A 69,391-nucleotide genomic window follows, 5' to 3' on the forward strand; every position below is an offset into this window, starting at 1 on the left:
TTTTATGGCTACACCTGAGTATTTCTCTCGGGGCTCAATATGTGGTTACTTCTACTCAAATGCAGCAGCCCACTTTTCTATCACCATGAGCAGAAATCTACCTGAGGAGCACATCAGAGTGCAGCCTGTTATGAATAGATCATAACTCCCGTAACGAGATCTCGACACAGACACCTTATGTTCCAGGATGAGAGCTTGTCAAGGACTAAGGGCAGAACTTCTGACAATGCTTCTTTGTATGGAGACAATTTACAATGTGGCTGGGTGAAAAGGCAGCATAACGAGATATAGCAGTCAGGAGAGGAGACAAAGGAGACAATGACCCAAAAAAAGGATAGTTAAAGACAGAGGAGAATCACTGCGGCAACGGACAAATTGGTGCAGACATATTTTTACTAATAATATCAATTTGTATTACACCTGTTGTGCATCCTCCCCTTACTTTCTACAGTAGTTGGGATGTTTTATTTGAATCAACTTATAAATACAGCACCCACTCCACCCAATCTAAAAGGACATTTTTTTCTGTTATCTCTGGTAATATTCAGCCATGTAGATGTATGTTTTTATGTGCCATGGTTGTCATGCCCAGAAATAGTTAAATTCTATTTTCACAATGTATTTTTAAATAGTTTTTAATACCATATGTAGGCTATGTATTATTTGTATGTCACGTGTAGAAGAAAAAGTAAATAATTTACTTGGTTTGACTGCATGGAGCACCTGGTTTTAAGATACTACTTTCACGTCAGTACAATGAAAATGAATGAAATGTTATTTGCATTGCTATAATATGAAGAATTACTGTAGTTCTAATGAAACATGTTGTTATATCTGGCAAGGGTGGGATAGCAACCAGGCAAAGTGGGCTGAGCAGCTGCAAAATTCATGTATTGTGAGTGTAGTTTCTGCCATTGCAGACAAATCTCTAAAATCCCATTGTATGCTACTTTCCCAGCATTACACACCAGTCAAATAGAATTAGTGACTAGACAGTGAACATAATGGAGCATTTAGTAGCTAAAACATCAGATATTTACCTCAGTATTTGGTAGAGACCAAAACAAAGCTAAGGGGCCCCACATTACTGCCTGATCTTGAGGATAGGATCTGACTTGAAGATATTCCTTTTGTAAGTTTTAAGATGTTCATTATTTCTGTTTTGCAATTTTACAGTATGTAACATATTACTATTATTCATATTATTATATTACATCACTCCTAAATTAAGGTTTTTGATCAAATGACCACACAGAAAATGTTTAGTTTAGTTGATTTTTTTAATTTTTTAGACACTGTGTGAACTACATAAAAATCCTTTCATATCCATTATGGATTGAGGCACAAATCTGATATTGATAGTTGTTGTTTCAGTTATTTAGTTGAACTAACCCTTTAAAATACGTGTGGGGAAGTGTTATCCTAAATTACCTCAGCTTTATTTGCATTCCATCTGCTCTGCATTCATCCTTTCCTTCTCGACACTAAATAATAGGGACATTTTGCTCTAATCATTTGCAAGCTAACGAAGCTAAAGAAGCTAAGGAATGTAGCAGACAGCCCGCTTTGACAACTAAAGAAGCCTCGTTCTCTTATGGAGGTTGACGGGCCGAGGGGCAACACACACATCAGCTTATTAACGCAGCCTGGCTCGCAGATCAAATCCATACTCTCAATTTCTCGCTGTCAAGTCCACATGTACGTACAAACACATGCCGAGTGGAGCATGCATCTGCAGAGATGCAGAGTGGTCTTAAAGCCTGACTAAATTTCTTTTGAAGGACTGGAGGAGCTCTCCCGGGATGCAGCAGCCTGGCCCTGCCACTAAAGGTAATAGGGTCAGACAGCTGCATATTAGCTGTGGATCATCTCCTTTGACACAGCCGTTGATCTCACTGGCGGCAGCAGTGCAGAGCCCATACCTGTACCTGCCAGGCATATCTGTGCTCACTTCAGAGGAGGGGGAGGTGTGTGGCTATGTTAAATCAGTGGGTAGTGAGTGGAGTGCCTTTTCCTTCTACACTTCCCAGGTACACTTCACACCCTGCAGACTCACCTTCGAAGACCTCCTCACTCTCTGCATGTGCAGGGTGTCAGGTTTGTGTCCTGCAAAATGCACTGAAGCAGGTGTACACATTCTTATCATAGGCTACAGAATTTGCTCTTTCTCCAATATTCAACAGCTACTGTCCGTCTATGCATTTTGTTATAAAACAATAAATCCAGGGGAGATGGGAGGTCAGGCCATTCATTTTACCGCAACAAGAGCAGATCAGACGGAGAGAGCTACTTTTCCCCAAGGCCCCTCATTTGAACAAGACAAACACAAGGCCTGTAATTAAAGATGTAACAAAAGCTCTGTCAATGGTTTCTCTCATCTCCGCCAGCGTGTCGCCTTGCATTATGGCACAAAGCTTAGTCTGGCATGCTTAGTACACAAGGCTGCTAGCTAAGGTTCATCTGTCCTCATCCCCACTCAACTAAAAACACCCTTGCCCCTTCGAGAGTGAGAACAGCTCTCCGGCTTCCGTGTTGTTCTTTTGTTTTAAGCTTCATAATATCAGCGATGGAGATAATGAAATCCTTCAGAGCTCATGGTGATTTATATTGCATGACTGAGCAGGTTGGGATTTTGAGTCTCGCTCAAGGACACTTTGACAGCATACATGGATGTTGATGGACGTATGCCGGCTGTAAAGGGAATTGAACCTGGGAGTAGATTTGAGTTTTCGCTACCAACATTTCTCCAAGACAGAGCTTGCTCCAGACGTGGAAATAATCTCATTGATTGAGTTAGAGCTGCAGTGTTTCAGAGTGTGTTGAGGTAACTCACAATAGACTGTGGTCAAAATATGATTTTTCAGGCATAAGTTACAATTTTTCCAGTTAGAAGGACAACATTTCAATTAAATTCACCAAGCTTTACGTTAAGCCGTCCATGGATGAACATCTGTTTTGTGCCACAAATGATCATTTTCTCTCAAAATTGTGATGGACAGATAGCAATATTTACTGCAACTGCGCTCATGTCAATCTGTTGTCCTTCGCATATTAAATGAATATATTATATGTTTTTTGACATATAACAAATCCTCCAACATTCTTTATTGTATTCACTTTGTTCTGTCAATCAATATTATCCATAGCATTGATTCAAAAGAAAAAGAAAGATTGTTTTTTGACACTCTTACTATGATTATATGAGCACCCAAAAAACATTAAGCATTGTGTTAATACCAGGCTGAAAAGCTGTGTATAATCACTGTATGCAAGTTTACTTTAAAAAATCACCAACATCACTAAGATGAAGTCCAGCATGGAAAGAAACACATTAAGATCTGGTCAGAGAAAATAAAGATGATAGGTAAACATATAAACAATAAACCTTTAATTTAAAGGTACTATACGTAAGAATAGTCTGTTTTTGTCTTGTAATACCACTTTGTGCCTAAAGAGGTGATAGTGAGTCATTTTAGCATCCAGTCTGCCCTCAGTTGAACATGAGAGGATGAAGAAGTAGTGCTGCCCCGAGCTGTTGTAATTTTCAATCTAGTACCATTATTTTATTATGTTTTAATATCTTTCAGGGGATAAAGTAGCTATTTAGTTTCCGAATATGTGGTTTGTTTATTCAAACAACACCTGTTTGGAAATTTGCTTCAGTGTTATTGGAGATGTGAGGAGCTGCTGGCCGGGAGAGACCTGACTTCTGGGATGAGATCGCCTCCTGGGTTACTCTTACAAATTGCATCAACAAAAGGTTCACTTTGCTGCCCTTTCTGTAGTTATATGTAACCCAGGTTTCATGTGAAAAAAGGACTATTATAATATTACCTACAAATAGAGTAGCTGCGATATGCTGGTAACAACGAAAAATGAAATATTGATATGTTAATAATATACACATGATAACACCATGTAAATAATCCAGCACTTTTAATTATTTGTGTCTTTCCGTTCTCACTTTGTCTTCCTACCCCAGCACCCAACCCCAAGAACTGTGGTTCTATTTTTTCTAATCACAAAAAATGTGTAAAACTAAAATTTCAGTCATAGTTGCTTTATTAGTTTTTCTGTAATAAAATATATGCAGATTTAAATAGGAATTGTATGCCTGTTTACAGCATGCACTATTAGGTACAGTAGGTCACCTTTTCCTTCAATGAAATTTAAATATTCTGACACAAACGGATATGTTGCTCCTAATATTTCATGTCATTTTGACTTTCTGGCTTCAGCATCTCTATTAGATTTGCAGATGTCAATTTGGTGAATGTGAAGGTGTCACATTATCTCATTTTGTGCATGGGGAATGAATTCTGGTTTAATTTTCCCTCAGATAACGCCCAGATCAGTCCTAGAAGTGTCACATCTTCAGAAACTCATCCATAGCAAAGGCAGCATTGATGGCAATTAATTCCAACTTTAAGAGCACTGGCCTGCTTTTTTCTACCTTCGTCAATACCAAATGTTTCCACATTCTGGTGATAGTTTTTGTCAGTTTCGTAAATGGGGTATTAACGTTCTCCTTTGCTTTCTGTGACTGTCTTTCTGGCACACAAATTACTCTCTTTTAGAAATAACTGATGGTGACATTTTTCAGACGCCTCCGGATTCAGCAACCCAGAATCCTGCTTCACCGTAGGGCTGAGCGCAGCAGTTGAGTCATTAGAGCAGTCAGAGAGAGATGATTTCAGATCAGTCTGTCACCAACCCCTGGGTTGCAACCCCAGCATAGCATTAATGGGAACATTATTAAATCAACTAGAAAAACAGGTGCCAGATTTTGCTCAGAATCAAGAAGCCACTTAAACCATTATTTCATCCTGTTCTCCTGCTTTGTTTCCTTTTCTCATTATGTTTCTCTCCGCTTCCAGTGTAATAACACGGTCAATTCATGATTTCAATACACTTTGGATAATTTAAACAAGCTAATTATTTGGCTTCATCGAGGCATCAGAAACAAGTAGTTAACATGTCACTGACATATCATCGTCTTTTAAATTTTACGTTGAACTTGTTAACAAACAGTTCCAACCTCCAGCAGTTATGGAGCTACATTATCATTCATTTGAAGTCGTGTTTCTGTCCACCTGCTGAATTTAAGTCCAATATTCACTCTCTTTTAGCTCTGTTTTTGCTCTCTACCAAGTCCTGAGGGAAATATCTGGCCCTTTATCTTCTAAATGCTCTACTATTTTTACCAGCTGTTTGCCATTTGGTGCTGAGCAAGTAGTGTACGGTGGTTTTTTCTCTGATTTTCTCTCTGCTGCAGCAAAAATGATACCGTAAGAGTGAACCAAAACAGTAAATTTGCAGCTTAACAATGAGCTCAAACTTGCTATAAAGCTCTGTTTCATTAATAGGAGCATACATTGTATTGCAATTGAAAAATGAACATTTTAGGGACCTTAAAATGTCATTGCAAAATGCACATTATCTCTTAAATGAAAAAAAGGAACTTTTCATCTAAACTGAAGAAAAATGTCTTTATCAGAGTGTGTTTGTAAGTGTAGTAGTAGTATTAGTGTGTTGTGCTCCATGATGTATTTTGTCATGATATATTGTGCCACAGTGTATTTTAACCTACTCTTTTCCTTTCCCCCTGTCTTGGTGCTCCTCTTTCATCGTCTTGTGTTTAAACAGATTGTTTAATGTTAATGCTCTCCTCTTTTCCTGCTGTACGCTCACATACAGGAACACAGAGGCTGTTCATGAAGGCATACACACATAAAATAAACACATGCACCTTTTATCCAGCAGCACCTTGTAAAGTCACCAACAAGGGAGTCTTCAACATAATCACTGAGTGCACAGAGGAGAAAGTCATGTGCTTTGGTAAAAGGGTTCACTGCTATAGTCCAAGATGCTTTGACCCCCAGCTTACGTGTTTACAAGAATAAAGCCAGTGGCAAAGCAAAGGTTTTGTGGATCTGAGAACTTCTGAGATGAACAGGTCCTTTGAAGCTTTTAGTTGCCAGGTGACAGAAAAAATTATTTTCCCCCACACAATTTGACAGAGCGTGCTGTTACAGACCTTGGGTGTAAGACTTCCAGGTGCAGGGCGGATGTCATAACTATCATAATTGTTTTTTTTCATGCACCAGCACTTAATGGTTTGTCAGCCAAGATTGGGCAACGGCTTCATCTAGAGTTTCGGAGCAGTTTCTCTGGGAACAAATAAAGTGTGTGCTCCTTATGCAGTAAATCCTGTTCCTTTCCTCTGTTTAGATTTATCACGTTTATGACGTTGGAAAAGAAAACGGAAACTTTTCACACACGTAGCTTAGAAAGGAACCACTGCTTTTTCCACTACGATAAGCCAGGTTTGTTTCGGGCTGGGAGGAGAATGGCAGACGGTGTTGTTTAAACCCCTGCTGAACTATTTCTTCCTCTGATCACTGGATCAGTTTGGAACTACAAACACACAGAAACCAACAAAGGAGACATTTATCCTGTGTGTGTTTGTTTCTAGTTAGACGTGGCTGCCTGTGCATACACCCCCCGCATACCAAACGTGTAATGGAGCGCGCACACTGCCCTAATTGTTATTCTATTGACTCCGAGAAGTGGGGGTAGGGACTTGGATTCCGCTAAACCTGCTGATATGAGACGCGTGCACTTGCGACCAGGACATGAGCCATTTTGAACCGGAGATGTTGTGCTCATTAGTTAGCTGAGGTCAATTAAACCCCATTTATTATGCTTTTCTAAAAGCCTTTCTGATTGCTGCCATTGTGTGAGTTAAAATACTCTGGAACAGGATGCTATTTTTCATTTAAAGAAACATGTCTTTTCTGTTTTCTACATTCATTTTCTTTGGCAACATGTAAATAATTAAGCAGGAATGACATAGCAGACAGACTGCATTCATAATTCAGGCATTTCATGTTCTGCATGCATTTGTGTTTGTTTCTTGCATCAGTCACAACATATGTGCTCCCCCTTAATTTCTACTTCAAAAGTTACTTTAGTCTTTCATTTCAGATTCAGCAGCACAGACAGGGTCACAGGGACAAAGCGGAGAGTAGAGGTTATGGGGAATGACAGAATAGGGAGGGGTAAATATCAGAGCGAGGCACGCTGTTCCCGAGGTTTGTGGTCCTGCTGCTCCGAGGCCCCACGTCTCCTCAGCTCCTGTCAGCTCATCAAGGCCAAGTCCCTGCCTATCCCCGCCGGAATACCGCATCAAACAGCCCGGGGAGCCTTTTATCCCAAACAGAATGCCGCCTCTTGTCACAGTGGAGGCTCAGCAACAAGCCCCACACGGATGGCAAAGTTTAACACGGCGGAGTGAAAGTCAATACCCTGCTGAGGTGGCGTGGCTCAGACACGAGAGGGGGAAATGGTGAAAAGGTCACTAGGAAAATAGGATCTTGAAAGAAACAGCTTGTCTGAGACAAGAGCATATGAAGCAGGAAGCCAAATGATGCCAGGCAGGCAGTTAATGTCATGGTTCACTCTTTCGACCCAGTGCCAATGGCTCACAATTAAGGCCAAACATCTTATATTTGTCTTTTCCACCAATTACTGTAAAGGTTACTGCTTCAGTTGTGAACTTGGCTTCTGTATACAAATCTTTTTTCCACGTGTGTATCCCCCTCCACAAAGACACAATGACTTCCCCATCTAATTTCCCTTTGTTTCAACCTGTAGCCAAAATCAGACATGAAAAGGCTTGACTGCACACCCCAAAGACACAGAAGAGCTCTTTGTACTCGGGCTTGTTCTGCTCCATGCCATTTTTAATCCCGGGCAGGAGGGAAGAGAGCTGCTCCTCTTATCTTAGATGACATGGAGGCTTTGCTCCCTCTCTCCCTGGCGCTCTCTCATCTTGTTCTTCTGAAACCTAACCCTCTTTCATGCTTTCCCCTAGTGGTGGTTGTGGTGGCAAAGTGATACACAGAATAAGACTGGCTGAATTTTGTTTAGGTTATTTCATCTGAGGGTTCTTACATGATAAGTGAGGGTAAAGAAGGCGAAAAAGCAAGCTGGGTTTTGCCTTCCTGGGCTCGATTTTTAATTAACCTAACTGCTGCCATTGTTTTAATTACCTATTGGAAGCTCAGCATTATCAAGAGCTTATTTAATGTTAAATCTTGAGAGAGTGTGTCAGGAACGTTTTATTCATTTGGGGATTCTTCGCATCTTTGAACCACCACCCACAACACTGGCTGTATCTTCAGTCAAATAACCTGAAGCTTTGTTGCAGGATCAGACACATCAGGTCATTTGAAGCCTTGGACACTATCAAAACTATAATAGCTTCTTTGAATTATGTCAAAACTTTAGTTCAACTTTAGTTCCTTGAAGAAAGTACATGAGACAATATCTGACACAAGGCTGAAGAGAGACTGACTAGGACATGAGCGGCCTATAAGCACTGTGACCTGTGTTTGGACGACTCTGTCCACACATCTGTCAGCAGCAGCTCATGGGAAGCTGAGAGGACAGTGACTTCATTGCATTGACTTTATTTCTGTATAGAGGGGAAGGGGAATCTGCCTGTTGTGAACCTGGCAAGCTCATAGTCACACTGGTGCTCCAGAACAATCAATATAATTACCGTTACTAAGTTCAGAATTGGAGATTTGTGTGATTTAAACAGCTGTCTGTGGAGATTACCTTTCACTAAATGAGCTGGAGGAGAAACAAATAGACTCTGAATAAAAACAAATGGTGGGATCTCAGGATGACTCAGTCAGAGCAGTCAGAGTATACTACTTAAATATAAGCATATCTGTTCTGAGACGTGTAAACGTCAAAAAAGCTTCTAGGCACACTTTCTGTGTAGATTGGCATTATCAATAACACAACTACTTACTGATTACTGTGATTAGTGACACAAATACATTCTGTCTCTAGAAAAAGGCCAGGGGAGAAAAAATGTGTATAAACTCCTGGTGCCTGTTTTGTGCATTCCCATTTAAGCATAAATAGTGGTTATCTCGATGTAACTCCACTTCTGTCAGTACGTGCATAGCCTAGTAGCTGACCGTTACAGAGAGGAAGGAGATGGAGGAGACACAATATTGTTTAAATACAGGGATAATGGCACATTCTTTAAAACATAATTACTAGCTAGTTGGTAAACTGCTATAAGCCAGCTGGAGAGCAAGTCAACATTATTTCAATACTATCTCTCCCTACTCCTACTTCCCCCTGGCATTTTCTTTACTATTGCACACCATTATGTTTAATAAACGGTTTTTAAAAGGGAAAGTAAAACTCTCCGAGCTAATAAATTTGGTTAACGTAAGTTAGAAAACACTTAGCTCATTAGCTTAGCTCGGGACAATAACATTGTTTATCCAAAAACAGATATGTACTGTCAACCCATTTCAAAACTGCTCACAACCAGATGGTGCAACACAGCTAAGAAGCTATGATAGCTTCCTCCATTTTGGACAGCTAGTTAAAGTTGTCATGTAATCACGGTTGAAGTTGACCAAAGTTAAATTGTGATTAAATTGGAATATATGAATATGTTATATATTGGCCACAAAATTTTAAAGTTGAAATAATGTTGGTGTGATCAGGCCTTAATGGAGGGATGGTAACAAAACAGCAACTGAGAGGCTATTTGTTCAAAGAGGATATGTAACTCTAACAACCATAAAATCTGCTTTCCTAATGAAAGACCTGAACAGTCTTGTAAGCTTTCCTAGAGGTACTTTGAGGTGACAGAACAGGATGTTGCCTTTATAAACCTACAGCCCTCAATCTTAAGAGTAGGCGTACTTAATACAATGCGTGAACGCACCGTGTCCCTATAACATCCAGCATTTTACCACAAAACCAAAGTCCAGCAACATGCAGAACATAACTGTATCAAATCTATTTCTATGGTGGATCTAGGCCTTTGTGAGGGGACCCAAAGGGACTTGTTTTCCATGCGTCTACCACCATAACAGACTTTAAAAACAGACTGGGGCCCTTCCATAAGCCCTATAGGTTCAATTTGTTCTGCCAATTATTATCCTCGACTCTGCCACATTGATGGAAGGTGTTGTTTAATGGGCCTGAATGCCACCCTGTCTGCAGCCCACTCCAACAAAGAGGGAGCCCCTGACTTTTTTTCTGGAGGTCCAGTCAAGCTTGCTGACAGATTGGCTGGGGCGCTAACCAGTCAGGTCCTTAAAGAGACAAAGACAGTGGGGAGGGCTGTGAGCAAAGGAGGGGGGCTAGTGGTGAAGAAGAATGACCTGCCAAATCAGAAAGAAGACATATTGAAAGGGACAGAGTGGGAGAAAGAAAAAACATATTGAACCGATGGAGAAGTACAACCTTTTGACCATCTGGCTCGGTGGGTGATAACAGCCTTCATCTGTATTTTTAGAGCTGTACAACACACCAAATTACTCTGTCAGGAAGATTAAGGAGAGTCAAAGGGTTGTCGAGTGGAGAAAAAAAAAAGAGCAAAGTCGTCCCAATGGGACATGGAGAGAAGTGGAGTTACTCTAAACTTTGCAAGCTCTATCACTTTATTTTGACTATAAATATAATATGGAAACAGTTCAGACTATAAAATGGAAAAAAATACAAAATAAGAGCCCGAGCAGCAGCCTAGAACACTTCTTGTTTCTATGTAATATATTCTCATTTCTGTTTAAACATGGTTGAGTACATCTCCAATATGATTTCACTTTCCCAGTTCTTCTCCTCCTGAGAAGAAATATGCAAGAGACTCAACTCTGAAAACCTCTTTTTGCTGCATTAATTCCATGATTGCTTAAATGAAACACTGCTATTTTCTCGCTCAGTACTAAACAGGGATCAGATCTCTGTGACCGTGACTAATCTTCTGCTGCGCTTTTTGTGTGTATTGGCGTGCACCTAATTTTTCAGGATCTTTTTGCCAATTTGAAAAACTAATTGCTTTGACTCTGACTGGGCAAGCAGTGGAATATAATGCAGTTTAAAGCTTCATCTTTTATGCCCATAAATCCTTCTACAGATCCAGCCGTGTACAACACCGGCTCATTAAAATGCATTAGGGCAGGTTCTCTAGCGCAGGAGGGAAGGTGATTTTTTTCCTCTCTCTTCCTCATCCTTTGCGTTTTCTACTTCGCTGGTCAGTGATCCAAGGACCCTGCACCCTCGGCAATCTCCACACACCCACTCTGCCGTCACACACTCCCGAGTTTTTCCCCACCAACGCTGGTCACTTTATTCACTTGCAAATACCCTGAGATGAAATGAGTTACTTTTGTGGTGCATGCAGGAGCATTTCCCTCCACTGCTCACAACCTACCACCTCATGTCTCTCTCTTCTCTTTCCTCCATCCGTTGCTTGCCTGATTTCACCCAACCTCTTTTTTTTCACCCCCACTTGCTCAAATTTCACCCCCATCCTGCTGTCAATCTAACCCCTACAGCTCTTTCTCTCTCTTCTCCTCCTCTTATTTCACTCTCTCCAGCTCTTCCCCGTCCACTGCTCCTTCCCATATCCGAGGTTGTAGATTGCTGGATTACGCTGTAGCCGGGGGAGGCCGTCCCACTGATTGTAAAGAGAAGGACAAATGGTCCTTTAGTCTGATTGGGTCCCCAGATAGGCAACACCAGGGATGAGAGTGTGCAGACAGTTATGAGAAGCAGAAAGCATCAGTGACAGAGTGGAAGCAGCAACAGAAGATATACATTTATATATAGACAGGGAAAGAGGAAACTTTACAAAGAGGACAGTGAGCGAGAGTATGGACTCAAGGTGACTTTAGGGAAACTGATGCACTGCAGGCAGTAGCTTTCGCAACTTTTACAAGGGAAATTTAGTGAGCGTGCAGGGTAAAGAAGAACAAAGAGATAAGAGTGGAAAAACGGAACATTTTTCACAAAAGAAGGACTGAAAAAGAGGATAAGGTAAGATATGGAATTTTTGCTAAAAGAAAAGTAAAATCCTTGACTTTCACTGTAGTAGTGGCAATGAGAATTGCCAATAATACTTTCAAGCTGTAAAAAGGCAATGTTGAGGATGATTTAAGGGCGACTGGGGATTTGAAAGCTGTAACTGAACATTAAAACGCTGTGAGTGGAGATGGAGGGTGCTTGGATGAATAAGACACGAGGTGGGAGCACTGTATCATTACCGCACCAGATCGATAGTGCTTTTTTGCATTAATTGATAAACAGTGTTTACAGAAGAAAAAAAAAGAAAAAGTAAATGCATGTCTGGCTGTCAAAAGTAGGTGAATATCAGCGAGCCTTGCCTCAGTGCGGGAGGGAGTTTGATGGCACATTAAAAAACTTTTGTGAACACAAGCTCAAAGCATTGCTCCAATTCTAAGCACGTCTGCGCTGTCGCTGCTTCAAACAAGTCATGCTGAAGGAGAGGAATGCCTATCTGCTTTTTACGGACCTCTGTTTGGCATTCAGACCTCATTCCTCAGCCTGAGCCATGGTTCTAGTTTCTAAAGATGAGGACAGATTCATTTTTTTCCCCTTTCAAACCCATTAAGCTATTGCCTGTCTTGTAAGACCAAGCCGACAAATAAGACACTAGATTGGCATGTGTGCTCTTGCAGGGGCAGAGAGACTTTTCTTGCTATTATCAGTGTCAGCAAGAGGTGGTGAAGGATCATCTGAAAGATGAGCATTGTGCACAGGCGCCCGTAGCAACACCTTTCAGGTTTCTTTGATGGTGCTTGTGGTTGAGACATATCAAACGACATTCCAGCACAGGAAGTGGTCTTGTGGAGAGGAGGATTTTCCCAACAGCATCCACGAGGTAGATGACTACTGTATAATCAAAACTTCCCTATAAATTCAAAAGAGAGTTTGATGAGTTTGTTATTAATTTGAACACATCTGTCCCCATAACGCCACTGTTTAATTTGCAATGGAGTGACAGTGATTGCAAACTTTTCCAGATGACGCTTATGCATGGTGACATCATTTCCATGCACCAGTGGCTGGGATGAATGCCAGTTTGTGTGATTTAATTTCCCCATAAATGACAAGGCTCCTTTTATGGCCTTCACCAAACGATGAATGAACTAAATGTGCATTGGGCAGAGGAGGGAGTAAAGGAGGAGGGAGGAATAAGGAATAGGAGAGTAAAGAGTTCAAATGATATATTAATACAGGCATAATACAGATGTTGAAAAAGATGGAGCAGAAGAGGGAAGAGGAACAAAGGGACGCAATTAGAGAGAATGAGCCATTTTTGCCATTTTATTGCAGACTACAAAAACAGGAGTAGCAGAGGGCTGAACAAACTTCTGATGGCACACAAAGGCAGATAGAGGGTGGAGGGAGGGACGAGTAATTAAAAACACCTTACAGTAAACCAGCCGCAGGGAGGGAGACGCTTGTCACGGCACAGCGGTGGCGCCGCACACAGCTGCACAGGCTGAGGCCCGGGAGCTCCCTGCAATTAGAGAGCATGGCAGAGGCAGGTTCAAAGCCTGCCCCATGCCAGCGTCTCTGTCCTGAGGGGGGGTAGGGTTAGAGGAATGAGGACGAATACTGACACACATACACACACACACAGGCATGCTGTGCATCCACAGAGAACTTATATTCATACCAACACACAAACAACTGTGTGATCTTAAGAGAGTTTGGCCAATATACACACCTCCCTTAGCCTGAGTCTCCTTTGAAGGCTGCCATCGCTCCCTATGAGCCAGCTGAGGAAACTGGGTCCTTGCTGCAGGCGGTGACGGTATAGAGACCCTTTGCTTTAGAAAGCAGAAGACCTGGTCATTTTATTCTGTTTTTACACAAAAAATATACTGGAAGCCATATTGCAGGAGTGGTCTATTAAAAGTTTGAAGTCTGAATGTAATTATGTGTAAATAAGTAAATAAACATTAGCATTCTGAAATTAGAAAAACTACGCTTCGTTGAGGAATGTGGCTTGTCACGCTCAGCACTCAGGCCGGGAAGTGAAATTAGATTCAGCGGCTGTATTTAAGAAAACCCTTATACATTTTGCAACAGTGCTCGCTCGGCTTATTGTGCTCGGCTTATTGAAAGACACTTTCTCATGCCGGGGCTTGTGCATCTAAAAAAAGTAAACGTGCATTGATGCAACCCTCGTGTGGGCTAGAGATATGCTGGGCTTTCGCGGTGGCGTCATTTTCTACCATGCCAAATCAATTGTGGTTAACAAATTGGCCGTGACGTCTTGCTCTGCTAGGGTGGGAGGAACCCCTTTTTCATGGGTCCACCCAGTTTTAAAGGACCTTTTCCACAGTCTGGGAGGCCTCTTTTTAGAGCTGAGGTGAGTGGAGCACATACATGGCCACTGTGAAATTAACACTTAATAATGCTCCACATAGCACTTAAACAGGGCGAACCCATACTAATGTGCCACACACTAAGTTGACCCTTGTATACCTCATTGAGTGAATCCAGAGTTTGATGGACCAAAAGATCTGGATGAGATTTTTGCTGCAACTACAAAATGTTTTCACTATTGACTAATCTTCTGGTCATAGTCTCAGTTAATCAATGAATCACTGTTTGTTTTGTCCAGCCAACCCTCAAAAGCTCAGTTTACTTTCATGTAGCAAATCCTTATGTTTCAGATGCTCAAACTAAGTAATGTGTTGCTTTTCAATAGATACAGTAACATTTAACAAAGCATTCTTTGTGCACAGTTTGAACTTCCTGTGACACATTTTTCGGCACCCGTGCCAAATTTCGGGGCTGAAACAAACCAATTTGTTATTTCACTCCTTACTTTTTATCATTTAATAAGATATGCTCAATTTCTGGCAACTTGTTTCATGGGTTAATATACTGGAGTGGAATTGGTTTTGGAGCTTTTGGGGGAGAGGGGCTATTAGCAACTAATTAATCCAAACAGGTTAGGGTAAGGGTTGTAGGTTTGTCAGATTATGTGTTCTGCTTTAGCCCAGTTGTAGACAGTCAGTTGTATTTTAGCAGTTTTTTTCTGTTTGTTTTCCTTTCTCTGTTTAGAAGGAAACATTCACTCCCCTCTCACCCATGTAAGAGCAGTTTGATGAAGTCTGTTGTTGTCAGATTGCAGTTAATGGAGCAGCAGGTGAACTTGGAGTAAGATGATACAACAATATGGCCCATCATTTTGTCACACCAGGTGCTCCCCCTGACAATCACTGTCTCTTGTGCTGTCAACAAACACTTTTTCTCTGTAGGTGTTTTCAAAACAAATAGAAAAATCTCATGCCACTATACCTATTTTGCCATTTTGACTTCATTTCTTCTCATCAAGTTTTCTAGATAACAACTCTAAATTGTGTTATTTTCTTTTGAATACAATGGCAGATTTTTCAGATGGGAAAAATGCTTCAACACGGTGGGAAAATACCTCTTAGCCTTAAGTCTGGCAAAGCTTTTTCATATGATTGCTCCTCCACCCTCCACCTCACTCCTCATCCCTTCATCCCTTCATCCCTTCATCCCTTCATCTTCCTGTCCCTTCTACTTGCCTTTTCACAGCCTGTGTGGCAAACGCCAGCTGCTTTTTCTTTAAACAAGTGAAATGCCATAAGATTAGCAAAAGAGACATGTGTGAAATGTTTTGCCTGCACAATTATGTCGCAAGTCACCTCATTAGGCATGACAAAATGGAGCAAAATGCTCGGGTGCAAGCTGTGACCTTTGAGGGGTGGAGCTGAGAGGGGAGGCCAAGGGTTTGTGAGCGGGTGAACGGGGAGCTAATTTTACTTCATAATGGCAACCAGGCGGCTTGAATAGACAGAAAAGAGGGGAGCAGCGAGGTCAAGTGTCAGCCATCCTGCCAAGCAGCCTTCGCAGGGTTTGTCTCTGTAGAGGAGGCCCAGAAACACACACACATGCGTGCACACACACACACTCGGCCCTGCCTCCTGCTGACAATGCAGCCACGCCCCCCACCCTTCCCTGCCTTTTGTGCCGCCTCAACAATGATTAACTGAGTTTGGCGATTCAGAGAGAGTCTACAGCAGCACAATGCACTCTCTCTTACAAAGCATAATGGAGTCAACCCATGATTCAAACAGTCTCTCTTTCTTCCGCTGTTTTTTTTTATCAGCCCCAAACTTTCCATCTTTCCCCCTGCTAATAGCCTCTTTACCCCCCCCACCCTCCCCACCCACTGCTTTCTCTCTGCCTTTTGACCATAAATCCGCCTTTTTCCCCCTAGCTCGTTAATGCAGGAAGAGCAGGCAGATGCAGCCGTCTTCCTAATACATAAAAAACAAGATGCAGATGGAAAGAGGCAGCATAGGTGCCATGTGCTGCATGTGAAAAAGTATTGATTAGCTCAAATCGATGCGTAACCTTAAAAAGCATCTCCTGCAAGGAATTCAAGGAATTGACCTTGCTGATCTTAAAGATTCCTCTGATGTTGATATCAAAAAGAGCAATGCAGAGTAAGACAGTATTTAGAGGCATGAAACATCCAGACAATACCATCGGGGCATTGAAAACCTGAGATATGGGTGAAAAAAAGAAACACACTACTCTTGTAATGAGCGGTGTGCAGTGCTGAAGGGAAACTTGTAGAACATGGTGTGAGAGAAGCTGAGCAGGGGTGTTAGCAGAAACACTACAATGTCAGAACATCACACCCCAAGGCTTTTTACAAGAGGTGTGAAGGAGCTCAACTCTCCTCATGACAGAAAGAGGAAGGAAGAAGGGAAAGGGTACTTTTTCTACTTTTTTGCTTTGCTGACTTGAAATGTCTGATTGTCCCAAGCAGGAAACTGCAGTGAAGGCTGTAAAGCATGCACTCCAAATTGAGGTGTGTTACCAACCGGTTGACCAGCAATTAGGGAGGAGGGGAGAGAGGGGGGAATGAAATGCAACAAAGGTCCAGCAGGGAATCGAATCTGGGATGTTGTACACACTAGTATACATCTTTAGCCGTGTTTATTTGTAGGAAGTTCAGTACACAGTTCAATATCAGCACAATGTACACAATCTAATAGTCAACAATGATATTGTTGTTTGTCATATTGCTGACAGAGTAAATTCTCTCTTTTGCAGTATGCTAACTTGTGGAAACTAGTGGAAATTGTAGATTTTCATAAAAACAGGTGGATGGAAACTTATTGTCCCCTTCTTCTTCTTCTCTCATGTCCTCTCCTCTTCCATGTAACCTCAGTTCAAGAGGACCCCCCTCTTTCAGCCGTGATAAGGCACACACAGCTCATTATAACTCCACCAAAACTCAGTAGTAGAGGACTAATCTGGAGGAGGGAGGAATGATTGAATACGTGTCATCCTCGGGTTTCTAACATTAAAACTAAAATCAAAGACATAAATCTGAGACTCATCTGTCCTCTTCTCTTTTCTCTTCCAGGACACCAACAGTAACTGGAAAGAAGGAAACCAGGAAACAACTGCACTTGAGTAGCTAAAGGAAACAGAGGAAGTAAATACTACTCTGTTTCATAATGGGAGCCCGATTGCACCTTCCAGGAGTTGCTAGCACCTTACTCGCTGTGGCCCTTGGCATTTTGACCCTCCTGCCTCATATTGTTCTGGCTAAGCCCACGGAGGAAGAAAGCACAGGCAGTTCACCACTGCTCCAGAGGGCAAAGCGAAGCTGGGTGTGGAACCAGTTCTTTGTTCTAGAGGAGTACACTGGACTGGAGCCACTTTATATTGGAAAGGTCAGTGCACCACATGCCATACTGTATTCATATACACATACAGTATGCACACACACATAAAGGTAAGCCTTGAAGAAATGTAAAGCCTGGAGGGTTCTGCACTGGTAGGTAGGCATCTTGACCTTTGACTTTGAGCTTTCCACTTGCTGCACCTGATGTGAATGGTGGCTCTGTGTAGGTGTTGCAAAGAGATTTCAACTTTCAAACTGTGCAAACTAAAAGATCTATAGGGGATCTCAGCTGCTTGGAGGTAATCTACAGCTTGGTTAGAGTTAAGCACATGAATGCAAAAGAGGAGATCATCAGTTGGCTTCAACAACTGCAAAAAAAAAAAATCCCAATTTAATCCCTGGATGCACTGCATCCATACCAAGACAGCCCTTCTTCCCTCCACTTTGAACCAAAGCCAGACAGCAGTGATTGAGGTAATTGACTCGAACCAAGACTTCACTCAATCGGCCCTGTTTCACAGAAGTGGCCGACACGTCTGCAACACAACTGACATGCTCTGAAAAGAGCAGCCAGGGGATGCTCACAAAGGAGCACTTTGATTGCTCAGTTGCTCAAGTGAATTGAACATTTGATCAATAGTTGTAAGGCCAGTCATCATCAGTGGAGAGACACAACAGTCTTGCAAACTACATTGAAAATTGCCATTACATCACTAAAAGACAGTTTTTGGTAAAGCTTTAAGTGGAGGAGTTGTCATCTATGCAGGGTTTGAGCCACAGCATGCCATTGCGACAATGTGCCCTTAAAACAAAAGAACACTTCAATCTCTGTGTTTCTCATTGTTCCCATCAAATCAATGCTGTTAGCAAGCTTTTCATGTTTAGATGGTATGTGTCGATTACAATCATTTTGTGATTTAGCCAGACTACAAAATGAAGCTGTTGTATTGCATTTGTTCACTCAGACTAACATACACATAGAGCCTAGTCTATGGGAGTGGTACATTGGTCTTTGTTATGGAAAGAAATGCCACATAACGTGGGGAGTGTGTCTGTACATAAACAATCTTGCAGGAACCTCTGCATGTTTTTTTCTAGCCTTGTACTTTAGCAAAATAACAGACTCAGAGTTGTTAATTGATTTAATTGTCAGACATGTCTTACCAGCACATTTGCGTGTAATGATTTTCTAAAAGATATATTTTTGGGCATTTTTTACCTTTATTGTATAGCTGATAGTAGATAAGCAGACATGAAACACAGGAGGAGAGACGGGCATGACATGCAAAGAGGGTCTCTAGCCAGAGTCAAACTAGGAATGTTGTGGTTGTGTTGCATGCGCAATAACCAGTTGGGTGCCAGGGCACTCTGTATTGATTATTTTTGAGAGGGATAAACTGATTTAGTGGCAGGTGTGTCAGAAGAAGGTAACTTAAACACACGTGATGAAGGTCAGATGAACTGAAACATTGTGAACTTAAATAAATTCCAGCAATAAGTGAAACTGTGTGCACAAGCTCTCTGATTGTTGTCAAATAGATTTAACGTACAGATAAAATATTTGTTAAAGGCACAGTGACACTTTGCTGGAACAAATGCATGTATTGATCACCCTACTGTGGGGATGTGATTTGAACATAACCAATATAAAAGAGTATATTTGAATAATGGAACCAACGCTAGTTTTATATGGTATGTCAAACATCAATTCTCATAATTTTAAAAAATTGAGAAATGACACTAAACTGAAAAGAGAGAGTGTTCAGTCAGAACTTGGATATAATTTTCAGTTCCTGAACATATGCTGTCCCGATATTAAAACTCTGATTCTACACCTTTGATTGAATGCCTTTGCCTCAGCATTCCTCGTCGACTTTATAAGCACTACAGTATTAACCACTCATCCTCTGAAATTTCCCATTGGGAATGATGCAAACCTACCTAATTAGTGTTCTGAAACAATCTTACTGCAATCGCACGGGAATACCAAGGAAAAAGCTGTATTCCAAAAAGTCACATGCTCCAATTGAATAGAAGAGTAACAAGTCCTGAGAGATTGCTGCTTGTGCTGTAGAAAAAGTACTGTGTAGCATATGTGGTATGATTGCTGTACATTCTCTTCCATCTTATCTACTACAGTATTCTCTTCCATTTAGTATTTATTTACTGATTCTTTTCAAGCCGCCCATTATAATTTTTCCAAGATGAATGAAATAAGTGATTGTGACAGGAAAAGCTACTGTACAAACCGCTAATCAATGTAGAAAAGCATTGTAGGATGTGATAAAGCTGGAGAAAGATGAACTGTAGCTCCCTCCTTTGTTTTTTTTTCATCCTTAGTACAGCCTACCTTGCCTTTCCTCTGCTTAGGCATGGAGCAGAATTATTCGTATTCAAAGCCGTCGGGATGTTGGAGGCTTGGGCTTTGGGCCGGGGGCCGAGACCAAGCAGGTAATTGATAGCCTGAATGTCAAACTCCTTCCTTTCATAGGCTTTGGTGGAAAGGAAGGATCAGTGAAGAAGGCAGTGGATGAGGTGGAGAGAAGGCACCAGCCTGAGATATATCACTGCGAGACACAGGACTGAAGCCCACAATGGGGTGTTGATTAAAAAATCTATTCTGGGCTGTGCTGGGCTGTGCAGGGCTGTGCAACGCTTTGCAGGAGAAAGTGCAGGTGGGCACTTTGTCCGAAAAGATAGGAAAAGCTATATTGTCTGCAACTCGGGAATGATAGGTATTGTGAAGATTGCTGCTGAACTACCCGCTGGAATAACAACAACGAGTGCTGTAAATGCAAACTTTCAGCACTTCAACAACCTCAGCTTAGTCATTTTACTTAGTGGTCCCTGATGATGAAAAGGCCAAAGAGAGTGTCTTGAAAGAAAGTGTGTCTTGAGTCAGCAGGGGCATTTTTGCCAGTGTTGTACTGTGTTGTGTGTTCGCTGTGCATTCCCCTTGATTATATATGAGACAGATGTCAATGGGAGCATTTAATTTGGCTCTGCTAGGGTGATGGAAGTAAGTGCTCATCATACACAGAAATCCTCTAAGTACAAAGTAAGGAGTGATTGCACATCAATAAGCTGTCATTTGCACTTACAGGTCACAAAGGGCTTCTGATTGCACTGCAGGGCCCATTATAACAAAACAGGCTGTAAACTGTGATTAGACGTCTACTTACAGCTAAAGTATTATGGTATGCATATAACCACATACCACCCATAGAGGTCTAGAGTTAATTTACCCCCTGGTCCAATTAGGAAGGGATTTGTAGACAGTACGCTTTTATGTAATTTAGCTTATACAATGAATAGAAAAAATATTGTAAACATACAGTAAAAAGAAATTGAAAATGCTTTGGACTTGGAGAGTACCTCTGTGATTGTAAAAGCCATTTAAAATCTCCAAAATATTAAAAGTGGATATTTTCTTTTGAAGATGTGCCTTTCAGAATTTTTGAATTCTTTTGGTCTGACATGTAAACTTCTCTGCAGCTCCACTCAGACATGGATAAAGGGGATGGCTCCATTAAATACATCCTGACGGGTGAGGGTGCGGGCACAACCTTCACCATCGACGACAGCACTGGGGACATCCACGCCATTCAGAGGCTGGACCGGGAGGTGAAGGCCCAGTATATCCTCCGTGCTCAGGCCCGCAACCGCCTGACAGACAGGCCTCTGGAGCCCGAGTCCCAGTTCATTGTCAAGATCCAGGACATCAATGACAATGAGCCAAGGTTTCTGGATGGACCCTACCAGGCCAGTGTACCTGAAATGTCTAAAATAGGTAAGGAAATAGACATAAATAAAGGTTGACAGATGGATGAAGACAAAAACTAAACCGTCTTTTGTGTTTGTTTTCAATGGAGCGGCTGCTGGTTGTTTGCAGCCAGATATTGGTGAACAATGTTAAAGTACATAATAGGGTTACTCAGAGTTTGTTGTAATTTGTTCTTACTGGTTCATTGCCATCTGCTTTATTCACTATTCATAACCCCACTTTTGTGCTTATTTTTAAGTAACTAAGCATAGATAATGACTTGTAATGCTCCAGCCACAGATGGAAAACACAAACATTTTTGATTTAAATTATGATATTTGTGTAGTTATTCAGCATCTTCCTCATCTGCCTCTAACTTCTTCCTCTCATCCTCTTGTCCTCACTCTTCCTATCTCTACTTTCTTTCCCAAGGAACATCTGTGATCCAGCTAACCGCTACAGATGCCGATGACCCCACATATGGCAACAGTGCCCGTGTGGTCTACAGCATCCTGGAGGGCCAACCTTACTTCTCAGTGGATGCCAAGACCGGTACGGCTGCACACTTGCTGCAAAATTCCCTCTGAAACACCCAATCTGTAACCAGGGCCATGTGTGCTGGGTTATGTTTTAAAATCGGGGAGCAAACTTGTAAAGATGCATAACTGGCATGGGGAGTCAGGGGGTCCTTTAAAACAAATGTCCTGCTTTTTTCACCATCTAAACTCTTGGATTAAGTCATGAAACAGCCACTTGCACTCATCTAAACGAGTAAGATTGAGTTAGATTGTTACAAAAACTGCTTCAAAGAATGCTTCAAGAACAGTATATTGAGTGGAACTGGACAAGAAATGAAGAATGACTATTTCATATTGAAGGAGTGAGAGGAGAGGGAGAACCACTGATTGAGATTACTCTGAGCAGCATGCATGGGAATAAACAGAGATGTGTATATTTCTAATTTTGCCCCTGATTGTCTATATGCGTCTGCTGCACAGTTTCTTCTAAGCAGTTTCTTTCAACATACAGTATGGTAGCCTATTTATTACTATGTTCTATTTCCAGTCAGTGATTACAGTTAAGCTAAATGGCACGTTTCTCACCTTCGTAAAGAGTCAGACTCCTATGTGGATTTTTTTTATTTATTAATTGCTTTTGTCAACTGCTGAAAAATAGTAAAATGATATAGGCTGCTTAAATATAATCACATGATGATGGGGACTGTATGATGACGTTTTTTACTAAAAAGACAAAAAGTGGGGTAGCAAAACCATGACTGTGCTCCCGCTAAATGAATAATGAGGATGCATTTGTCCATTGCTCAGGCACCTATGACCATGGCAACCACTGTTTTTATCCATTGCATGCAGAGTCTGATGGATTTCAAACTTCACTAAACACTTTCACTATTTTATGAGCCACATATGAATTTATAATGAGTAAGAATGCTGTTTGATGACCTGATAAAGTCGACAAACTTGGCAGGCCGTTGGTGTTAATTCCCCACCTTGTTTATAACACTGAATCACTCTGTTATTACAGCACAGTCTGATTTTAGCAGTCCACACTCTAAGCTCCTGTGTATACCAACCAGATCTGAATGTGGGAAGCTCAGCATGGCTCCTGTTGTTGCTATGAAACTACCGAACACTTGACTGAAACACGGCGCTCTTTTGTTGCAACTTGCAGAATAAGACAGGCAGCCCCTTGTAGTGTAGTGAAAAAGCCCACAGGTTCAGTCTCCTAAACACATATATTCATAAGTCACCATTCATAATTACAGCACCATAGCAGTGATTTTGCATGTTTTAGCCTGTTTACCACAAAGTAAATATATTATTTTTGTAACGTTTTATTTACACAGAGAACATACATTTTTACATTTATTTATGTCAAACTTAGCTGAAATGTAGGTGTGGAGCCTACCAAGCTTGAGCCAGGAGGCTGTTAGTAAGCTTGGCACAAAGACAGGAAGAAGGGAAACAGTTAGCATGGCTAGAGTTTAAAAAATATCTTCAAGTAGATTTAAAGCTTGCTAATTAACACGTTGCATTTTGTTTGTTCAAATCTAGAGAAAAGCAGGCTAGCTGTTTTCCTATTTCTAATCACAAAAAAGCAACAAAATCCAAAAGCCATGTTTTTGAACTATTTGAGTTTATAGCTTTCATATATATATTAAATCTAACAAGACAATGAATAATAAAATTAAAATTAAATAGGATACATAAATGGTGCACCAGCAAAACATTTATTTTCAAGTGTGAAGAGGAAAATGTGGAGGGGTGAGCTGAATGAGTCGGATTAGCGTACAGACAGCCAAGAGAGGTTACAACAGCGAGTGAAGTAAGATAAATTCTTATTTTGACATGCGTTGCAACCACAGCGGAAGCAACCTACCCAGCAAAAGTCAAACAGTAAACTTTATTCGGGTTTATATTTTGGGTTGCTGAATTTCGTATTCTTGTTTCTGCATCTTTAGAAAAAGGAAAAATACTGCTTATCCTGCTGTCAGTAGAAAACTGTGTTTCATCCCAGCTAAAGACATAAAAATGAAATAATCCAGTTATATCTTGGTTTTGTAAGTATAAATGAAAAATGGAGAATTTGAGTAGTTTTTTTGTTTCTTTGTTCTGTTGGTTGTTTTTTAAATTCCTCTTGCTGTTGTTCCCAGGCTTTTATCCATCGCAACACAACATAAAATATGAACCTGTACAGCCCAAATACAGAGCTCTGTAACAAGGATTTATTTTCTTACTTTTGAGAACAAAACATTACTTGACCTTGGTTGGTTTCCGATGCATCATGTATGGATCTGTTTGCCAATAATAAACGCTTGATAATAGAGTACAAATAGGATCCAAACAGCAGGGAGAGCTATCTGCAAACAATGAAATCAGGCATGCTTGAAGGTTGAGTGGCAGGTTAAGGCTGGTTACATGCTGCAATAACCTCATTGAAACTGCTGCTTTTACATGAAAGAGGTCAGTAATCAGATTTATCCTCTAACCACAGACATATTTTAAACCTAGTCTGGTTCATTTTATGTCTATTCGTGATGCAAGTTGCTGTTCCTCAAATTTGTTTTATTTTTATTATTGATTATCTTGGGAGTGATTGATAGATGTGTTAATATCAACACAAGTTGTGTCAATTCCAAACCAAGTGTGCCACTATAAGGACCACACATTGTGTTACTTTTCTTCTACCATCCTTTATTTTAGTGTCAGTTTCAGTTTTAGTTTGGTCACTGAAAAAAAACTGTTTAAGTGCACACATGGCCAAGAAATCAAGTTTCTGTTAGCTGTCTTTCTTTGTAACACCACTAAAGGAAACCCAGGTGCAGCTGTAGCTCAGGTGGTAGAGAGGGTTGGATGTTAATTTGAAGGATTGTTGGTTTAATTCTCAGCTCCCCCATTCATATGTTGAAGTGTCCTTGAGCTACATAGTTTAACACAAAGAGAGCTCACACAAGTGGACCCATCATGCATATCATCAGCTCTGTGTTTATATTTTGGGGCTCCACTGGAATACCTCTGTATGATTTACAGTTTTAAAAAGACTCCTTTTATGTAGTGCTTCAGTTCAGCCTCAGTATGAAACAGGCTGTTTAGCCTGCCCCCCCCCCCCGCCCCCACCCCCTCCTGATGAGCCAACTCTGTTTTAATTGGATAACTTCAGAGAGCTACCGGAGGCTATGTACTGTAAATAAATAACACTAGACAGATTTTGCTTCTTTTTCTCATTCTTTGTTTTTGAATCCGAAACATGTGAGTGGACAACATGAACAACTTCAGCAACAAATGCTTTACAGAACGCCATTTGTCGGCATGTCTGACATCCGTACCCTGAAGCCTTTGTTTGGAGCAATATTTTTTTCATACGGTCATGCGTTAAAATACACATCTGACATCATAACATTATAAAAATAACAAAAAATTCCCAAATCATGATATGTCCCGTTTTAATACAGCAAAAGTGCCACATTTTGTTTGCAGGGTTACAGAAGTAAATGCAAAAGCATAACAGACATTTAAATCTGTTAATTCTCAAGTAGATAAATGGGAGGTTCTTCTTTACTGCAGCAAAAATAATACACTAGTTGTGTTTCTATCTCATTGTGTGGTGCAACTTTAAATGAGAAACCCTGTGATTAGACTAAATCACTGCCTACAGAGTAGAATAGGATGACTAGTTTCGTTATAAAACACCAGTCACCAGTTTGCCGTTGCTGACCTTTAATTCACTTCCTGTGTGTCTTGTTGTCTCTCCTCAGGCATGGTTCGCGTCTCACTGGCAGACATGGACCGGGAGACCAGAGAAAACTACACTGTGGTCATCCAGGCCAAGGACATGGGTGGCCAGCTGGGGGGGCTCGCTGGCACCACTACCATCAAAATCACCCTCAGTGATGTCAATGACAACCCGCCCATGTTTGACCAGAGTAAGAGAAAGCTTGCACTTCATACTTCATATAAATGTTTCCTTTCTCATTTTACCCTCTGGACCCTCAACACCATCCTCTAATCCCTTCTGATACTCCTGAAAAAGGAGCAAAATCGACATGTTCTGCACACTTACTCTCAGCAGTAGAGAAAGGGTGTGCATAGAAATGTAATAACGCACATTGCAAAGCTGAGAAATGAATTCCAAATGTAATCTGAACGGTTATAATGTTTGCATACATTACTAATAATTATCATACATTAACAGCAGCCTGATAATGCTGACACACTTATAGTCTATTTTATAGTGTATTTTTCTACTGAATTTTATATAATTAATAATATGTTTGTACGGTGAATATTATGATTTTCATTATATTTAAGTAAAAATACTGAACCTTGAAAAAGTGAGGATATTTGTACAATTTGTTTACATTTCAACTTAGCAACACTTATCACGAGTATGCCCTCACAATTATCACATGTATACTTTGAATCCAGTTAAAGCTTTCAAACAACCCTGAAGTTTCAGTTAAAAGCTCTTTTGTTTCAGTATTGACGCTTTTACTTTTAATGACTTGTGGTTGTGCTTGTCAGTGAGTGTGCATGCAATTAAACTACATCTAAATTCCATGTGTGATCATTTATATCCAAAGTGACACACACGCTGCCACACAGCCACTCCGCATTTTATCCATCTCATTTCTTACAAGCATTCAGTCATTAGCCCCTCTGCCCTTCTTCCCATGTCCACTTCTGACCACCAGTCCCTAGCCATTTACCCCCTGGCTTCTTCCCCTCCTCCCCTCAGCCACCAGTCGCCCCGTGCTGTCTCTTTGATTATCCTTACTTTTGGTCTTCTCATTACCGTCTTCCTAAGGTCAGGGGTTGTGTAGCTGTCCGCAGTCATCTCAGCCTGGCCAACGGGTGTTTTCACTCCTAGACAAAGAAAACACCCGCCCACTTCCACTTCCATCACTGGTCCCCTACCAATTAGCGTCATCACTTCGATAGAACTTTAATAGGTAGTGATGAGCGTCAGGGATTCCCCTTTGTCAAGCACAATGTGCAGGCATTTCACTTAGGACTGTAGGGAGAGCCACAAATTGGGCAGCTGTCACCTCTTCTTTGAGGTTAAATGGTAGATGAAATTCAAGCCGACCCATGAGACAGTATATAACCCAATTGTGAGGCGTTTATGGAGCCATTCATTTTAAGCTGCCTGAAATGTGATTTTGAGAGGAGAGAGCAGCTGCGAAGGTGATGCTAGAGGTTTGGCTCCCTCTAGAGGATAAAATGGTAAAACAGCTGTTCCTTTATTTTCCCAGGGCTGTATCAGATGAGCATCCCGGAGTCAGCATCTGTGGGTTCAGTGGTGGGTCGTATATGGGCGAAGGACAGGGACATCGGGGTCAACGCTGAGATGAAGTACAGCATTATTGATGGAGATGGAAGGGACACCTTTGACATCAGCACTGACCCTACCAACCTTTTTGGCATCATCACGGTGAAAAAGGTACACAAGGCCAAAACATTTTTTAAAAAGTATTTATTCACACATGTTAAATGTTACACATAAAACAGATCATTGTAACTTAAAATGAAATAATATGAATGAGAAATGTATTCTTAGTATACCATAAGCTTTTACATTTACACTGTCACAAAATCTGGTAATTTAATTTTGCCTTAAGAGAAGAAAACATGTTTGTCAGTGTCTTTTGCTAAAGTCGGCTGAAAAATGAATATATTAATTTCCTTTTTATTGAAGACAAATCCCTCAAAAGCGACTATCATTTCAAGTTTGAAGGTTACAGTAGTCAGAGCAAGAGGTTCTTTCTGTAACATCACACTGACACAGAGGCTGTATATCAAAAATGTCCCTCATTAATGGCCTATTAGCAACTGTCTCTTAAGAGTGCACCAGAAGTTCACTCAAGAATTTAAGGTGTTACCTGTATGGCAGCTTTATCAGTCTCCTTCACTTGGGTCTCTATGTTCACCCGCCAGCCACTGGACTTTGAGGGCAAGCCCAGTTACACTCTGAAGGTGGAGGGCGCCAACACCAACCTGGACCCTGCCTTTCGCCACCGCGGGCCCTTCAAGGACGTCACCATCGTGCATGTGAGTGTAAAGGACGAGGACGAGCCCCCACTGTTCGACTCGCCGGCTTACTACATTGAGCTGCCAGAGGACGCTGAGCTTGGGACAGTGGTGAAGATGGTGTCAGCGAGGGATCCTGATGCTGCCAACAATACTGTGAGGTGAGGAAAATGACCACATGCAAGAAACCTGCACCGTTCTGTGTTCATGTGGCTTATCAGGCTGTTCACCAGCTTTCAGCCTACTATTCCTGCCTACCACCTACTACCTACTCTCATGTTGTTTTCTGTTACACTACTCAACTCTGATTCTGAGTACAATTCTGTCTTTCTAAAGCACTTTGGCTTTCTCTCCAACACCTTTCTTGCTTTTTTTTAAGCAAACTAAGACAGTAAACCACAAATTGCCCCATATGCCTATACGTGTCCAAAAAATAGAGGTTGCTTTCGACAAATTTATCTTACTTTATCTCAATTAAGCCATCACAGTATTCTATATTATTTGCCTAATGCTGTATGCCAATGATGCTTTTATGTCCTGCTGAGAATCTCTGAAATCACAGATATGAGTGCTTGCTGCTAAAAAATATTTTTTATTTAGAGCTGCAATGATCAAGGGATTGAAATAAACATTGCCAACCATTTTGTTTTAGAAACCAAATGACTTATCAAGTAACTCAGAAAATGTCAATAGAATAATCAATCATAAAAAAGAATTGTTTGTTACGGCCATACTTTCATTAATTTACCACTGTACATGTATGTTGTCAGTAAATCAAACCAGGAAGACAAACAATAAATTATATGGGCGTCATAAAAATAATCATATGGATTTGACAGCTCCTTCCAATAAAAACAACAATATAATATTTGGCAGCTGTTCAGCTGCGGTCATAAAATTTCATTATCATAATGGTGTATTTCATAACATAATTTTAATGCATCAACACCTCAATGAAATAAGTTTCACTGTCATAATCCAAACATATAAAATTCAGCCTTTTAAACATCAAACTTCATGAGAATGAGTCACTTGTCCTGAGTGTTTCTCCCAATGCATGCTGGGATAGATAGCTACCCCCTGGAATAAAACATATGTGACTAAAATTGTTACACGCAACATTAAGCTGAATTTATTAACCTACAGCAACATGAGTTTGACAGGGTTTTCTTGCTCCAAATGGGGATCAAACCTAATTTCTGTGGCTCTGCAGATATGATGTGATATTACCTGATAGCCAGCAGGGGGCAGCATCACAGCATGACTTCTCAAGGCAGGCAACAACTTCAACACATACAGTATGAGCCACCATTTATCAACATGTGTATTGAGAGCTCCACAGTGGGACAGCTGATTCTGAGGAAGACAAAGATGAGGGGGGAAAATATATAAACAGCAATAACTAACCTGACAAGTTTCAACATCCAAGAGTTCGTAAATACAAGAAGACTTATTGGAGAGTATGTTTTATGCTCCAACAGAACAGATGTTGTGTGGTGGTTTGACTGTCCAGACTGCACCTCTCATAAACTAATTAGATATAAAGCCTTTAATTAGGCTATTAATCATCTGAAGGAATCAGTGACTGCAGCAGTAAATGAGTGTTTCACATGACACAAGCTGTACACCGTCCCAGCTGTCCGTTTTACAACCTTGATTAGGGCTAAAAGTAGTGCACAGGAAATGAATGTTGATGATATGGTGGCTGATTGTTTGTGTGTTTGCTGCTAGGCTCATCTGTCTGTACGGACACTCAGCAGTTTATCTCAAGTGCTACGTCTGAAATCTCTCCCTGATTCACATGTTCACCATTACTCAAAAGCTCAGTAGCTTCCCTTATCATCAGCAAGAAGTGTGGGGAATTTTTCACAGCACAAAAAGTATTTATATTTTGGATATTTAAATTAAATGGCAGAGTGCATCTATCCATCCATCCATTTCATGCTTATCGTGGTCTAGGTTGCAGTGGAGGCAGGCTGAGCGCAGTTAGGTATCCCAGAAGTCCCTCTCCGCCATGTCTCTGGGGAATCCTGTAGTGTTTCCATGCCAGATGGGATATATAATCCCTCCGGTGTGTTTCAGGGTCAGCCCCAGGGTCTCCCTCCAGTTGGAAAGGCCTAAAATACCTTCTTTCATGGCTCCTTTAAACACGAAGGAGCAGAGGGTAAATCGTACAACTCCTCATCCTGTCCCTGAGGATAGCAGCATATGAAGGAAACCCCATTTGAGTTTCCTGTGTCCATTAGAGTTACAATGATTTTATTTATCATTAGTCAGAGCAATGTTTATCTACATCATTATGATAATCAATTAATTGTTTCAGTCATTTAACAAACACAAATTACAAAAATTATCAAAAGCATCACTGTGGGCTCTAAGAAATATTGAATGTTGTTTCTCACTGTTTATAACATTTCTTAGACTAAAAGATTATTCATTTAATTGAAAAATGATTCTGAAGACTCAGTCAGACCCTTTCAGCCAACAGCAAGGGACTCTGGATGAAAGAAAAATGTACAAATAACCATCTGTCTCCTCCTCAATCATTTTTTTGGTAATACCTAACAAAGTAATGCCTGTGTGTGATCCCTTATCACCAGTTGCATGTCTATGAGATTGTTAAAGATTGTTTTATTTGGTATTCTTTAGTGTCCCACAGAGTTATCCAATAATCTCAATACATTTTCCATACAATATACGAAATTGCAACTATTTTGAAATTACAATCTAAAATGACATATACAGTAACATGACAGTGGATTTTATCCTGTTTCCTGCCATACTTAATATCTCTCAAACCCTTAGTTTCTTAGATAGGAACCACTGAGCCAATTAGCCAACAACGCTTTCAGTGCTGAAGACAGTGGAAATCTGAGCAGTCAGCCACCGATGCAGCTAAAGCTCCTATCTGAATATCATGCTTTACTGATTCCCCAGAGCTGGCGCCGCATCCTGGCAGTGCATCAGTAAGAGATTTTTTTAAAAGCCGGTTTTGTAGTGTGAGCAGAGTTATGGCACAAGTAGCTGAGAGCTGAGGAATCAGTTCAGGGTGACAGTGGAGCGCTGAGGCCAGATACTGCATCAGCAACAACAACATCAGATGACAGATAACGACAACAAGCAGCAGGTGACCTTCAGTCTCTCTGTCTGTCTGATTTCCATTTTACATCTTTCTGTCCTTTCACAGACTGCAGCATGACTGGCAGATATATCTGAACCCACACAAGCGCATGACCCTCCCCAGCCCCCAATCACACACGCACACATACACACAGCAGCCCCTCCTCATGAAGGAGGAGTGATATTAATAGAGATCCTTCAGGGAGATCCTCGCTAGCCGTAGATGTGCCAGTCACGACTGTTCCCTGTCAGAGTCCAAAACACACACACACCAAACAACCCTACAGGCATGAAGACACACACACACACACACACACACAGAGGAGGCAGACGTTAATGCTACGGTGACTCTGATATGAGTTTGCTAATATTGGTCTGTTATCAAAATTAGATAGAAATGAATGATTTAATCATGTATTGTAGGTTAATTGTTTGTTAGAATAACATATTATGGTTTCTGCTTTATTGGACTTGGCAGAAATGGAATATAATATTCATATGTATGTTTTAATTAGTGTTTAATCACATTCTACAGAGCCTGCCATATTGCTCAGAAGGGGAGGCGTATTCATTTGATTGATATCTACAACCTCATGTCTCTAAATTCTATACACTGATCCTTTTAAGACCAAAAAAATACATTAAATTGTCTCACAGTGTTTTAAAGGAGACATACTATGCCCATTTCCACATCTAGGTTTACATATATTCTGGAAATACATATTCTGTTACAGCTCAAACACTGGCTCTTTATGCAGCCCCTCAGTTCAGCCTCTGTCTGAAACAGGGAGTTTTAGCTCCTGTCTCTTTAGGGCCTCCCTAATGAGCCCGCTGTGTTCTGATTGGTCAACTTCAGGAAGTTTCTTTGTTTGTAGGTGTGTGCAATTTTGCAGGCAATGTGCTCAGAGGTTGAAGCCCTGGCTTTCGAATTGCAAGTGGCATTTTGACATACATTCACTTATTTTTTCTGAATTTGTACCATGTTTAACAAAGATATCTGACATTACAACAATAAAATCGGCAGACAGAAGATCACAAAGCATAATATGTCCACTTTAAATGCTGCTTAAGACTTTCCCACCCTCACAAGACAAATGAAAAATCATCACATCAGCAAGGAAGAATGAATCAGCACAATTTCAGTCTAAAATATTAGTTGCAATACATGACCACAGTCACATGTCCCCATACATACAGATGAGCCCACAATCACCAATTAAATACATCCCAACCAAAACACATTGTTGTAAAAAAAGAGAGAACGTGATCTTTTCAATAAGAACCTCTTGTGAACTCCTGTACAGTACAGTACAGTAGTGTCCTAAAAATCCTCTGTGCTGATTAGATGAATGTTGATGAATTTGATGACATTTAAGAAAGCATTATTTTTACATTTGGAAAGAAATGTAGTATTTAGTCTTAATTCTTAAAATGGATGTGCTCTGCTCTGCCTTCTTTCCTTTAAAATTAATCTATTGTTTTTTTCTCTCTCAACTAATCACTTGATTAATTTAAAACTTTCAAGAGTAAAGAAAAGTGAGCCTTGCAAGTCCCAGAAGACACATGTGATATTTTAGGTTAGTTTATTCGTCTGAATAACCATTTAAAAAGACATGATTACATTTACACAATATATACAATGAAAAGAAAAATAAATGTTGGAGGCTGGGATATGCTCCTGTTTGGCATTTTTGCTGAATAAATGTCTTGAACAATATATCTGTCCCACAGTAAGTCAGTTAATCGATTACGTAACTCGTTCCCCTGTTGGAAGTGGTTTGGTCTGATTCAGTCAGACATTTCTTCCAGGTGAGAGCAGAGTGGTGCAGCTACAGGTGAGCTCAGTTCATGTGTCAACACAGGACACCTCATTGTTACATAAACAAGTTTCTGCTCCACAGCCTGGAAGAGGATGTGCTGTACATTTCCCTGTTTCCCCTCCTCTCCTGTGTGTGTGTGTGTGTGTGTGTGTGTGTGTGTGTGTCTGTTGTTGCATGTCAGAGGAGTGTTTTGGAAAGTGGCCCGTGGTGGCAGGAGATGAGGCAAGGTGCCACGCTGCAGGTCTGTGTATTCCCAGCGTCAGTTTGGCAGAGGCGGCAGATACTCTGATTAATCTTTATCTGGAGCTCCTTTTTTTATTGTGCATTCAGAACCTGCCAGCCTAACGCCTTATCTCACAGATACACACACGGTGCACATGCTGGATTGTGTATGTGTGCGTGCATCTTCCCTCAAACAGGATTACAGACTCCCGAAACACACAAAGCTGCACTTTATCCAATCGCAGATACTTCACAGTGCACGTGTCATTTTGTGTCATCAGGTATGCCATCGAGAGGTCTAGTGACCCTGAGAAGTACTTCTACATTGATATCACTTCCGGGACACTGATGACGCAGCATTTCCTGGACAGAGAGAAGATTGGATGGCACAATATCACTGTCCTGGCCATGGAGATGAGTAAGTTACATGCACACACACACACACACACACACAGATTTCATGAAGATTACAGTTTGTTGTCCCATAACTACTATAACTCTGATGTGACATGAACGCAGCAAAAGCAACAGCTAATGGTGACCAGTGTTGGCAGAAAAATTAATAAAAGTTAATTTTCTTCATGTTGGTTATTACAGTTGTGACCAAATTAGCACAAAGGTCAAAACACACACATACACACACACACACAATATTATTACTGATTTCTTAGCAAAAAATATAGTTTGCTTTACTTTGACTTTGAGGACTTGAATTACAGACAAAAATGACTTCATAGGAAGACGACTTGTGCAGTGGGTTTACCCAGAAAAAGAACAGATGGCTGAATATACTTGCACAAATGCAAAACCAGTGATTTTGGAAAACAACTCCTGCAGAGTTATGTAATGTGGAGATGCCCCGCAGATCTGCACACAGCTGGTAGCACCAAAAGTCACCTTCATCCCCCTCCCTTTGCTTTGTTTGTCTGTTTGTCTCTTTGTTTGGTAGACACACCTAAAAAGGAGATGGTAATTGAATTAATGACTAATTAAATAACTTTCCACATGGTGGCTAATTAAAGATGTGATGGGGAGAGAGGACACAGGTAGGAAGAGATGGAAAGAGAATGAGAGAGTGACAGCTGCAGAAAAAAAGTGACAGAGTGGAAGAGGAAAATTAGCTGGAACAAAGCAAAGCTGATTGATTCGCTATAGTAAATGAAGCAAAAGACCAAAGTCCTTTTTACACTTGCTTAACTCATTATAAGAAAGTTATTCTATGTAAGTTAGGTCTTTATGTTTTTAAAGTCTTCACTTTTACGACTCATAATTGAGCAGCTTTTTGTGTACTTTCATTAGTTATTTTCCAAAATTAAGAATTTTCCTTATTCACTCCTTAATTGACTCGTAGAGCACTTTAAACTGCACATACATGAAACAATGCTATTCAGCACCACTAAGGCACAGAAAGATGAAAGACATCAGATTTTGAGAACAAAGACATTCTAAGAAAAATAATTCTTAATATTATAAGAATAGGAATGAGAATTACGAAATAAAGTCTTGATGTTACGACTAAAAGTCAAGAGTATTGTTGTCACAAGGAAAGCAGAGTAGGTGAACCAGCAACACAATCATTTTCATAATAAACTGACATGCATACATAAGAATACACGTGAGCACAACTCAAATACACAAGCAACACTTCAACCCCTTTTATCTGTAATAAACGGACCCCCCCAAAAAAACCTTCTAAATAACTGAGACTGAGTATAGACCAAAACAGACCATCTAATAATGGAAACTTAAATAATATCATGCCAGACAGTCTTTCAAAAGTCTAATTAAAACAAACAAAGAGAAAAGTCTGAAGATCTCTGAAGGCTCAGTGGAGGATGGCAGCTATACGTGAACTGTAAAGCATGAATCATGGTAACTGTGAAGTAAAATTTTATTTGAAACAACACAACATAATGAGGATGAAGTTACAATTTATGAGAAAAAGTTATTATATTAGGATATAAAGTTGTAATTTTATGAGGCAAATCACAGTATCATAAAGATAAAGTCATAATAATAATGAAAATCCTTCATAACAATTAGTTATGAGAGTCATCATTTTATATATAATAATAATAATAATAATGAATTTTATTTAAAGGCGCCTGAGAAAATGTTTTAATATGCAATAGTATTTCATAAGAAAAATTGCTGTAGTGAGGATAAAGTATTTTTTAAGTCTTATTATGACAAAGGTAATCTTATTATGGTGTTAAGTTAGACTTCATCAGGAAAAGATAGTATTAATGATATTACACTATAATCTTGTAATTTTATGACAAAACTGAAAATATTATGAGGTACTCTTGAAGAAAAAGTAATAAAATATGACAATTAAGTCCTGATTGTACAAGAAAAGTCATATTATGAGAAAGAAGTCAAAATTTGATGAAGATTAATTTATAATTGAATGAGAACAAAGTCGTCCTTTTAAAAGACATTATGTTATAATGTTACAAGAACAAGTACATAATGAGATATTTTACTGTTACAGTATATTATGGCCTCTCATCCTTTTCACATTCTTTGTGGAAGATCATTAGAAACAAAACGCTCATTTGTTAAAACAACTCAATCAATATTACTGATTTAATTGGACAGCATTGTTCTGTTCTTTAACACCCAAATTTTTCACACCACTGATTTTACTTCACTAAGGTAAAACGTCAGCAAAGTTATAGCACTTTCACTCTAGGCAGATATTACTTCTCTCCAACCCTTAAACCCACCAACTCCCATATACAACACGCAGTAACACAACGCATCATGGAGCTTTCGACCTCCAGAGCCAAAGTCACGCCATTGATTGATCGATCATGTGATGAAACCTGAGAAAGTAGTTACTGCTCACTAATTGCGTTTCTATTGCCTATTACACAGCTGGTTAAGGTATGCAAATGAATGATTGATAATGGAGAATAATAGAAATGTAATCTGAGCATGAGAAGCCCTAATGTGCCGCAGGCTCGCTGTAAATGAGGGGAAGATTAAGAGAGGCACAAACTGAGCTCAGCAGGATCCTGAGAAGGGTCATTTATTTGAGTACATCAGTGCATTTTACTGTACAGCCTCTGACTAATTTGTGTGTGTGTGTGTTTCTGCAGATAACCCCGAACAGATCGCCAGTTCATCGGTGGTTGTGAAGGTCCTGGATGTGAATGATAATCCTCCCTCGCTGACGCATTACCTGGAAGCTTATGTCTGTGAAAATGCCAAAGCAGGACAGGTAAAGTGACAGAACATCTGCCATGATGACATCTGTACTTGCTGGCTATTTAAAGATTAAGATTGTACATAAAAAATATATCATCAATTTAAGAAATATGAGATTTTGTTATAGATTAAATGATCCAACAGTATATAAAGTAGTCGAACTTAGCTCTGTGTAGACCAGCTGCAACATTAAAAGGCTGCTTACACATGAATGACGTAGTAAAACAGGTGATAATCAACTCTGAAACACTCTGAACACAACCATTTAGTACTTTTATTGTCATTTTTAAGTACATTCTCATAGTTCACAGACTTTTATACACTCAAATACAATTTCATTTAATAGCAGCAGTATAATGACCCATTCCTCCAAACCTAGCCTCTGTTTTCTATCACATTACTTTTCTGATGAGTAGGGCTGCAACTAATGATTATTCTCATTATTGCTTTATCTGTTTATTATTGTCTTGATGAATTGTTGTCAAAAAACTGTGACAAATGCAGTGAAAAGTCACAGATTCCTTAAGCTCAAGTAAACGTCTTCTTATTGCTTGTTTTGAATAAAACCCAGAAATATTCAGTTTACTATCATGACACCACAGAGCAGCTAAACCTCACAGTCTAATGAGAGCAGCTGTAAATGCTACTGTACAAAAAAAAAGTTTTTGCCTTTGTTTATATAAGTGGCTGAAGATACTAACCAGAAGATGTTTTAGGCTTTCAGATACTAATAATAGAAACTCATGGAGTTAAAGATGCTGCAACAGTTGTTGATTATTGTTGTCAGCATAGCTTTAAAGTTACCTTATTCTTGCCACTGTATTTTGTGGTATGAAAAGCTTTAGGTCTGATTAAGTGAAAAATCAAATATATTAAGTAAAAAAGATGGATGTAAATATATTATAAATTGATGAAAAAGATTCTGCATGTTATATTCCAAATACCACTAAAACCAAAGATAAATCATTGCCTTTATTCTACTGTGTTTTACTTCTGTTACCCAGCTGATCCAGACGGTGACAGCTCTTGATTCAGATGAGCCGTTGGGCGGACAACACTTCTACTACAGCTTGACTCCAGAAGCTGCCAACAACCCCAACTTCACCCTGAGAGACAACCAAGGTAGACATCTGAACAATCTGTCAGTAGTGTTATTTTATCTTGGTCAGAGGAGTGAGGTGTTTTAGTAGCTCAGTCATTAGTTGGCACCCGTGAAAGTCCATTTTGTATGATCATAGCGTTGCTTTGAAGTCACATGCAGCATCAGGAGATTATCAGTTTTCATAGTTTTCTACTTATGGAAGAGGATGCCTGAGGTGAGATGTGTAGTCCTTCAACCATCTTCACTAACTTGTACTCACTGTAATCACTGTACCGTGTCCTAAGACAAGAATTTCAATATCAAATAGTTCCCAGATGTTCTAACAGTTAAGATGACTGGTTTCACCCTACTGGCCCAGGTTCAACTCCCAGTATGGGAATAGTATAGTTTACTTGTCTAATGTTAGGACTAATAGTGTTATCTGTAGAACAATGGACGGTAAAATTATTAACAGCTTTCTGCACAGTAATCATCACGGTTTGATTTGTATAGTAACTTCTGGACAATAAATGATTTCAAAAATCACATACTGGCTAATCTTGCTTAATCTCATGATTCTGTGCTAGTGTGGCTAAATGCTTTAGCTCATTTGGAAAGTGCTGTCTATATATATGTATACATATATATGTATATTTGGCCTGTATATAACTACTGTATGTGACTCCAAACAAAGCTATTAAGTTTACTCTTTTTCTGACGTCAGCAGAGACTGGCGATCTTCCCAGTGATGGTTTTATTGGATGACACTAATCATCCTGATGCCTCAAACTATCAAGCAATAACTGACTGGTGTTAATTTTCTGCTTATAGCCCCTTCAATTATCACTTCATTTTCACAGCTGTATCTTCAGTTCTCACCATCACCCCAACTCCCATCAGGGCCGGCTCTCACAGTGTTGAAGCCCTAGGCCCTAGGCCCTAAGATTTTAGATTGCCCCCCACCCATCTCCCATGTGCCCACTCCTAAACACTAAACACTGCTTAATTTTTGACATAACATTCTGGCAGGTAGACTATAAAAATAGTTCACTTTGACCTTTTTACGCCTTGGGCAACTGTCTATGCCATCTATGCTATTGGCCCCCCTTGACTCCCACGATTCTGCTGTTTCGCAGTTACCCTCTCTGAACTCAACCCTATTATCTGTAAAAGTCAGCTGTAAGTATTGGGAGCAGTAAGAGCTCAAATGAATTGTAAAGTGTTCTCTCTGTGTCTCGGTACAAAAAGTCAGCCTCTCCCTGACCTCTTTGTTTCTTTCCAGACAACACAGCGTGGATCCTGACTCGGCGCGGAGGCTGGTCGCAGCAGGACCAGACCGTCTTCTATTTGCCCATCTCCATCTCTGACGGTGAGCAGCCGGTCCAGACCAGCACCAGCACACTGACCATCCGTGTGTGCAGCTGTGACCAGGAGGGCAACGTCATGTCATGCAATGCTGAAGCCTACAGTCTGCCTGCCAGCCTCAGCAGAGGAGCCCTCATCGCCATCTTGGCCTGCATCTTTGTCCTGCTGGGTGAGTTATGATCAGCTGCTGGGAGGATGTACAGAGAGGAAGTTGTGGCTTACTGGCATATCTGTGTTACAATATTCAATCTGAAACCATGTGAGCTAAAACCTCAGCTGAAGTTATGATGCCATGTCTGGTTAGCTACTGTTCCACTAATTTCTGTAACCCAGTGTAATCTCTCATTTAGCATTTCTTTCATCAATTTTAAACCTATATTTTTAGCAAAGTTAAACAATGTTTCTGTGGAATGCAAAAGGAAAACTGCAGTCCCCATTAAAAGAGCTACAAGCACTGCTGTATGGGTGCTTGTGTCACTGTCTTTTGAAGAGTAAAGCAAACTCGGCCAACATTGGCTGCCGGTGCTGGAGGATAAACTTCCCCAAAACCAATAAAGATCAGGACAGAGTTGTAACATTAATACTGTGAGTAGTAAGTTAGTTAGCCACAGGTTCCCATGTTTGCAGCTTGTGTTGGAGCAGATAAATACACATTAACATTAATTCATTCCTTAAAATTTTGTTCTTGAGTTTTTGGAAAGGCTAAAATAAAAAGGTTATTGGGTTTAGCCAACATGTAAGTTTTTTTGGGGGGGTAGGTTTTTGTTAAAAGCATTTCTTTTTTTTTTAAAGATTTTTTTCAGCATAGACACCTTTATTCACCAGTAGACAGACAGGAAACATGGGAGAGAGAGGGGGGTGTGACATGCAGCAAAGGACCTCTGGTCGGGATTCAAACCGGGGACAGCTGCGTACAAGGCATGCGGTCTCACCACTTGACCACCTGCGCCAGAAAAGCATTTCTTAAGACCAAGAATTTCCTCAACATTTGTCCCTCAAATTAGTTTTAACAGTTTCGGCAAATGGTGTGAAAGACTACCTTTTTGTGTATTATTGAGACGTTTTAAATTTTGTTTAGTAAACACCATTAAATAGTTCCTCAGCTAAAATGGAAATTGCATTTTGGAACAAGATATAAATATAATATGAAGAAAGAGCTCACAATTGAAGCAAACAAAGATCAAAAAAGTTCTTGCTGCCTCCAAGTGGAGCAGAGTGAGTCAACTAGCTGAGCCCTCTGCTCACAGTTAGAGGTCTGCAGGGAGAGATAACATGGGTCCATATCAGCCTCCAGGGGAAACGAAAGTGTGATGCTACAGGGCAGCTAGTGCTAATGAACACTAAAGAAAACAGTATTTAATCCCGCACTGGGAGATGCCTGTTTTTAAAAGTGCACTGTCTAAGATAAAATCTGATTTTCATAGCTGTGATTTTAATTACACGTCAAATCACAAGTTGTTTGTGTCTATATCTTTTTTGTTGTTGTTGCTCAGACTTGAGCTCCAATCAATGAACCTTTAATTTTCAGATTAATTGGTCAAAAGGTCAATTATAGATGTAAAGGGTAAAACATGTTCCCAGAAACCAAAAATGACATATACACATAAACTGTCCAACCAGTAGTCCAAAAGGCTCAAGTCACATTGATATAAAAGAGACAAGTAGCAAATTCTCACATTTAAAAACTATCTGAAAGGAACAAATGCCTGAAATTTTAACCTGAAAGATGATGTATAAATATAAAATATAAAAAAAGTTTTGGTATCAGTTCAGAAAAATGTATCAGAACTAGCGAAAAAATGCTTAATCTGTTGAAATGAGCCTGTCTGTCTCTATATTGATTATTTCTTTCTTCTTCCTTTCACCAGTGATGATTCTGCTCATGCTTTCCCTGCGGACCCATCGTAAGAAGCCCTACCTGTGTGACGAGGAAGAGAATGTGCACGAGAACATCGTTCGGTACGATGATGAAGGTGGCGGCGAGGAGGACACTGAGGCCTTTGACATCGCCGCCATGTGGAACCCGCGAGAAGCACACCACCACCTGGGCAAGATGAGGCAAGATATGCTGCCAGAGATCGAAAGTCTCTCCCGCTACGTCCCTCAGGCCTGTGTTATGGGTGGCGGCGGGGATAGTAACGTTCACGGATACGTCCTGGCGAAGCTTCTGGAGGCTGACATGGACCAGTGCGCCCCACCTTACGACTCTCTGCAGACCTATGCCTACGAAGGGGAAGGTTCAATTGCAGAGTCGCTCAGCTCGCTCCAGTCAGGGACATCTAACACTGACCACGAGTACGACTATCTCAACGATTGGGGACCTCGTTTCAAAAAACTTGCCGAGATGTACGGCGTGCTGGAGACAAACAGTCCTCCAATGTGGTAGGACGACAGGACCTTTGCCTTTTTAATTTCCAGAAAAATGACACCAACAAAAAGAGAAAAAGAGAAAGACTTTAAACACAACACAGAAAATGACACAGACAAAAAGTATGCGAAGAAGACACAATGAAATCAGGATGTGCTCACGTCCACATCCATGACTGTTAACACTCGAATTCCTGCCGAAGCCTCAATTATCTACACCCTTGAAAGCCTGAGGTACTCGCAGCAGCAGTGTGAGCTGGTTTTAAACCTCCCCAAGAGACGGGCTTCAGAGTCAGACTGGATTGGCAGCCTCGCGAGGCCCGCAAAGGAATGGCTTCAAAGCACATGTTAACTCCCCTGCCTGACCCAGCCACAGGCAGAGCCCCTTTGGTTCAAAGTGTTGAGCGATTTATCCCAGAGATGAAAACGAGAGAAGGACTACCTTACTCACAGCAACACAGGAGACAAACTCTGAAACACTGATCCACTGTTCTGAGTTTGTGCTTTTATATGACCCAAGCCACTACACCGAGGGAAAAATGAGAGTGAAGAATCATTGCTGAAATTGGAGACGTGTGTTTTTGTTTCATCTGTGGCAGGTCTTAATTTATTTCTTTGTTTCATGTGCTGTATTTATATTTTTGCTAACTTATTTGGGTACTCCAAACCAACACTGTACTTAAACTGCCGTTATGTGAGGAAAGGAAATCTTTCAAAGATCACATATATGTTGTAACATACATGATGTAACTGCCCTTGTTTCAGTCTGTGTGAAAAGGAGTTTTCCATGCATCTCTAAATGTCAAATGACATGTGCAGGAGATGGCAATGCTGTAATCCCATGTGGGTTTTCCAGGTTGATATGTTTATTGTATTATTGTTTTTGTATCATTTTGAACTCTTTGTATTGTAACTCTGTTTTTTCCAAAAAAAACATAAAGCAGTTATATATTCATGAGGATAAGAGGGAAGCCATTTTTAAATAAATCTTCTGGGATACATCCCACATGGTCCCAGACGCCTCACTGTAGCTGGACAAGCACACGACCAAGTCGCCTTTCATTTCGGATCCACCGCCGTGCCAACCACAGTCCAATGGCATCGAGGCTTGATCTGTCCTGTTAGAGATACTGTGTTGCTTTTCTGCCACCACACAAATGTGGCTTAATCCCCCAATCCTGTGGACTACAGAGACATTGATAATCTGCATTAAGTGCCAAATGTAAAAAGGACAAAAACAGACATTTTGGAAGAAAAAAAAGAAGCAAAACATTACCAAAAGACAAAAAAGGGTTTTACAAACTGGGAGAGAAGTGAACGTACATTTTGATAATATGATTGGATGGAGTTTACTTGAAATCTATGTGGTCAGTCATGCTACAGTAAGTGGTATGTGAATGTAGATATATTTTGTATTCTTGGTAATAAAAACGTGAAAAGTAATGTTGCTTCTCTTCTGTTCTTAAACCACGTGGCAACATATTTCAGAGTGCTTTGGAATAATAAACTGCTTCTTTTGGCAGTCGAGAGCATTATGTGATCCCCTGAAGCATGACAAAAACGTAAGTCCTTCAAAAGATAAAGTAGCTATTTAAATTTGCAATCATATGCTAAATTGTCCTCTAAAGTGTTATTGCAGATGATTCAGTTTTCATTATAGTCGCCCTCAAAGTGCTTAATTTGCTTGACTTATTTTGTTTTGCAGCGATAATGCTTAGCATTGATTAAAAGCTCATCTCCCACACTCTGCCTGCTGTACCTGAGTCTCGAGTCTTGGCAGCACCTCAGAATACCTCCATCTGATGGCTTCTACTGTAACATTTATATGGGTGAATAGAACAGGTGCAAATGAAAATCAATAAATAAGAAACAAGAGTCTTCACTTAATTGCTTTCATCAATCAAAGAAATTTAAATGAAGGAAAGGAAAGATAAGGAAACAAGAAAGGCATGGGAAAAGAAGAGGGAAGGAAAGTCCAATCCCTTTAAAGGAAAAGGGGAAAGGAAAGAGGAAATAAAGAGGGAAAAAAAGAAAGGAAAAAGGACAAGAACACAAAAGAGAGAACAAAGAGGAAAAAGGGAGAAAGGGAATAAAATGAGATGTAAATTTGAAGGGGAAAGGGAAAGAAAGAAAAGGATAAACAACAATAAGAAAAGAAACTAGAAACACAGACAGCAATAGAAAAGAGAATCAGAGTAATAATCAACCACAGGCTTTCTTAAATTCCTATTTCCACTGTCAAATCTTAAAAGGTAAAAACAAATAACAACAAAATAACTCTTAGAAATCACTGGCTGTGGCATACCTGCTGGGTGGCATTCAACAGTGAAATTGCACAGAAGATGAGCCTATAATATTCTCAGGATTTAAATTTTCACCTAAATGCTTTCATATCCTCTGAATGCTGAGCAGAACACTTCAATTACACACCAGGGATTTCTCTCTAATTTGTCTGCCTTTGTCTTGACGTTTAAAAGTCCACAAAGGCTTTGTGTTTCTCCATCTTGCATCAAATCTCAGGTATCTTAGTCTTTTAAAGAAACACTCTCTAACATACAACCTTATTCATCAGTTAACCCTATTATTGCTCTACAGGACTGGATATATCCTGCAGTGCAAATACTGTAGAGGGGTTTTGACCTCTTTTAAATTTTATAATTTCAATTTTTTGCAAGGTCAATAAAGGATTCGGGAGCATGAATGTGTTCAACTTAATTGGTACCATCAAAATACTTCACAAGTCTCTGAGTACCATTAACACTGCCTCAGGAAAATATGACAGAAACTCAAAAAGTATGATGGGAATTTACCTCAGGAAATTTCTGCATGTGAAATGAAAGGGTGTTAATGTATTAGGTTCTATGCTAAGTAGATTATGGCTAGCAATGTTATAATATAAAGTCGAATTAGTTGTGATTGCTTTTAAGTGCAAATCCTCCTATTGGAAAACTTGCAAATGTTTGGTGATTTTAGTGGAAACATTACCGTATTGTTTAAGCACTATTATAACTCAATGGGTCTGTGTGCTTCTATTTTTGCAACAGAATTTCAGGGTTTCATTATTCTATGAATGTTTCTGTCTAGTTTACCAAACTTTTTAAATTCTCCAGCAGTCTGCTTTTCCTCAAAGACACGAAGGATCTGTGCTCACTGTGACCTTATTCCCACCACTTCTTGCTATAAATCTCTTGTCAAAAGCATTTTTCAGCATACAGAGCTCATGTTCTCAAGTCCCTTTCTTCCTCGGTACCTTTCCTCACACTTTGCCCCATCCCGCTGCATAAATTAAATCCTAACAAGCTTCCAAAGCCAAACATTCACACCCTCACACTCACTCAGACACCCCATCCCAGCCTCTTTCTCCCATTTCTCCCCATTTGCCCCATTGCCAGCCTCTCCCAGGGCCATTTCCAGGCCGGAGCAGTGCCTTCCGAAAGGCACTGAGGGGGTAATTTGTCTTAAGCTCCACTGCTCTTTCTAACAGACGAAGGAGCTCAAACGGTAGAAGATAATAAGAAGCCTTCCAGCTCTAATCCTGCTGAGGGTAAACCGCAGCAGACCCAGTGAATCATCCCCTAATGCGAAGTGGAAAAACACACTCCGCTCGGCTGGAAATTGAGGGGCGGAAAGAAAAGCAAACTCCAGGCCCTGGGAGAGAAGAGCAGGTCCAACCCATTTGACATGTGGAGTTAGAGAGCGAAACATATATACAGACCCAAATCGCTGTTGGGCTTTCTCTCGCTGATCCTCTTCTTATCTTCTTCCGTCTGTCTCTCTACCACTTTCATTCTCCCTGCAGTTCAACTCTTATATTTTCTCTATCCTTTCCTGTTCAATCCAAAACTTGCTTTTTTCGATGTCTTTCATTTGCTCTCCCTTCTCCACATATAGTGTTTCCCCTCTCCTTCTTCTTTGTCTTTCCCTCCTCGTCCTCCTCTCAGCCCAGCTCATGAGTGCAACAAAGGGTTATTTCTCTCTCTATCTCTTTAAGCTGCCGCAGAACATGAGCTTTTGCCGTCAGGGTCTTTGCTGCAAGAACACAGCGTCTCCTGAGCAGCGCATCATCAGTGTCTTTCAGAGGTTTACAGTAACTTCACTAGTTCACACTCTGGTGCAGACACTGCTACATAGCTTTAAGTTTGAACAATTCTTTTTTATTTTATTCCTCTTCTTCAGCAGTTTTTCCCCCCTTCCATTAACTGTCAGCTGCTAAGTGGCAATTGCTGCACTTCACTCATTAATTTAAATCTTGTGCCTTGCCATATTTTTCTAGACATGGATGGTAAAGTGTCTAAAAATGTAATTGTACCATTGTCTATCATCTCTGTTTATAGTACACTTTAAAAACACCATTTCACACAATACCAAGATTGTCTTAGGATAAAATGTCACATTGTGGTAAGAGCAGCTTTATCTTATATAGTTTTGCTATGCTTACTAATCTCCAGTTATGTAGTTGTTGTAGAAGTACCATCTGTGGTTTTGTCCCATGACTTCATTGGCTTCTCTGTCCCTCTGGACGTTTTGGGTGGAGTGAGGGGCACAGGGAAAGGGCAAGGGCCTGATTTGGAGCCAGCTTCATTGTTCATTGCATATTTACTATTTAAATAATTATGGAAAAGTCCCATAATTTATTTAATCACATAATTGATTAAATAAACAGTAACCTGTCATCAAAGCTAACTGACCTTAAACGGATCTGCTGAAATCTTCTCAGACAACCATTATTGGTACTCAGGACTTCTTCTGAACTACTTTTTGTTTGATATGGTTCTCTTCAAATTCATGGTACAAATATGTTATATGTAATTTATCCTACTGTGTTCATGATAAGCAGGCACACCAATAAGCAGGATGGGACACATCTGGGCTTGGTGTGCCCCCTGTATAAAGCTGGAGAAACTACCAGTTCAATCACTGTTCTCTCCCTCACATAGTCCTGTGTGGCTTTTTAGTAAAATGACTGCATTTAACAACTTTCTGGTCTTCCAACCACTAACAGGGCTTTACAGTGCATGCCAACATTAACCCATTAACACACATATTCATGTACTGATACAGTAGCAGAGGCTGCCATGCAAGGTGCCAACCTGCTCATGAGGATCTAATCTAACACTCATTCACACATTGATGGCACAGCCTTCAGGAGAAATTTGGGTTCAGTATCTTGCCCAAGGTTACTTCTACATGTGGACAGGAGGAGCCAGGAATTTAACCGCTGATCTTCCAATTAGTGGACAAACTGCTACTGTATATCTATATAATGATAAATGATGCACCCTCAGTGTTTATCCTGAAGTACAACAATTCTGTAATATTTGTATAATTATTTTGTTTTTGGTATCCAGAGACTGAAAATGTGATAGTTGTTATTAGTCTTTGGGGCTGTTTCTACACATATGTAACCAAACTTGTCATGATGAAGGATTAAGTCAGAACAGTGCAGAGATGTGGTTCATTGACATGTTTTTACTGTAATAGTTTTTGAGAACAAGAGCGGTCTACAGCACAGAGGAATGTAATATATCAGGGTTTGGATACAAACACAATATTTGTTAGTAGATCAGTTTATTGTTGGTTTGGCTCTGCACAGTGAATAGAGATGGCTGGTGGCGGCTGTGCAGTCCATGATGAGTGTGGCCATCATTAGTGGCTGCTGCTGTCTGTGAGGAATAGAGGTGTTATGCTGCAGCAAAGTCGCCTGCAATTGGTCCCTGGAGAGTGTTAATTACCTCCCTGACACTATATCAATAAATATTTAAGCAGAAAAAAGGTTCCTGAGGGTAAACAAACAGAGCACGCTTTCCACTAAGTTCACTCAACCATGAAATATGGGACTTCGATAAAGAAAGCTACAGGGAATAAGCTTTTTTATCTTACAGCCAGTCCATTTCTTTAAAAAAGGAAAGATTTAAGAGGAAGTTATCAGTGTTTTTCTTGGAATTTCAAGCAGTAAATGTCAAGAAGTTAAATCTCTAAAAAAAGGACATTTGTGTTAAACCTAGAAAAGCTCATGAAGACAATGAAAAAAGCTCAATAAAACATTTAAAAATACAAACGGCTGGAATCCTAGCTGTTCAGATTCAGAGCTTTTGGTTTAATAGTTCGCTAAAACAGCTGCTGCTTGTTTTCAGCCATCAACATGACACAAACACGAAACTACAACAGGAACTTCATAACATTTTACATATATGAATATGTAAATCACATATAGCTTCCCAAACAATTTAACATATGAACACAAGGTTGAAGCATCCTCACACACAAGAAATACATATACAACGGATGACAGAAACACAACTGAGGAACACAAGTAGATATTCTGCTTTCTGTCTTCTATAAATTTAAAATGTTTCAAGGCAGAAACCTGCATGACACATAATGTGGAACTTCAAGTTTTCTTTGATCCTGTAAGATTTCTGAGCAGCCCTGCCTGTTGTGCACATGCTATTATTAATGTCACTGAAAGGCATTTTCCTCTTGGCGCCTACGTATGTGAATTGAAATTAAACAGTGGGGGTGGTGGAGGGGAGGGCTGTGATCTAGGAGGTGTTAACTACACTTGTCAAAAGCGATGGATTAATAGAAGAAGGTTAAATGGAGAAAGAAAAATCCCCCCACTTGTTTTCCAATCCCTGCAACTTCCTCTTTCTCATCCTCCTCGCAATGACCAGTTTGTTCTGTTTCCTAAATCCCAAGAGGGTAACTCCAATGCTTCCTGCTGCTTTAGACAATAAAAAAAAATGAAGCATGATAGCACAAACTGGATCTGACAAATTGGACTTGGCACACAGCATATTGGGTATCCAGGAACCCTACTATGAGTGCCACAAGGGGACTAGAAGGAAGTGTGGAGAGCCAGCAGATAGGGGTTGGATTGGGATATGGCTAGAGCTCTGGTTGTTGTTCCTGTGTTGTTCTTATTGAACTGCCAATCCAGTAAATCCCCATGAGGACTGTTTGTTTACCAGCCTTCTTTCTTTTGTCAAACCATAGAGATTGAGTATATGTGGATGTGACTCCTTCCAGATAGATAGCATGTATCTGTTGGGGTTAAATAAACCTGTGTCTACGAGTCTTTTGTTGACTCTCTGAAAGAGACTTCAATGTTTTCCTACCAAAGAAATGTTCTCCAGCTCTCCTCTGCAGTTTTCTGATTCTTAATTAAATAAAGGAATGTGTATGCTGTGGCTCACATCCAAAGAATGCAAAGAATTTAGTGTTTTTCTTCCAAGGCATTATACAAACTAGGGAATAAGGGAATCAGTATTTATTTATCTTTTATTATTGTTGAACTTATCTTACAAACAATTATCACTTGGAACAGATTGCAGCAACAGTTTGTTACCTTTGTATACTATAATGTTTAAAATGATACTAAACTCTCCTCCAGATATAACATTTTAAATATAATCGCAGTGCACATTCTGCTGCTCCTATTTTCAACAATTTCTTGCTATAACCACTTACCAAATGTTATAACAAGCAACGTTAGTTTTTATGGCATATGCTCATTTTGTGAAATATAAGTTTAGTCATATAACAGAATAAACTTTGGTGGGTGCTGAACAGAAATGAGTGCTGTGAATTTTCGAAAGCACAGACAAATTAGGTTGCTCTATCAATAGCTGCTGATACGGGCGCCAGATCAGAAAGCGGTTCAATTTGTCTCTTTGGAGTCACATGACCAAAAAAAAAAATGTGGTAACTTAATTTGGGGACACATTAATATGTATTTTATATGCATGTATTGTAGGTAGCAATATATATTTATGTGTAGTCCATGTGTTCATGTCAGATGTTGCTTGTTAATAACATCTTATGTCTGATTCTAGTGTAGCTGAACTAAAAATGAACCAGTTAATACAACTCAATAGAAAGCATGGATTGCAAGAACTGAGATGTTTCTATGCTTTGTTAAATGTGTTGAGAAGCAACAATTTATAAGTTCTGGGTTAAAAAAGCAAGTTGCCCTTTCTTTATAATGTCTGAGTGGTCTTGCATTGTTAATTAAAAAAAGTAAAACAAAACATTGACAACTAAATAGTTGCATTTGGATCAATTAAACCAATTGGAATGGGCAATAATTCCCAAATTGCCTATGAGCCAAAATTTCAACCAGTCATCTCAGCAGGTGATTTCAATGAGGCTGATTTCTACTTGAATGACAGGTAATCAGTGAAATCAGCAGGTTGAGTTCTTGATTTGCACACTCTCAGCCCTTCGTGGCACATGGTTGTCCATCCCTAGAGGTTATACACAGCTAGCACTGCAGCCACTGAACGTGTGATGGCTGAAGATAGATGGAAGAAATGCTACTTCTGAACAGCCGGTCACGCACACATGCAAACCCAGCTGTGCAGGGAGCCACAGTAGTAAAAACCACAGTGTGCATATTTTGTGGACTAGTATGCACACACGGGCAATGCGCTTTGGAAAGTATTTGCTAAATCCATCTCACCCTGAGAATCTGAACTGATTTAAACTGCTGAATTTATCAAAGTGTAAACTTGAGCTAAATGTGGTTGCCACAGTGCTGCAGTGCTCTTTGGGAGTTGCTCCTAAGATTTATATGAACACATTCTTGTACCGTTAGCTTAGATTTTTTTCCGAATTGTATTTTCAGTGTTTCACTGCCTGCCACCTTACACTTTGTAGTAGAAGATGGAGAGGACTAAGCACAGTATAAAGACCACCAGTATGGCCAATTAATGTAAGTACAAAACTAAACTAAACAACTCTTTTCTGGGAAGACAGTTTGACTCATCAAAGCAGGAAAAGCTTGTCTACATCCAAGATTACAGATAATCCTTTTAATGAATTAAAAGCTGAGACATACAGTATACCTTTCTTTTTCCCTTACAATCAAGAGGGCTTGGTGACACCTAATGGGAGTTGAGACCCCCAGGATGGGAACTAGTACACTAGAAGATCAGTTGTTATAATATTGAATTCTGAAAATAGTAAAACAATAGAAAATGGCACTATTTCCTCTAGTTTGTTATTTGCTAAGAAACAGAGTCCTGCTGTTTTAGGAAATTACTGAGGCTTTTTTAGAAACTGAAACTTTGTATTTACGTGTGACTGCACTGATGGTATTGTCTTTTCATGAGATTAATATATAACATTAAGACAAAAACAGAATAGCACGAGCCTTACTAAGTACTCCAAATGCCTTGCAGTGACGTGTGAGTCCATGTTAGCATGTGGAAGTGAGTGAAATTCCCAATGAGAGCAATGTCACTCACATGCTACTCAGAGGATGAAAACACTGACGCAAGCAGTGTTGTGGTGGTGCTGTGCTGTCCTCATAGATCTCATATGCAGGAGCTCAAACCATATTCAATCATTCATATCTCAACATATCCGTGCAGTTGACATTTCTTTACTGCTGCATGTCCAATTAGTGCTCAGCAGGATCCTGAGATAGAAAATAACTGTGTGACAATGTACACATTTTCCAAGACTCCTGCCCGTCTTTGGCATTTTGAAAAATCAATATTTGAGTCTAGTGGCATACACTAGGGACGAGCATCTGTTTCATACATCTGCAGAATAAATGAAGAGTCATTTTACTGTACACATTGAAGTTAATGTCTTTCATCTAATTAAGTTAGATTGACACCTAATTGCATTAATATCAGACATGGTGACAGCCAATCTGAATTAGAAACAGCCAGAGGGGAGGCCTTGAGCGTATGAAGTTGAGAGGCTACTTTCTCTTGACACAGAGCATCAGAGGTCAGTCATGACAACCACCGACATCCACACCCTCAGGTGTGGGAGACAGCCGGGCATTGAAGGGCGAGTGGCGAAGGGTACGCCTCAGGCTACATCGTCAGAGAGACAGGAATGGAGAGCGAGGGCTGTCATAATCAGTCCAGGATTACTTCTGAGAAAGCTTGGCCTGTGTTCGATACATCACAGGAGCTGCCAGCGTAAATCACTCAACGACACACGTCATGGAGATCCAGCCATGTGAGTGAGGAGCAGCTGCCTCTGTCTGGTCCCACCTGCCAACTAGTTAATCGACTGAATACCGTCTGATGGTGTGCAAGTCAGAATTCATATGCAACGATGCAAAACAGAAGAAAACTGAAATACAGATTTAAAATACATAAATACATGAATTTCTCTAAACATTTGAGCAGATTGCATGGACCTAAACAACTGCACCAAGACCCTTTGATGATATGGTCTTTATCCAGTCCTTAGCCAAGTGTTCTTTACATCCTGGGGTGTGTGTGAGCGAAATCAACAGTTAGCCAGACAGTGAATCAAGAGCTGACCTGGACTACCTTGACTTAGTGCACACCTTGACTTTTTGTTTCACTTTGATTCTCCTTGCTTTGCCATTGTGTATGACACGTGTACTATATCAACTTACCTTGAATTATCTTGTCATCTGAAAGGCAAAACTGTCATATTTATACTGTTTTTAATTTCTAACCCTTTTTATATAGTAAATTTAACGTGTTAAAATCCATGAGGCTTGCTGGTTCACGTAGCTTGTTAGGTTACACAGCTATTTATTGACAAACAGCTCATGAGCCCAGAGCATCTCTATCTATCTTGCTCTCTCTCACATAGTAACTACAATCCTACAGGCAGACACACAACCTCATATTGACCTTCTTAGGCTGCTCTCTGCCAGTGAGAGAAGTGAAGCGAAGCATCTCTCTTCACCTCTGACTCCAAATCTCTCCCACCAACAGAAGCAGGGAGAGAGCAGCTGTGTTGTGTCATGGCCTCCCTGACTGTGTCCAGTGACAAATGAGAGGACAAAAGAGCTGGAACATTCTCCTCTGAGAAAGTTTTAGGTCATAAATATTAGGGGGAAGAAATACTGGATGGAGTTTTGTCATGATATTTCCATTGTAAAGGAGACATTTGTGACCTTTTTATTACGATAGCACCGACTGAACTGTCTCAAGCAAGCAAGAATCTTGCTCAAGGGCACCAGAGCTGTTTTTATGGTTGAATAACCTTGAAAGTTCAGTCCAAAGCATGTCTCTATCCGGTATGTGTCAGGTTGATGCCAGGATGAAGGTGGATTTGGGAGGACAGGAATCATTGGTGCATCGTGAGAAAGCATCTTGTCAGGGCACAGCGTATACAGAGCGGCAAGATGCATATTCCCAGGATTAGACACATTTGTTTTGAGGTGAGTATGACCTCCTTTAATCCGTCATGCCGCCTCTCCAGCCTCCCCGGTGCATTCATTAAGGCTGAGAAGCGTAAACAGATCGATGGCGTCAGAACAGGTAGAAAATAGAGCCCCAAACAGGGTCAAATGCATTTACTTCTTACATGTAAAAACAGAAAATATAATCATAAATAAAAATGATCCTAAAGTCACCAACAGGTTTGGATTCTGAACGAATCATCCACATTAAATGAGCTAAAGCATGAATTGGCATCATTTAGATAATTAATGTCAATTTTAGTTTAGCCTTTAAAAGGTTTATAATGTTGCTGCATCACTTTCCCTCCTCTTATAAATTCTCTCTGTTATGTCAGAGCTCATGCTGTTTGGATATATGAGTTATTTAGTCATAGTTTCATCTTAGTAATTGCGAGAACAATATAAGAAAAAGAGATTCTAAGATTATACATCACATATATAGCTCTCTTAAGATATCTTGATAATAATAGTAATAGAAATGTTAAAGCTACCCTTACCTTTGTTACATTTCAGTAGCGACTGACAATGACAGACAAAAGTGCAGGGAGTGCGGGGGTGGGACAGACTTTTCAATGTGCTGTGTGAAATGCAAGAAAGGTAAGAGTCGCTTCAAAACCACAGCAGTAAGATTCAGTTCTTTTGGATTGATTTTTACAATTGGCTAGCATCTGTGTTTCCATCTTTTACATGTCTTTTTTTTTAATGATACTGCATTTGGTGCAGTTCCTCTGATAACAAATAGAACCTGTTATGTAACACAGTGTTTTTAAAGTGTTATGTTTAGCTAAAGTTAATAAAAGTTAAGTCTTGATTGCTTCACAGAATTTGGACATTTGTTTAAAGTCCAACTGAAATCACATTTAATCACCCCTCTTGGCAGTCAAAGACAATGTCAAAATATTAAATATAATAAAAATAAATGAAAATGGGGAAACATTTGGGAAACATAAGAAAAGCTATTTTTTTGTCTAAGTTGGCTGGAGACGGGTGTTGGTGTCTGTGTTTTGTCTTGTCTTATGCTCTAGTAGATCAAAAAAAGGCACTTTAATTTCAGATGGACCCTCAGTGATACACACAAGTTCATGAAAAACAGGACAGGGAAGGACTTTCCAGCATATATATGGGCTACTAGCATTTGAATATCAGTTGAATGCAGTTTTTATTATTAATTTCTTTAATTTTTTTGTCTGGGGACAGAAAACTGAGCTAAAGCTTGTGTTTTTAATCCAGGCGTTGAAGGGATAATTCATTCTCTTTTTTTCTGTCTTTATCTTCAAAGACTTGAATTCAGGCTATTAGCTGTATCTGCGTTCTCTCCTGTTGTGCTATCAGATCAAAGGATAATAAGTGGCTTGTTTGGAGGTCTTGAAATAGCATTCATGCTCTTATGTGTCCTTTTAAGGAGGAAACTTGTAAATGCACATCTCCTGCATTCCAGTGGAAAGCAGGGCTCATATGTTTGTCCTGTTGAGTGAAGACAGAAATAAAAGCACACACACTTAAAACACTGTGTGGCTCATTATGCAAACCTTAATTTGTATGTGTCCTGTGCATCTTCTTGGAGACGTTGGCTGTGTGGCATAAAATCATTTTGAAGTTGAATCAAATATCCTTAAAATGAGTTTCTGATGAATAAATGAAAATGTTATATTTTCTACAAATTATTATGGCTTGATTTTTGGTGCAGTTGGTGATGATGTAAATGCCATGATGTAGATGGGTGGATAAATTCTGAATTAAAAAACATCTGCTTGAGCCAGTTGAATGAAAATGTTCATACGTTCAAACTTGTTGATGCTTGTTATAATGTAGGGATTTACTAAGTGTAGATTTACAGATTATTAAATTAAAACTGGTTGCACCCCACAAACATGTTCTTAAATAGAGATTAGCTGTCACTAAATCACAGTTACTAACGGTTCTATGGTCGACATATCTGATTTGGCACAGAAAAAACACACATAAACCTATGTTACCCTAACCCTGACCCCGAATTCATTCAAACATTTTCTAAGTATTTGTCTATGTGCTTTAATCCCCTCTGTGCATGTGCTGTGGATCTCTCTCCCTCTCTCTCATGATCCTGCTGTGGTGCCTGTGTGTGATGGGCTGCAGGTGAGCTCGGCTGATTGTCTGATTGAACGGTTGTGACTGTGTGAGTGTCGACGTTGTTCCAGGGTCCAGGGAGCTGATTGGTTCCAAGCTTCCAGTTTAAAGGCTGACTTACTCCAGATCCTGCAAGCTCTCCTCTCATCACCTCCAGCCAGCCAGCCAACCAACAAACAAACAATCTTTTTAGTTTAATCCCTTTTATCTCCTGTTTTTAAGTTGTGATTTAGGATAGGACTTATTATTTTCTTCTTTTCTGATTGCATAGGTAATTTTAGGTTGCAAATTCTCTGTTGTTAGTGGTCCTTGGGAGATGGAAAGAGGAGAGGGAGAGTCTCATCTTTCATTTTGTGCCAGGTTTTCCTGCTAGGCTGTGTTATAACAACCTCAAATTATGACAAGAACTCGAATACCAATAACTAGACTCCTAACAACTGATTGGACTAAATGAGCAAATAATGACAGTTATTTTCACCAACAGTCCAAAAACATGCAGGTTTAGTAAGGTTTGACTTAGATTTGATTGTGGATGTGAGTGTGAGTCAGTATGTGTGATAGACAGCCAATCTCCCCAGGTGCCTTGTCTCTTACCCAACCTGCAACCCTGCATGTATAATGAATGGATGTGTTTGGTGATGACAGAAGTCTGCAACAAATATTTCAGAAACTCAGCAGATAAAACCTAAACGTACCCTTCATCATATTTGTATGGTTACTATGGGGTAAGTGAGGGTTTAGTTGTTGTTGTTTTTTAGATTTTGGGCTAACTGAAAAGGTAAAGGACAGGTCAAAACAATGTCCTCACAAGTGACAAAACCGAGTGCATGCGCAGTGTTGAAATCTTTTCAGGAGCCTGAGGTGGGGACAGACAGGCGGGCTGATGACTTTGACGATGGGGGATTTAGTGAAAATGCCTGGCCTAGCGCTTTCTCCACAACTGATGGATTAGACAAGCTGGAGCAGGGCTACGGGGAAAAAAAAGCGGTCCGTCTCACACTGAGCAAGCCACACTCCACGGTCCATTTCAACAGGGAATGAAAGAAACAAGTGTGGTGTGCAGTAGATGTGTGTGAAGGGATGCAGGTGCTTGCCTGTGTATGTGTGTGTGTGTGTGTGTGTGTATAATTTTGCTTGTCTGCCTTTATGATTGTGAGTGTAAAAAATGCACTGCTTGCAGAAATTGGCTTGCAAGCCTGTGTGATGATAGCACAATAAAGGTTTCTACAGTCAATACTCCAGTATAGTCCAATAATTTGCACACGGCCATGCATCGCTGGGAACTATCTGAATCAATAAGTAGGTAAATAAATTAAATCGGTGATGGGACAGACGAGGAAATACATTGCCAAATGGCAAAAATGTCAGTGAAATGGAGAGAGCAAGCGCTTTGCTCTTCTGTTTGCATCGGTATAATTAATTTCAGTTTATGCCTCTTTGAACTATCAAAACACACAAGGCTGTTAAGAGCGTGTGGGTGGGGGAGAAAGTGAATTCAGAACCACATTTCTGATGTAAAAATATGCAAATATTCATGTCTACCACCTGCAGCAAATACTGCTTTCCATCTGCATCGGCCTTGCTGTGCACTATCGGCTCGTTTTACACCCCTGTCACCACTGACGGCAAATAATCTTTGCCACAAATCTAATTAAGAATTAATCTAATTGAGGATGAAGTGTTTTGCCGCTAGAACAATTCATTTAAACACCCTCTTGGGACCAGTGAAAATCAATATGGTCTTCATTGAGTTTGCAAGCTTTTGCTGAAATCAGGAAAGAAGGGGGACAATTTTGATGTGGCACTTTTTTTTGTAGGTGGATAAAAATATCTATATATAAGCGTGTCAGGAAAGATATTTGCCAGGTGAGAATGTTCTTCTATCAACACGTAATCAATGCAAGGTCAAAAAAGTGCATCAGAAAGAAGAAAGATGGCTTAAATCTGGTGCCCAGTGGGGTGTCTGGTTGAAGAGACTGAAGAGGACAAGTGGTCTTGTCTGAGGGCCATTCATGTCATAGTGGAGGAGCAGTGATTTGAGCGATTACAGGCGCAGTGGGAAAAGAGTTTGCCATTCTGAGTGGACAGACTGGAATAAAAAGCTGGCTAAGAAGTCATGTGTCAGAGGAGGTTACCTGCCATTTGATGGGCTGAAGAAGAGAGAAAACAGGCAGGGAAAGAATAAGTGAGCACTCCATATTGGACAGTCCCTGCAGCAGCTTGATAATCAAGACTGAGATTCAATCTTTGCTCAGAAACTGTGTCTCAGAGGGGGATGACAAAAATGGGAAAGATTAATTAAATGCAGTGTTTAAAGGATAATGCTGATGGCGCTCATTCACTACATATTTAATACATCAGTGCTGCAAAGATGGTTTGCACACTCTTGATCCCTTTGTGAAAATTAAGACTTAAACACATGACAAGAAGTGCAACCAAAATTTCTCTAGCAATTAAAAAAATCAAAGGCATAGCAGGTTCTTGATTGATTTCTTAGCTCTTAAGGACCCATTGGTTTCCATTCATTTCAGTACACTACAAAATTAATACTTGTAAAAAAATATGTAACTATCTTGAAGGAAAGCAAGTATATTAGAGCTGCAACAATAAAGTCAGATAATCAATTAGTTGGTCTACAGCAAATTAATTGAATAATCTTTTTTTCAAGCAAATATTTTAAATATTTTCTGGTTCCAATGTGACTTTTTAATGGCTGTTGGTTATATAAAACATCTCTATTAAGAGATTAATCAAAAACATATTTGTCAGATTAATCAATGATGAAAATAATTGTTAGTTGCAGCCCTGCAGTTGTATTGACAGCTCTCTGTTGGTGTGTTCAAGAATATTCTAATATCTGCCATTTTAAAGTTTACAAAGAAATCTGGTAAATACAAATAAAAAAGGTCCATAATTATTTGTGTTCTGGGTTTGAGTTTCAGACAATAAAGCTTGTGAATGCAATGCTCCCTATCATCTTGTGATAACAATTACCTATTGATCTAAAATGATGGGTAATAAAGTGTTCACTGTGATAAATTATGAATCTCAAGTCAAGTCTTCCATATTTTTATTATCATTATTTTAATCTGTTTTTCTCCTCTTAAACTCCACAGGACAGCAAAGACACAACATGCTTTTTGTTCTGGGGAGAATTTACAGCAGCTTTTGGGGGTGATCACAACAGAAATGAGAAACTTAAATAAATAAATTGTCATCAAATCTGAAAAAAACAAAGATTGTGTTGTTTGGAAGTTGTAAACTAATAATTACGAAAACAAGGCACATTCTTGATCACGAAGCGTTGTGCAGTCTAGACTGCTGATGTATATTGCTGTATCTGAGTTACTGTGTGGAGATATGGGGTAACACAAACATATACAGTGTAGGATATATAAGACACCAACACGCTGTTTGGATGATCTGGATGTGGAGCTAAAACTAAGTACAAACATGAATCAGTTCAAGAAGATACAGTATACCAAAAAAATAAGTTTTTAAGAGGTATATTTTTATAGAAACTAGGTGGCTATTTGGATTGTACATTGAATTGGGTTAGTTAAATAGTATATATGAGTTGTCAAGAAAGGGGCAGGAATAAATACATTTATACTGTTCCTGCTGTTTTTCAAACATATAATAATTGTGGTGTGTATTAGAAGTTGTTGAGTTTGTTGTATATGTTCATTGCTTATTTCATTGTATTGTTGTACTAGTTTTGTTTTTATCCAGTTTTTATCTTTACATACTCAAAATAAAAATAGATGTGCAATTGTGTCCCTCTATGAATAAACATTAATGCATGAATTAAGTGAACCAGCCCTTTACTAATGCACTTCATTAAGTCAGGAGGAGTATAATTACCCTGGGATCCTGGATTCTATGATTCTTTCTCTAAATTGCTTACTTTCTGTTTACAGTTCTTGTTGTCATCTGCAGAGACACAATATTGAAGCAATGACGGATGAGCGATCCATCGCAGAGTGACACTAATTGATGGTTTACTCTCCAAACCACAAAGGTCAACCTAAAACAAGCCACTCAGCTCTTCTGTGGTTTCTAGAACAAAAGTGTCTGATGGAAATACTCCATGTCGCATGTAGGCATGTGTGTGTGTGTGTGTGTGTGTGTGTGTATTAGCATATCTTTTATAGGCATGCTGGCAGGACAGCACTAGTCTGTGGGTTTGTCGACCACTTTGATCCAGACTTAAATATCTCAACAACTATGACATGGATTGCTATTAAGAGGATAAATCCATCTGACTTTGGTGAACATTTTCCTCTAACACTACCATCTGGTCACCATTTCATTTTCTTCAATACTTTGGTGTATGGCCAAAAATATAAAAACATATCTGTGCCAAAGGAAAACTTAAGTTTACCAACTCATCCACTGATTCAGACCACAGCAATCCCTACTGTAGATCTACAAGGTTTTTACATTATCAATGAACCTTCCAGCCTCTTCTTTTATTACTTGATTTGTTTGTCAGCATATTAAATGCTAAGAGCAATTAAAATAAAAACTTTAAGGGCTTTATATGAATTTACAGACAATTTTTATTGAGTTTAACATCTGTTACAAATCATACTCACAACTCACAAACGTTTGTCCTTTCATTGCTTATTTTATCTGAAAATCTGTTAAAAGTCTAAAAGGATTATGTTTACAAAGGTGTAAAGAGTTGCATATTTATAAATAACCGGTATATATATATTTGATAAATTACTCAACATTGTTGTGTAATAATTTGGTGGGCTGAGCTGTTGTTTCAGTACTGCTGTGCTCTTAAACACCATCAGTTGTGGTGAGAACACAATGTTAAACATTACATAAGAAGGCCCAGCACATAAAGCCAAAGTGAGCCTACAGGAAAACACACACTGAAATCCACCTGATCCTTTTTCCCTCATCATCTTCATCCCCATCATACCAACAATCCCTACTAAGATTGACAGAGAACCCTCCAACAAGAGGGCCACTTGCTCTCGGCTGCCTAAACTCCTAATTAAACCTTCTCTTAACAGGTAACCCTCCGATCATTGACACCCCTGCTTGAAGATAAGACAACACTGATGGGCACGGAGAGACAGGAGAGGAGGGAAAAAGAAAACCATGTATATTAAATCAGTAATTAAGTCAGAGCCAGGGAGTCAATCGAGGAGGTAAAAACAAGGAGAATCCTGGGGCAGAAAAATGCGTCCAGTGTCAACTGGTGTGATTAAGTCCTTGAAGTGTAATTGCACGAGGGAATCAGGCTATTGTCAGCATCAGGAAGGGATTTCCAGGAGTGAAGCAGAAGGGAGGGCATGGGAAATGATTGTGTGTACACACTTCAGGTCCTGGAGCTTGGGGAGGAAGGAAGCCAGTTTGGGCTACACTTGAAGCGAACAATACTCAAGTTCAAAGAATAGCACGAGGGCTTAACGGAGGAGTTGAGTGCTCGCCGTTGATAAACCGAACCATCTGTTGTTTATAGGCCACCATTACCTCGTGGGCATCCTCTGTGAAGAAAATGAGACAAACACATGGGAGCCATAATATTCATTCAAATTACAAGCTCTATTTTTCTTCTTTTACTTTTCCCAGATGAGCTTTTGGTTACCTCTCGAACTTTTGTGCACACTTGTGAATTCTACTGTGCAGTTAGCGGCAGCCACAAACAACAATTGAACTTCTCAAACTTGTTTTTCGCACAATATGTGCCTAACAAAAATGGCACATATTGTTTGGCCATCTGCCCAGCTTTGTGGTAAAGGTTACAGCGAGAATATGTCTAAGTAAGAGGTCTTCTGCTGATTGAGACGTGTTGTGCTTCGAATCAGGCAGCGCATTTCCATCGTGGCTGTGTTAGCAGAGGAAATGAACAAGCGGGAGTAGAGCAGCAATGACGTGCGGATTGTCATTTCCAGAGCTGATGCACGTCTACAAAAGCCATGTCCATGAAGAAGTAGTTTTCCCTGTTTGCTTTAGAGGAACCTGGCTGGAGGCCTGACCTCAACCTCATCCATCACCTTTAGGCTGAATGGGAACAAATCCTTGCAGCCTGGCTCCAACATCAGTAGAGTAGAAGCTTTTATGACAGCAGATTAATGCTAGGACGAGTTCAACAATTACAAATGAGTGCAATGTTTTGAGTGTACATGTACTTTTGGACTCTGATTACAGAATTCCTGAGAGGTTTTTCATGTTTTCAGGGATGAGAATGTCAAGTACTTAATCAAATAATTTCAGTAATGCATCTCAAAATGTTACAGCCTTCATACCCAGTTTCAATTAAAAAATCTGAACGTCACAGGTCAGTATATAAAAACACATTTTCTATCATTAAAATCATTAACAAATTATGCATGCAAAAGGTCTTCAGATGACTCATAGCTCAACCCAATAACAACACAGTTTTTATTTTACATCAGAGTAATTTCCTGAAACTGGGTGATTTTTAAAAATCAGATTTAAAGTAGCTTAACAAGTTAAAATCAACACAATAAAGTGACCTTGGGGTCTCCCTCTTATAGACATTTTGCAGTAGTGTTCCATAGTGTTTCTCTATTGTGATACAGGGAGTTTCCATGGATTACTTTAATAGCACAAGGTTAAAAAATCGAAACTGTTCCATAACAAGCTCTCACTCAAGCCCTCAATAGACGTTGGCATGAAGAAAAAGATTAGCTTCTGAATTTTAGGAGAGGGACTTGATTAGTAATGTTCTCCTGCTTGATGGACATGGTCAAAATGCAATGAGCTCTTTGTGCGCTGACAAGCCACCAGCAGCCAACAGTTACTGATTGAAGGTCGCACACACGCAAGTACAACCACCCACATCTGCAGACACACACGCTAATTAACCTGTCATTACCCACACCTGCGCTCCACAGAAACCGATCACAGCAGGAACAGAATTGATTTTCCCCCTTTGCCTGTACGCTGAATTTGCCTGCTAAGTGAGGGTCATTGTACAAGGCTGTCATATTTCAATTTCTTCTATCATTGCGGGCTGAACTGGTCTGCTGCATGTTGGAGACAGGAATGAGAGCTATACACGCATACATGAACAATGTAAATTGTCTAAAATCATTCTCTTACTGGATTAGCTTTAATGTGGTCAATTATAAAGGGGAACAAGGAGGATTTCAAAATCTAAGGACCCAGTGTAATTACAATTAAAATCCAGTACAGATACTTGAAAATATATGTTCATTTAATGTCCAAGTTGGGAGAAAATTGTGTTTGGTTTCACCACATAGCATTAAAAAACAATAAAATGTAAGATAATTGACAAACCAGGATAATGATGAAAGGGTTCAGCAACATGAATAAAATGAATGAAACATTACACTGTGTAATTTCATGTTAATGCAAAAGAATATTGATTGCATTGGTGCAATGTGTTTAATATATTCAAATATTCCTAAGCATTGGAATGATTTTAATTAGAATAAAGATTCCTCTATTGTAATTTGTCAGATTTGACCTATTCAAACACTGCGGAGCACCAGGGGAACCAACTCTGGCTCTTTCTTCCCAGTGACAAAGAAAAAAAAGAAAGACCTGACACTGGTGGAGCATTGTGCAGACTATGACAGAAGACAGAACTATGTTTCGAGTCAGAAAGATATTTACATTAGATAAAGCTGAAAATGAAAAACTAAAATAATCCAACCATCCATCCATAACCACTTATCCTTTAGAGGGGACAGGTTACTAGTCAACAACAGGGTTAACTGTATAGTGGTAGTATATAGAGTCAATCTAAATATTTATTGTCATTATCCCAATGAACATTTTGTTCCAGCTGATATTATCATCTGATCCCCTGTATAATATTTGCCTGTGTGAGAGATGGATGTAGCTCAGAAAGCTGTGATAGTTTAGCTTTTGAAGAAGCAAAGTAGAAAGCATCTCTTCTTCCATCCAAGTGGCAATAACCACAGTTTGAGGCTCATGCCAATGTGAAAGTCCTATCAAATGCTACTGGTGCCTGCTAGACGCTCCAACTGACTCTGATTAAAAAAACACAAACTTTGCTCTGGAAATACTCTGGAAAGTTATTTTTTTCAACGAGTCATTATGGTCTCAATTGCTAATTTTGGGATGCCTAAGTGGGCTGGTGGTCATTTGCGCCATTAATACAATTTGAGGACTCAGAGTAAACTCTTAGCAGATTTGATGTAAGCTATATGAGTGGTTGATTGCTCTCCTCAGCTCAGGTACTCACACTGAGTAGGACTTTTGTCACAACATTTAATGTTACTTGATTACGATACCTGCCACAATTTAAAAAATAACTAACATTTGTGTGAAAGGTAGCACCCTGCACTCCTTATCTGCAACTTCCTGGCTCCAAACAGGACAGATACTGTAGCTCTGACCATAAGCTGCAACTAAGCAAGCTAACATATCCCCAAAAGGGTTACATATGCTGTGGTATATGTACTGTATTTTTCACACAAATTGTATCCCACAAAGCTCTTGTCCGTGAATTGGGTGTACTCGCCTGAGAAGTCTTCCACTTGCCATCTCCCCCGAAGCTGAAATGATCATTTTTGGCTTGGCCCTGTGCTTGGTCTTAAAAAATGGCTCTGAGTCAAAAACATCTCCATACTGTACACCTTCATTCTTGGGAACCTCGCTTCTCTGTGCATTTTGGGTAACACAGAACTTTGTCCTCTAATCCTTTCAAATATTTAAGTTTTCAGTTGCCTGACATACTTTAGAAGTGTTCTCTGAAAAATTGATATTGCTTTTATTCACCCCGTTGCACACTGTCACCCAACACTGCCTCCTACAAATAGGAACCATAACTTTTTCAGCTTGAGGAAAAGGAGTCTCATCTGCTGCCAGGCTTAAACGGATGACAGTCTCCCAAGCTTATGCCAAGAATCCATGATACATCCTCGAGAGCGCTCACATAATACAGTGATACAAGAAAATGGTTCCTGTGACAAACCTGGCATTACATGCTGCGTCCCAGAGATACGACGAACCTGGGACTTTCTCTTCTGATTAAGAAAAAAATGCAAAAAAGCTGCTCTTCAGGTTGGAATTAGAAAAGTTTAGTAAGATTTCTTCAGAATTACCAACTTTGTGCACTTTACCTCATGATCGGCATGGTAACACGGTACACAATATATAATTCCTTTACCAACATTTTCTGATCTTTCTCTCAACAAAATTTGTTGCATAGACTAGCAATAAATTAAGTGAAGCTTGTAGTACAATATCGAACACTGAGAAAAGCTGCAACTGGGCTTTTCACACAAACAAGCTGCTGAAGAATTTGTGCAATTCCTGAGGTCTATAATCCTTCATTTTGTTGGCTGCATAAACTCTAATTTAAATAAAATGAAAACAATATGGAAATTCAAAGACAGTTTTGTCTGTTTAGTTGTTGTGTGGGAAGAGTTTATGTGCTGTATCACTGAATTACCGTACATTACTCTGCCAGTGTGCATGAGTAAAATCTAAGTATTGATCTCCTCTGGAAATACATCCTGAGGAGACTGACAGGCTCAAACTGCTGTAACAGTGACACATGTCAGTTACTGTAACAGCATCAGAAAAAGGGCAGCTATCAACATTACCAAACAAAGTAAAGCATTTCAATTGAGGAATGTTTAAGTGCACATTTAGGTGTGTTGCATGTAACAGAGCACCTTAACTTTGAACTGTATAGTTAAGTGAGACCCACTCTCTGACTTTTTAGCAGAGATCATTTATGTTGTATTAAAGCCCCACTTGTCATATTTTGTGGTACTGACAATGACTCAAATGGCATGTGGATGTCTTGTGGATGAGCCCACTGCCAGAGCTTTCTAGCTCCTTTTAGCTTGTTGTTTGGGATTCCAGAGAAAGAAAGAAAAAAAAAACATGCCCAAAACCTTCATAAGGTGATAATCTGTTGGGGCTGTACTGTCAGTCTTGATGTTTTCTGTTCCCAAAAAATCCCAAATCGGTTACTGTAGCTTTGAATAATATTTTATTGTGGCTCGGATACAGTTTAGTTTGTCTCCCTCCATTTAGTGCTTCTTTGACAGTGTAGAATATGTAGTGCCAGTATATTACACTTATAAAGTTGGAATCAAGGAGTTAACAAAACAATCTCACCCCAACATCTATTAAGTGGCAAAGCCAAAACTGCACTTAAAACTCAACTTTTGCACCAGCATGGATGTAAGGTCTTAAGTGTTCAGACAGCAACTCCATGATAAGTAGTTAAGTCTATATACAGAAGATCAGTGAGTGATACAAACAATAGCTCCGGATGATCTGCTAAAAGGACTTTGTGATAAGTGATTCATAACTTGGTGCAAAGAAACCAGCAAAGCTCTGTAAACAAAACCGCATTCCTGCTCAGTGGTGTCTGCCTTCCGCAGAACTACTCTTCAGGGGAATGAAAACATGATCAGTTATTTTGTCTTTGGAGCCATTTCTAAACAAACTAATGTAACTGTAAACTTTGGAGTGAAGCAATGTGTTACCCCAGTGCAATGGTGTGGCTCATCGACATGTTTTTAATAGTTTCTGGGCAACAATTGAGGTCCATGTCACAGAGGAATACGATATATCAGACTTTGGATAAACAAACAATACTCGTCAGTAGATCAGTTAATTGTTGATTTGGCTCAGAACATGGGATTTGTATCATTAACAGTGAATAGAGATGGCTGGTGGCGGCTGTGCAGTCCATGATGAGTGTGGCCATCATTAGTGGCTGCTGCTGTCTGTGAGGAATAGAGGTGTTATGCTGCAGCAAAGTCAGCTGCAATTGGTCCCTGGAGAGTGTTAATTACCTCCCTGACACTATATCAATAAATATTTGGGGAGAAAAGGTTCCTGAGGGTAAATAAACAGAGCATGCTTTCCACTAAGTTCACTCAACCATGAAATATGGGACTTCGATAAAGAAAGCTACAGGGAATAAGCTTTTTTATCTTACAGCCAGTCCATTTCTTTAAAAAAGGAAAGATTTAAGAGGAAGTTATCAGTGTTTTTGTTGGAATTTCAAGCAGTAAATGTCAAGAAGTTAAATCTCTAAAAAAGGACATTTGTGTTAAACCTAGAAAAGCTCATGAAAACATTGAAAAAAGCTCAATAAAACATTTAAAATAAAGACGGCTGGAGTCCTTGTTGTTCAGATTCAGAGCTTTTGCTTTAATAGTTCACCAAAACAGCTGCTGCTTGCGTCGTCAGCCATCGACCTGACACAAACAGGAAACTACAACAGGAACTTCACAGCATTTTACAAACACACAGGCACAGAAATGACAAGCCTCCTTTTAACACGTCTCTACTCTTAAAGTTTCGATTAAAAACCTTGTACAGGGCAATTTCGGAGAAAAATAATGTTACAGAAGGCAGGAAGGAAATTTGAGAGGCATCTCTCACGTCACATGCAAATGTCATGTGAATGGCAGGATGAAAAGGTTATATTATGACAGGAACAGACATTTCTGTAAAAGATCAGGTGGTTAAGAATATTCAGTTTTATCCATATTGATCTTTAACCAAAGAATGTTTAATTTTGCAAAGAAAAATCTGAATAGAGATAACCAAAATGCTCAGGAAAAATTACACAACCTTGGCACTCTTTGCTTTTGTGCTTCATAGCATGCTAGTGTTTGCTTCCCGATAATGGTGGGTCTTCACCGCCTTCATGAAATCAATAATCTCATATCAGAAATTGTTTAGTGAAAAAATAAAAGGTGCATTTGTTCTCTATCACCCTCCTTCCGTCGTTAAATCACGTGCCTCTTTGATGATGGATTGGTAAAGGGAAAAGACTTGAGACAGGTTCATTTATCATCACTATAGTGAACCCAGCGTGGATAATCACCAAGGGCATATTAAGAGCATGTTTCCTGCTGAAAAATCTCCAATTTAACAGATTTACTCCGCTTTGCTGTTTAATTTCCACAAAATTTCCTTGAAAAGAGGAATTACACTGGCAGAAATGATTTTGTGTGGATTTCACCTTTGCTAGGGTTGAAGGTTGAAGAAGCAGGTTATGAGAAACATCTTGTCAATTTGCACCCTTTGTGCACCAAAGCCGCAAAGCCGATAAAGACGCTTTGTGGTAGAAATCTCCTAGCAACCACATCCGACCTCTTGCCATAAAGGTCAATTGAAATTTTTTTTGTGCACAATGGATGGCTTAAAAAACACAAAGAACACGCAAGATAAAGATCATTGTGGTATTTCCTTGATCCAATTCCAATTTCAGATTTCTTGGATAATAAAGAAAAGTTATCAGGAGAATCTAGCTTTGCAATCAATGTCAGAGTTATTGTGACAGTTGGAAAATGTTACAAGACGGTGAAGATAAGGTGACCACAGATTTATCACTGAAAAAGTGAAAAAACTGTTCTAGGTTCAACAGTTCTAGTGATGGTTCACCCAAATGCCATTCAGTGAAATGAAGATTGGTTTTATTTGTCCAGGTCTTTATTCCTCCAGCTCAATATGCTGGAGGTGAATGCAGTTTCAGTTACTTTTTTAAAAATTAAGAGGCAACAACTATTTATATTCTTGTGACAATTGTTTTCAAAGTCTTTCCGGTGAAATCTGTCAGTGGTGTTACAGGGAAATAACGACCTTTATCGGGAAAGAAATGTTGCTGTTGACTTTTGTATTCCCTTTCCATTCATCTCCACCACCATGTATCAGGTTTGGCGGCAGAAGTCTTGCACAAATGCCACAAAAAAATCAGCAAATAAAAGTCAAAACTATCTGCATGCACCAAACCACTGAAGGGTAAGTGAGAAAAGATTATAATTGTAATATGGGTTGATTAGGAGAGTTGCTATATTTTAAGTATTTTATTTATTCACTTCCATTAAAGAATTGCTGTAAAACTGTGACAGATTTTTAAGGTCAAAGATGTATTGCTTTGATATAAGGCATATTTATGTTGAAAGGGTTTGTTCAGGAGTAATGGCTTTATTAACTATTGATATATGATTTATTAATGCTTTTCAGAACAGTATTAACTAATGTTTCATTAACCATAAATCAAATATTTTCAACCTACAAGCTCTTACAAATGACTCCCTGTTGAAAGTTTGACATGTCAAGTGTGTAGCCCTCAACATTTACTCTGACTGGGATTTTCTTTGTTTCAGTTATCTCAGGTGAAGTTGTGTGAGAGACGAAAAAAACCCCCCAAAAAAACACTTCAATCTCAAGTGCTAAAAATTAGTAAGTTTTTTAGAGCTCACAGAACACTGAGTACTAGGAGCTAAATATATTTCAACTTTCAGCTTAAACAACGCAGCACTTCGAAAGGCTTTCAGTGTAGTTTCATAGCAACAGCAAGTTGTAACCACATGTAACAGATCAGCTGAACTGAACTCTGTCTCTCACTGCATCTGTAAAACAAATACTGTAGTAACCCTATTGTGGCCTGAACGCCTTTCAAGCTTAATATTCCAGCCCAAGGAGCCCTGAGCTAAATAGCTTCAGTATAGTTTGAATTCATTAGCTATTTTAAGTCATATCTAAACTTTCAGATCTCAGTCCTTGTTCTGGTGTAGGATGTTAAAACACCAAATGAAAGGCCCAACTTTCAACAGAATCAAACATGTTGTGTGAAATTATAAAAGGAAAAAGCTTTTTCTAAGAGATCGGGTCATCCATACTTAAGATTCATGAAATAAGTATAGTACTAAGTGCAGATGTGGATACATACTGTATATTTATTTGTAACATTTTGGTACAGTATATAATTCTTTATACGGTAAATACCAAATATCTTTCCTCATGCTGTGTCATTGGTGTGTCATGCCATCTCTGAGTGCCCTAATGTGTACTGACTAACTTCATGTTTGTTTCTTTTAGGGCTCCTTAATCTTAGCTCAGATTCTTAATACCAACAAAGTAAAACATGTCAGCAAAAAATCTGTCAGGAAAAAGAGGAAATTACAATCATTTCAATCTGTACATGACTAAACTGCTATACAAAAAGAGTTCACCTTCTTTGAATGTACTGTACACTCCACAGCGTTATCCATACAGTAAACAAACAAATTGCTTGCCTCAACATATAAAAGTGAAAAAAAAAAGAAACATCCATCTCTGCGGATGCGAGAGATATTCAAAAGCAGATAAATCTATACAGTCGTCATTAACTGAAACCCTGCGGCGCCCGCCCACTCCTGACCCGTTACTGACCCAACCCTCACACACACACGTAAAAACACACCATCATACCGATGAGCCCGCATCCGCAAGTTTCTAAATTAGGGAGGGTATTAAGATGAAGGGAGTCGATAGTGCGTGTGAGGGCTGCTGGCAAAGGCATGGTCAGAGCTGGAGAAGGGTGGTGGTCTGAAGCAGGTTAGGGTGTAGAATAGACGGACAAATAACTCATCAATAAAAATATATTAATAACATAAATGGGAAAACACAAAAATGGATGTACTGAAAAAGAACAATTGGAAAAAGGAATGCTGTCCTGATACCTGCCACATTTTAGAAATAGTTTGACATTTTTTTGTTTTCTTGCAGAGAAAGAAAGATGAGAAGATGGATACCACACTCAATTAAAGAGTGATATTTATCTTCTAATGTGTAACTCTTGGAAAGAAGGGAAGTAAACATAGTTCCCAAGACATCAAACTATTCCTTTTAAATGTTGAATCAGTCACCAGCTCTAAATAATTGGAGATGTTAACAGTTCATCAGATAGCCTGGAAAATATTTAGCAGGCTACAACTTTCCCACCTGCCGTATATTAAGAATAGGACATCTACTACCAATCAGGTTCAGTCCAAAACCCACATATATTCAATTTCCAGGGATATACAACAGAGAAAAGCAGCAAATCCTCACATTTCAGGAATTGGAGCCAACAAATGTCATGTATTTTTACTTGATAAATGACTTTAAAGGATTTATCAGTTATCAAAATTGTTATCGACCAACTAATTGATTTATTGAGTAATCATCAATTCAAGCACTAATTTAAACATTTAAAGCCTTGAGAAAACAACTCAGTACTAAATATGTTTTTAGTCTAGGTCTGTAATATGCTGGCATGATCAAAAATACAATCCATGTTTTGTATT

At 39.6% G+C, this 69,391-nt stretch overlaps 1 protein-coding gene across 1 annotated transcript; it reads left to right on the forward strand.

Annotated features, from left to right (window-relative positions):
• The first annotated feature begins 17,366 nt into the window (after positions 1 to 17,366).
• LOC128382270 (cadherin-20-like) lies at positions 17,367 to 41,051 on the forward strand. Its single transcript, XM_053342267.1, has 11 exons — positions 17,367 to 17,585; positions 21,032 to 21,326; positions 21,732 to 21,851; positions 25,573 to 25,740; positions 27,070 to 27,257; positions 27,752 to 28,005; positions 33,288 to 33,424; positions 36,111 to 36,232; positions 37,224 to 37,341; positions 38,583 to 38,834; positions 40,534 to 41,051. Exons 1-11 carry the CDS (start codon positions 17,367 to 17,369, stop codon positions 41,049 to 41,051), a joined length of 2,391 nt encoding a protein of 796 aa, XP_053198242.1.
• Positions 41,052 to 69,391: the final 28,340 nt, after the last annotated feature.

The sequence above is a fragment of the Scomber japonicus genome, chromosome 21 (assembly GCF_027409825.1).
Source record: "Scomber japonicus isolate fScoJap1 chromosome 21, fScoJap1.pri, whole genome shotgun sequence".
NCBI lineage: Eukaryota > Metazoa > Chordata > Actinopteri > Scombriformes > Scombridae > Scomber > Scomber japonicus.

Coding starts and splice junctions, on each gene's coding strand:
- LOC128382270 (XM_053342267.1), top strand. CDS start 17,367: ATGGGAGCCCGATTGCACCTTCCAGGAGTTGCTAGCACCTTACTCGCT. Junction 21,327..21,731: donor ACCTGAAATGTCTAAAATAG/GTAAGGAAATAG, acceptor TTCTTTCCCAAG/GAACATCTGTGATCCAGCTA. Junction 33,425..36,110: donor TGTCCTGGCCATGGAGATGA/GTAAGTTACATG, acceptor GTGTTTCTGCAG/ATAACCCCGAACAGATCGCC.